Here is a 72,089-nt window from a genome sequence, read left to right as displayed (position 1 = left end):
TGGAACCAAACTGTATCATGCACATTTAGACATCTAAACAAATCCTAACTTTCATCACCAAATATCTTGAATACTAACTATAACTGGTTATTGGACTAGTTTTTTCAAATTTCTTCCAAATGTGTAGTAAAATCTAGAAATATCCCCAAAAGGCTATTTGCTATACTTTCCTACAGATGTGTGAAAACATCAATTTCCATGTCTTGGAAATAATTGAGGAGTGTATGGGTTAGTTTAGAAATGTTGGTCACTTCTAAGAGTGGCGAATACATGCCACTTGAGGTTTGGTATTATACCAGGTGATGAAGCTCTCCGGAAAGTAATGTATTGTTTGATGGCACAAAACTGACTGAAGATTTATATAGTAATTTTATCCTCATTAAAGCCCTTAATTATCATCAAATTGTAAAATAAATGTAAAAGGGAAAGAATATTAGACTAATTTTGAAACAGTTCCTTCCCTCTTCTCCCCTACCACATGATATAGGAAGTTGCCTTCTGTATTAGTCTGTTTTCATGCTGCTGATAAAGACATACCTGAGACTAGGAAGAAAAAGAGGTTTAATTGGACTTACAGTTCCATGTGGCTGGGGAGGCCTCAGAATCATGGCAGGGGGTGAAAGGCAGTTCTTACATGGCAGTGGCAAGAGAAAATGAGGAAGAAGCAAAAGTGGAAACCCCTGATAAACCCATGAGATCTCGTAAGACTTATTCATTATCATAAGAATAGCGCAGGAAAGACTGGACTCCGTGATTCAATTACCTCTCCCTGGGTCCCTCCCACAACATGTGGGAATTCTGGGAGATACAATTCAAGTTGTGATTTGGGTGGGGACACAGCAAAACCGTATCACTCTCTTTTGTGGTCCCTTATCACGTCCTATATGCAATCTGTCCTTCACATCCATGCGTTTTGCATCCATGGACTCCACCAGATGTGGCTAGAAAATACTCGGGGGAAATAAAACTGTCTGCATTGAATATGTGCAGACTTTTTTTGCTCACTAATCCCTAGCAATACAGTATAACAAATTTTTATGTATTAATAGCATTTACATAGTATTAGGCATCGTAAGTAATCTAGAAATGATTTAAAGGACATGGGAGGTATATGTGTATGTAATTACTACACCATGTTATATAAGGGACTTGAGTATTCGCAGATTTTGGTCTCTGCAAGGGGATCCTGGAACCTATCCTGCATAGTGAGGGATGACTATATTTATGTTTCTCATAGTAGACATGGATGAAAGAAGTTCCTCCCCTTGCCCCATGCCAACCAATTATTTGTGCGTTCTAGTTGTTTGGATCTTAGATATATGGAATTTCCCACCTCTAGTTAGCGTGCTCTGGAATAAAGCCAAAGTTCCTTGCACTGCTGTTACTGCTGTTAGACCTTTCTCAGCAGATCTCAGATATGAGCCCTTTCAGGTAAAAAGCAAGTGGACTTTTATTTCAGATCACTTTTATATCTAGCATCAGATCATCTCCCCCCCCAGAAATCCCAATGGGGCGAGGCAGCTCAAACGGTTGTATTGATAGAGTGATGGAAGCACCAATACACTGGATGTCCAGTTCAGGGCTGCCCAGGATTAGAGATTGCCCTGCGGTCCCTGACATGTAAGTTAGATGCCTTCCATGGAATGGGTCTCCTAAGAGCTGGGCTGGGAAAGTGAGCTCTAGAGAACTAGAAATTCCCCTGAAGGTGAGATGCAATGCCTACAGATTACATCTAATGCCAGAGGAATTCCAATTCTTTGTAAAAGAGGCAATGAGCATGGGAAACATCGGGTATTACTCACTTCCCTTTTTTCATGAGAAAGGAATCTTCTCTTTTGGAGCCCTTTTCCTCCAGCAGGGCCTGGAATGGTGGGTGGAAGGTCACTTACAGGGGTACTGGAGCTGACTTCGTATTTACGTTTCTATGCAGAGTGATTTGGGTTACTAGCATCTGTGGACACATTCTGCCTCCCCAGTGCAACAATAGGTTCTTCTCTCTATCCCACACAACAAAGCTGGCCCAGGACAGATTCCAAAGTTAAGGATTTGTTTGCCAAATGAAGACAAAGTTCAGAAAATGCTTCAAGTTCTCTCCCTCTATCTCTTTGCTTTCTTCTGCCAAACTCTCCGGTTTACTCCCAAAGAGCACTGCAAAGTCACTCATGGTTTGGATAGCAGTTGGGGCAGGTATACTGCTTTATGTTCTTCAAATACCAGAAAACAACATATCTGTTTCCTCCTTGGCTAGGGTTAGGGAGTGGTTTACAGAAGACTGGGTCAGATCATGCCTGCTGTGCAGTTACCTAAGTGGAGGGGGAACAGACTAGAAATTAGCCCTCTCACCGTTTTACTGCCTAGGGGTGGAGAAAGGGAAGGCTGGATGTGGCTGCAGTTTGACAGAACACACAAATCCAGAGAAATTTCTGGAGAAAGTTTCCTCACAACTTTACCAGTGCTTTTTCACTTGCCTGAGGTCATTTCCTCTTATCTTATAATCCATTGTTTTCTAAGAGAAATTTCATAAAAGAAAGCCTTTTTTTTAATAGCCCAACTGAAGCTCCTGTGATGAAAACAATAAAAATTCTCATTTGAAAGTGATTCTTTTTCCACTTCTAGGACAACCAGGGGAATAAAATCATACCATGTGCAGCAGCTCAGACCTTATGATTGTCAAGACCAAGTTAAATTTGAAGGTTTAGAGGCTCAAAAGCATCACAATGGTTTCTAACCCCAGAGGGTTGCCTCAGCAGGATTCTTTTGAAGTAAAATCTACATCTGGTTACAGGGGGCACTTTCTGCCATCCACCAAATATTGACATTTCCTTGTAGCTTTCAGCATCTATTCCATTTTCTTCTTCTGTCTTCAGGTTCTGCTTCTTTTCTTCACTATTCTCTGCAGGTTCTAGATGGTCCATGTTGTGCTACATGTACTAGATGATTATTTTTGGTGGTGGAAAATGGGAAAAGACAAGAAGAAGACAGAGATTAAAATCTGGACAGATAAATGAGTGTTCAAAAATAATCCTTAATAGTCTATGACATGAAGGAAGCATATAATTCTAAAAATGTGTTTTGAAGCCAACCTGTATTAGTTTGTTCTTGCACTGCTATAAAGAACTGCCGGAGACTGGGTAATTTATGAAGAAAAGAGGTTTAATTGATTCACAGTTCCGCATGGCTGGGGAGGCCTCGAGGAACTTAGAATCATGGCAGAAGGGGACGCAGGCACATCTTACATGCTGGCAGGTGAGAGAGAGAGCGTGTAAAGCCCAGGGGAAACTGCCATTTATAAAACCATCAGATCTCATGAGAACTCCCTCAGTATTATGAGAACAGCATGGGGAAACCTCCCCCATGGTCCAATTACCTCCAACTAGGTCTCTCCCTCAACACCTGGGGATTACAATTCAAGTTGAGGTTTGTGTGGGGACACAAAGCCTACTCATAGCACACCCCTCTTAGACAGACAGTAGAGTCTCATTTTTATTTTTCAGCTCTGTGCATATGGGAAGCAGAATGAATTCATAGGAATGTAGCAGTTCTGTATGGTTCCCTGGCCAATCTTACTACTGCATCGAGCTCTTCATGTTTTAAAGAATCTTTTCATAAATTGGCAGCCATTGATAACTGCCAATTTATGATTAAAAGGAGAAGAGAAATCTTTAGCCTCCTGAGTCAGTTGGATATATGGTAGAAGACAACTCAGGTGAAGTTTTCTTCCAGAATGCATGCCATGCTGCATATGGGGAAGGAATTTTCCCAACACCCCAGAGGTCCTGCTCAGGACTCTTCTAGAGCTCTGATTCTTCCCTTGTTTGGCCTCACAGGAGCTCCATCAACCCTAACTTACCCTCCCAGCCTTATCTGTGATGAAAGATTCCAGATATTTCCCCTTTTACAAAGAATAACTTGTCATTTCCTAAATATATTCTGTGTTCTCTTGCCTCGGTGTCTTTGCCCACCACTGGGAATGCTATTTCTCACCATCCTCCTTTTCTGGTCAAATTCGGATCCACTGTTCAATGGAAATGTTATCTTCAACTTGTGAAGCAGTCTGCAACCCTTCCAGATGGACATACCCCTTGCTCATTGGTGACCCCAAGCCTCCCGTGAATGTTGCTCTTTTGGTTTGTTAGGCCAAGGCTGGGAATGTGCATGACTGGCTCCACAGGTGGTTTCCTGAGAGCAGCTTCCATAGTAGCCTTACTCATCATTGTGTCTTCCAGTCTTCCTAGCACAGGGCCGTCTTGCTGCACACGCTCCATGTATGTTTATTAAATTCACTGGAATGTGATAACATTGTTAATGATCATGTAAGTGTATAAGAACAACATAATACAGAAATACGCTAAAAGGAGAAGGTGAAGCCTAAACACAGTGAGATTCTTGGAAGACTCAAGGGATGTGCCAAGTGCCTCTACTAAGAGAAAAATAGAAAGGAGAAAATGATGAGCTTTTGAAAAAATCAAGTGTGTTTTTTCTATTTTCTAATGGGCTTGAAAATTGTTTTCTGTAGAAGAATCACCATCTGGACTATCTGGATGAAAATGATCCCCACCTCCATGATTACAGGATGTCCCATAGTGCCCACAAAAGGTACAAGCACCCAGGTACCTGCTGGTGACAGTTGGATCGCCCATGATGTAAGGACTTGAGAGGCCATCTTTAGTAGATTTCTTATTGAAAGGAAACTGCAGTATGAATGGAAGCGTGAGGCAGCACACTCCCAGGTTTTTCAAGTACAGGAGTTAAGTAAACAATTTTACAGACTGAGATAGGCCAACACTTTTCTGGAATTGATTATTTACTACAGATAAATATTTATGGAGCCACAAAAGGCACTGGGGTAACAACAGTGAAAAGGACAGATAGCATTTCTTCCCCTGTCCTCCCTGGAACTCTGCTGGCTACACTTGCTGTTTTTCTGTTAATCAAACTTCCTATTATAAATCTGTGGTAAGAGGATTGTGTTTCAGATATTCCCAGAAGTGTCAGGAAAGAAAATATGCCACCATCAACCAGGAGATAAAAAAATTAACCACCTGGGAAAATTAATAGGATTGTGCTTAAATGAAGGTGTTACATAAAACAAACAAACAAAAAACTATGAGTTCTGCCCCATTCTCAGAAAATTAGGTCTGTATTTTTACATCTTTCTGAGTGCACCTGGGGGTGGAAGTGAGTAGGTTCCACCTCCAAGGCTGAGTGGCTTCAAAGGTCTCCTGCTGAGGGGGTTGGGTGGCACATTCATGCTTTAATTCAGAGTATTTTCTGTCCCAAGCTCTCTGAGCTTGGGTGAGAAAGATGAGCCATCACTGTCTGTTTCCCACACTCTGATTTATTCCTTCACCTACAGAGGCCTAGCTTAGTACCTTGCATATAGCAAATGCTCAATACATATTGGCTATATTCATGATTAAGTGACAGCCATTTAATTGAGAAGCAGAAATGTGACATTTATAAATGTCCACACTTGTTGGGCATGGTTATAGGCGATACAGCCTCAGGAAAGAAGCCATAGGTCTTCAGCAACCTAACACTTTGGGAAAAGAGAAATTTCTGATCTCGGAATTTATATTTTGGAGTCCTGTTGCTCAAAGTGGGCCAACAATAGGATATCACTGTGTGATCAAAAATCAGAGGAGGTAGGGAAAGGACTTATATTGAAATGTACATGGATATAATGTAGTGTGAAATGCAAAATTCACAAGAAAATAATACCTGACACTTCAGAGAAATTTTACCTGCCTGTAGACCCACAGCTTTTGCAAAGTGCTTTTTAAGGAGCGTTTCCAGGAAATTATTGGCAAGGTCTACTTCAGGCACAAAATTCATGCTGCTGGGGCAGCTTACAACTTATTTTCTAGACTCATGGTTTGTTTTTGCGGGGTGGGGGCTGGGGGAGAAAAATCTCCCTTTCCCCAGATGACTTGAAATCTTCCAAGGTTTCTAAAGTTTCCATCTTCAGTCTTCCTCATGCCAGCCCAATCAATACACATAGTGATAAGTACAGACTTTTGAAGTTATTATCTGGATATTTCAGACCACAACCTCACCTGTATAAATAATTCTGACGAAGCTGTGTTTTCTCATGCAGGAGCAAGATAAATCCTTGAGTTGCCATTTCATATGTGTCTGCAGATACTGACTCCACATTTCCAGAAGCCTAGGGAGAATGGTGCGGGGTGGAGGGAGAGGAGGGTAATGTCTTATACAAAAGTAGTGAAATGCTTTTGTGAGCAGCGAGTTCAGGTTTACAAGAGTATCATTTCAAAGGGAAAACCAGGATGCAAAGTGCATAATTTTGCAACTGGTTCTCTTCATCCTCCAGCATTATAGTTGCCTAGATGAGAATGCTTGTCTTCTTAAAATGCATCCTCTGCCTTCAGGTTAGATGATGTGTTTTATAGATGAGAAACAGAAAAGAAAATATCCATTTCTTTGTGTTTAGCAAGGTTTCCTGGGTGGTATCTTTATCGTCTTTCTACATCAGACTCCCCAATCTTTCCCCTCTTTGATCTCACCTACCACCATGATTGGGTTAGTTCAACATATATTTTCAGTTACTAAAGTGTTTTAGATACCGTACCAGGCATGATGGATTCAAAGATGAATGAAACAACCCCTGTCCACTGGCAGCTATGTTCTCAGATGATTTCAACATAGTAGATAAGTGCTAAGATAGAGGTAGGAACTAGAGGGGTTTCCAGAACACAGCTACAAGCATCTGTCAAAAGATGGTGCTGTTATAATATTTTCCCATACATTTTTATTTTCTCCTACATTGCTTTCAAATTCCTTGAAGGCAAGATCTGTGTACTTGCTACTTCCCATTTCTCTCCTAGATGGTGTTCTCAATAAATATTAATTGAAGTTGTTCTAGATCCATGGTTTACAATGCTGTCACTTTAATATTGGCCTTTTGTGAAGTTCTTACAGTTTAGACTCTGACCACACTAGGAGAAAGAGAGACCCCCAAATTCAGGTTGGTTGGCAAATTCATTATCTGGCATTAATATTGTACCTCTCTGAAAGACCAAGGACATGTACTTGCTTCAGTAGTAACAAGAGCTCCGTTGGTGGCTTAATTTGGAAATACTATTTAATGTTCATGACTACAATGTTGCTCAAGTTGGGAAAAGCATGTGTGGTGTTCAACGTGATCTTAACATTGCAGTCGATCAGAAAGGGAGCACAATCATGATAGTTGCCATTTAATGATGTATGAAACAGCCTGGTAAAATGCAGCATTAAGAAAAGCTGAAACAGGTGCAGAACCAAGGCCTGATAAAATATTGAGACCTTTGTGGCCAAGGCCACATCTCCCAACTTGAAAAGTGATGAGCATCAAGTGCCATCACAGAGTACAGAAACTAAGGTAGATCCATGGAGTCAGAGCAATGGACAGGGATGCTGCCTTTGGAGAAGGGGGTGACTGATGAGACACATAAGGTTTTTACCTGGATATGTTCAGAAAGCCTCTTACTATTCAGTCCATATTTGGTTTATTTTTAAATCTCCTGTTTTGTCAATCTACTGAAGCAAACCTACAAACTTAGAAAACAAACAAAGACTCTAGTCAACAAAAGTAATCTGTATTAGAGTTGCAAATGATGAGTAAGTCTTGGATCCTTTAAAGAAATGTCAACAGCAAAATTCCTGTTACTATTATTGTTCTGCTTTTACAAATGCAAACTAGTAGTGTCAATATCTTTAGTTTAAAATGCTTAGTGTAATATGAGACACCCAACTTATCTGTATTGTTCTAATAGGTGGCTTATAATAAGCTGTGGGTTTAGAAAGGACAATGGATTTTATGTCCTCCCAGGAAGATTTTATTGAACTAAAGAAAAACTGTTACGAAATAATAAAAGTCTGTATCTCCTTGCTTACTAGAAGGAGAGTTTCAAGGTCTATTTCTTCATAATTTCTATCTAATCAATCATGTTCCTTGTCTTGGTGAATTATGGTCTTATGGATTGACATTTATGAGTATTTCTTGATATGGCTAGAGGGTAAGTCCAAGACAAATATTATCCAGATCTTACATGAACATCTCTTCAACTTGCACTGTTGCTTTGTGAAGACACCAAATTCAGTGAGGGACATGAATCCTATCCCTGAAACACTTAAAGCAGGATTGGTGAAACAAGACGTAACTATACTTAGAACACTGTTTAGAGAGATAGGGCAAGAAAGTAAAGGTTTTATTCTTTTTTCTTTTTCCAAATGAATTATACTGACAAGAAATATACTAATTTGGAAGGAAGGAGAGCTAACTTTTTGTTATTCAGGAAAGTTGATGGATGTGAAATTGGCAGTGGCTCTGAAGGAGCCGGCTTTTGAAGGCAGAGAAGGAAACCGAAGAACCTAGTACGTGGGGATGAACTCCAGCAAATGAGCAGGGCAAGAGCGTCCAGATAGGCAGGGACAATGGGAATAATACCTAAACTAGACTGGCTGGAGGAAATTACGTGAAGGTGTTGTAAGACTGTTTGCGACAGAGGCATGAGGTAACGTAGATAGTGATCACTTTTCATGTCAGCCTAAGGAGTTAGCATTTTATCCAACATCCAAGGTATTTTCTATTGCTAAAGTAGTTCAAGATTGCCTTGGTCAATAATAACAGAATGTTTAAAAATTTTTACCCCCAAAATTGAATGTTGGCTCCTATTTCAAATATTTCTCTACAAGGCAAATGGAACATTTGAATGTTTATACTTTTTGTCACTGTTTATACCAAGTGCATTTTTATTTATTTTATGTGGTTGATCTTTAAATAGTGCTGGGGTATATTGTCTAGTGCAATCTGTTGGCAGAGATGGAAAAATATCTGAATGCTTTTGTGACATGAAAATTTATTCGGGGACTTAAATAGAAATCTCAAGAGGAAAGCACATAGGATATTATTGATTTTATTTTTATTTTTGTTTTCTATTGCAACTGAGCATTAAGGAGGAATCAGTTAAAACAAGAAGTCTGATCATAAATTATTCTATGGAAGAGCCATTTTTAAAGTTCTGAGCTGAAAGGCTCCCAAGTAGAGTATTCTTTGTGCATGAGACTCATAAATACAATTAACCAAATTCTCATCTTATTTTACTCTTCATTTATCCCCATGATGGTGTTTACTTTAGGTAAAGGGATATTTTATTTTACTGTTAATATCTGAACTGAGCCAGATTGTTGGGCATGGTATATTCAAAAGCAGCTGATGCACATCAACCAATGTAGAACATTAGTTAATCAAAGGGCTTCAGTTATTTCATTGTTAAAATTAATTGGAAGTTTTTCATCCTTGCCCCATGCATAAGGGAGCAAGGCATCTATGGTTGCATGGGCAACACTTGAAGGAAAGTCATAAGGGCTACACATATGGCAAATAGTAGACAGATTCAACATGCCCAGGTTTTGCTGGTATTTGCCACCCAGGTCAGCATCTTACATCTACCTGGATCTACAGTATTTGACACTTGCTCGCAGTGCAATAGTTATTTCAGAATTAAGATTGTTTACGTGTTTCCTTTGGATGCCAATGGAAGCTGAAAACAGTGGCTCATTTGTAGACTTGAAAATCCCAAACCATAAACCTGAAAGCCATGTTCTTTTCATTCCACTTTTCTTGCTAGTTTCTCTTCTCTCTCCCCTCTCCTCCTCCTCCCTTCCTCTCACCTCTTTTCATCCCATTGTTTTATCCAGTCATCCATATCTCAACCTATTGTATACTCCACCTGAGAAAAGAGAGGAAGTGAGCTGAAACCTATTTTTTTTTTTCCATTTTGGGGGTCAATGTTTAGCCTTTTGGTGTATAGCAGCTGAAAGGGAAGGTTGTAACTTGTTCTCTACCTGTAGAAACTCTTGCATGAGGCAATTTTCACATTCCTAAGGTGGCCACCTAATATTTTCTTGCTTTCTGATTCCATCTGAATCCATGGAAATTATAAGTCCACATACTACTTGGACTTAGAGAGGGAGTGTTTGACCTCTACTGTCTTCCATAAAATATTTAGGCACCTAAATGCCTAAGCTGCATTTGGATGCAGCCAACATGACTATAAACTCCTCAGGTTTCACTGAGTCCTATTTCCAATGTTTTTACATCTTCTGCCAATCTTTGGGAGGATGCATTTTATACCCTCCAAGTCAGCATGCATATTGCAGTGTTTGCTGGTTTCCAAATTAGCACAGGGAAAGTGAGAAAGCATTCAGTAACAACCTGCAAAACCTCTCCTAGCAATGTTTCTCCTTAACCTAGTGGTCCCACGTTATTATTATTATTATTATTTGAGACGGAGTCTCGCTCTGTCGCCCAGGCTGGAGTGCAGTGGTGCGATCTCGGCTCACTGCAAGCTCCGCCTCCCGGGTTCATGCCATTCTCCTGCCTCAGCCTCCTGAGTAGCTGGGACTACAGGCGCCCGCCACCACACCCGGCTAATTTTTTTGTATTTTTAGTAGAGATGGGGTTTCACCGTGTTAGGCAGGATGACCTCGATCTCCTGACCTCGTGATCCGCCCGCCTCGGCCTCCCAAAGTGCTGGGATTACAGACGTGAGCCACCGCGCCCCGTGTTTTAAACCCAGATTTTAAAATGCTGATAAGGGTGGCTTGAGATCCATAGATGGTTCTCCAAACATGAGATCATGACACTTATAATTCTCTACCTCTTATTCCCATGTCATTTTGCACAGCACTTTTGCAGACAGTGCACACAGAGGGAGTTTTGAGAGGGTTCTTTGCTCCAGTGCATGAGACCTCATCTCCTGTCTCCGCCTCCAAGAGCCCCAGGACACATGCCCTTTGAGGATAATTCTGGCTGTTTCCAAGCCATAGTCTACACAGTCTTCTTTTCAGAAATCCCTGTTATCAATGAAGTTCAATGTACGTGAGCAGCCTGGGTAACATAGTGAGATTCTGTCTCTACAAAAAACATAAAATAAAAGTTAGCTGGGCAGAGATAGAAGTGCACACCTGTAGTCCTAATTACTTGGGTGGCTGAGGATTTCTTGAGCCCAGGAGTTTGAGGCTGCAGTGAGCTATGATCATGTCACTGCATTCCAGCCTGGGTAAAAGAGCGAGAATGTATCTAAAAAAAAAAAAAAAAAAGAAGAAGGGCATGAGTTTTTCTTCCTCCTCAGTTCAATTTTAAACACATATTTTGAAAAGTGTTCTATATGCTTTATTATAAGTTTGCTTACATGAAAAGAGACAAGTTTGGATCCTGTTGTTATGACTGAGGGCTCTATCTAGAAGGTGTAAAAATTGTCTGTATTTGTATTTTACTTTCATAAAAAGAAAAATGGCAGGCCCTGGGCTAAGTGCTTTATTTATATTATTTCATTTATTTACCCCCCCCCCATAACTTTATGGGTATCGTATTCTTTTTTTTTTTTTTTTTTTTAACATTATGAAAGAGGAAACAAAAACCCAAGAAAGTTTTAAGTGAGTTGTTCAGGGTCACACAGCTCATATTCGGAGGAGCAGAATCTCAATCCTGCAGTTCTGGTACACAAATGAGTAAATAAAAGAGAAAGTCATTCCCTTTCTTCTGTACTATGGCAGCCTCCCTAATGCATAATTTCCTTTTTTACTCCTGTGTTTTAAATGTCTTAATCTCTGGATTGGATGCTTTCTCCTTTTTCTTTCTAAAGAAAAGAAGAAATGAAAAGAAAAAATAAAAAAGCACTACTACTTTCTTGGCCTTCTACAAGCATAAAAAGCACTTCAATGCAGAGTTGGGGAATATGGGATGTCAGAAAGGTCAGAGGTGTTCACGAGGTGTCCTCTGTGTTTTTACTCAAGGACCTGGTAGGATGATGCAGTGCCCAGGCTTTCCTGAAAGCAAGAAACTCTCTGGAGAATTGTTCCCTGACCATAAATAAAAGTGCCGTGAAAATTCAGGGACACAACGCTGGGGGAAGGGTTGGACAGAAACTGGCAAAGGTCCCCACAGCACCAGACCCCACAGCAGCCCCTCTTTCCACCAGCACCCTGCCTGTCCTCTCCCCAGCCTTCTGGATCTTTCAGTGATGATTATCTCATTCTATTTTCAAAAGAACGCTGAGTGAAATAGTCCTCTTATCCCCATCTCATAGACGAGGAAACTTGGGTTTAGCCAGATAGCTAATTTGTCCATGGTTTTTACAATTACTAAGTAATAGAGCTGGTTGGGAATGGGGGACCTGCTGTGAGACCTGAGTGTACTGGGGTGTGGGATTTGCAGTGCTAAACCTCTGACAGTCCCAGTACTCTGGGACCACTGTTTATCCTAGAATGGAAACTGGTGGTGCCTAACTCCAGCCCTTATGCTTAACATCTTTATGGCACCATCCCATAAAATTTCTACTTTAACTCAAAGTTGTTGATAACATTCAATTTATGCAAAATAAGGACAAGCACCTGCCAGTTCTAGAAAGATTCTTCGGCGATGGGTTTGTAACTCCTTCTTCTACCCTTCCACAAATCCTTTTCCTTCCTTCTGTGCCCATCTCTTCTCCCCAAGTAACTGGTAGCCATAGGTGCCTTAAGCATCTTATTCATTGGAGCTCCTGGGAGTGTTGGAATTTGTTAAGAGTTCTCAGTGGGATGCGGTGGCTCACGCCGGTAATCCCAACATTTTGGGAGGCCAAGGCACGCAGATCGTGACCTCAGGAGATTGAGACCATCCTGGCCAACATGGTGAAACCCCGTCTCTACTAAAATACAAAAAAGTAGCTGGGCATGGTGGCACGCACCTGTAGTCCCAGCTGCTTGGGAGGCTGAGGCAAGGAAATTGCTTGAAACTGGGAGGTGGTGGTTGCAGAGAGCCGAAATTGCTCAGTTGCACTCCTGCCTGGTGACAGAGCAACACTCCATCTCAAAAAAAAAAAAAAAAAAAGAGAGAGTTCCAGGGTGAAGAAGAGAAGCCAAGCTGCCAGTAGGAATCATTTCTGTGTTATATTTCTGGTAAATTGCTTAAGAAATCTCAGAAGAAAGGAACCCTGATCCATAAACCTCCAGTAATGTGCTGTGATTCCTCTTTTGTAGTGCTAACTATATATTCTATTCCACACCTACATTTATATTCGCAGTTTCACATGCCTTTTCTTAAAGAAGCACCCCAAAGTTGGCTAAGCTTCAGGTCCAACAAGCCCAGATCTGCTTATAGATTTGGATTTGGCCCTTAGTGGTTCCACCCAGGTCTCTCTCCCTGTCCTGAACAGGGCCTCAAATTATCTCTATCCCTGTGACATGTATTCTCTCAATAGAAACTTTTGAACAATCCTTCAATACCTGCATATTTATTTATAAATTATATACATAAGCTACATATGAAAGTGTGCAAAAATTAAAATTTAAAAGATGAGATAGAGTTTTAAAAGATTTTAAAACTTCTACATATTGTGAAATTAATAGAAGTTTTAGTATTGTCTTCTCCATCCCAAATGGATAATCACATGGACATTCTTTGGTATATGCAACCAGTTAGGAGACCATGCTAACCACTGTTTTTTGATCTGTGTTTTCTAGAACTGGGTATACAGTAACAATCCAGGGATTGTACAGACACATATTAAATATTATGCCTTCTTGAGGCTGCAACTGTCCTTCCCTACCCTCAATTAAAAATTCTTCGAAGCAACCTTATTCATCTAATTGATAAACTTTATAATAAATGAATGTTACTAGATTGGTGTTTCACAATATATTTTTGAAAATAGGCTCTGCTATTAAAAATGTTTCAAATGTATTTCTCTATTTATTATATTATACTCACTAGCTACCATAGAGAAATATCTGATGGGCTCAGCCATTCTAAGGAGCTAATAGCCAAGAGTTACTTATGTAGTATCCCTCCAAAGGTATATGAATTTTAGTCAACATTTTTTGAAGATTTTCAGGAGTAATTGTAGGAATCACTAGAATGGTGGGATCAATTAAGAGTATGGGGGAGAGAATTTTTTGAGACAGTGTCAAGATCTCACTTGCAGATGCTTCTGGGGCACCTATCTATTGGTGAATTGGGCCAGGTTAGCATACTTCTCTTCCAGGGTCATCTCTTCTCAGATGTAGGGGGCTGAGCTCAAATCCTTGCTTAGTACAGGCAGGAGGAGGTGACTGCTGAAGTGGAAAGTTGGACTTCTGCATAAAGCTAAGAACTCAGTTTCCATCTCTGCCGCTTACAAGCAATATGTGCTTGGACAAGTCACTTTCTGGACTTCATGCCCTACAGCAGGAATCTCAGATCTCTCTTTGAAGCATAGGGGCTAGACAATGTCATCTAGAGCTCCTCTGCAACACTTAGGTCTGTGCTTTTATTACTACAGTGTTGCTGTATGCTGGAGAAGTCTGTGTATAGGGTTGGTGCCCGAGTTATAACTCACTTTGTATATGCCCATGTGGGGTTTGTGCCAGGTGGCTCCACCTTTAAATTTGGGTTTAATCTCATAAGCAATTTCCTTTTTGTTCAATGAATCCCTGATGCACATGTGTCTCTGAATAAGAATTTTTAAAGCCTTTCCCACGGGCAAGTTCTGGTCTGCCTGCCTAGCCCTGAATTAAATGAATAATTCGCCGTACATAATGATCTGTATATTAATCCCTGAATCATGAGATTAAAAAACTCCTTGAGAGGTTTTGTATTTTCCTACGTATGTTCTTGCTTTCACATATAAGATTCCCATTATTTAGTCTGTGCTCTCTGTAGCTTTGGCCGTAAACACCCTCCCATCTTTCAAGGGCAACACTTAACTGCCATCATCTCCACAAAACCTTCCTGCATTTACCTGATCAGACCCAACGTCCTGCTATGCATTGGACCTCTTGTAGGTTGCTCATCCCCTTATCCCTTGGGGTATCATTATTCTTGGACATTGCTGCTTCTCCTCTACTATCACATGCCTTTGCTTATTGGCATTTAAGCACCCTTGCTCTTATTAATGCCCTTCCTTTCTCTTTTAACTCCTCCTACTTCTCCCATGTAAACAGGCATCTAACACCCATCTAGTCTTAGAATCTGAACTTCTTCTTACGATCATTGTTAGGGACACAGTAAATGTGTTATTCTTGAAATGCCTCAGGGTGGTGTATTTTTTCTTATAAATTGATAGTGCATTTTACTAAAGGCCCCTTTAGTGCTCTGCCTGCATAAAAAGATTCTCATTCTGCCAAATAACCTCTTCTGAATCACTGAGCACCCAAATACGAGCCATTTTTACTCTCAAACCAGGAAATCCAACCTCCTGTCCTGTATACAGGGCATTTGACATGACGTGAGGTTGGAGTTTAACTTCCACTAAGTAGACATTTTGAAGATGAATAATAAAAGGGATTACTGAGATCACCAAGACCGCTTCATGGCACTGTCTAGAGAGGCCCGGAAGGAAAGCCTGAGGACTGCCAGCCACCTAAGATGATAATTAGCTTACAAAGCACAGGCGTTGGAAGGACCTCCCTGCGGCCCTTCCTCTCCTGTGCTTACAGAAAGGGAAGCTTGAGGAATGCTTCTGTAGGCTGGTACAGGCATCATTCTCCTTCCTTAGAGCCTTCATGGACGAACAAGCTACCATGATATAGAGATACCTGGTTCTGTTTATCTACCCACTTCATGGATGGGGCAGCCAGCAGCAGAGGCTTGTGCCTGGTTATGAGCTGTAGTCAAAGCAGGTACTTACTGTTTTAAATTAGCTCTACAGAAAGCAACGGAGGAGAATCATTTGATTCAAATCATGGCCCTTTTAAAATTTGTTTTAAATAATGGAATAGGCCTAATGTAGAATTGAAGCAGAAATTTTAGGGCCCCATGGGGACCCAGTTTAGTATCAGCTATCATTTATTGAGCACCTACTATGTGCTAGGATGGTGGTAGACTCTCCAATTATAACAATTCCTCTGTAAAATGGAGGTTATAATGCCTATCCCCTAAGGGTTGCTGTAAGGATGAAGTGACTTATTTCACACGATATTTGGCACCTGGTTTGCCCTCGTAAATAGCTGTGCCCTTGTTTAATCTTCACTAAAAACTGGTGCAGTAACAGGCATCCAATCTAGGATGTCATTTGTCTCCTCAACTTGGAGCCTTCAGGTCTCATGCACAGAAAATAATAACAATGCTACTGAATTCATAACATGTTACAATTTACATAGTGCATTTGCATGTATTATCCTCCTTAATATTCAAATCCTACATTGAAGTAAGAATTCATTTCTCCATTTCAGAGATAAATATTTGGGATCGAGAGCCCTGCAACGACTTGTTCAAGGTCACACGATTAACCCAGGCCTCAAACCCATCAAAACTCCCTGGTGGAAGAGGCACTCACAAGACAGCATGTTCTCTCATTGAAAACAGTGTTCTCAAGGTTATGACTGTAATGGCACCGCATTAGCCTCCTGCTCCTAATTTAAAATGTCTTTCCCCTCCCCCAGTGTGGTCCTGTCATCCTCCCACTAGGGTTACACACGTGAGTTAAGGTATTGAGGTTCCAAAAGGTCTTTGTAAATATAAAACTATAGTAAAATTTACAACTATTTCCCTCAGGCTGGGTAACATCATAGGCCAGTGCATCTCAAACTTTTCTAAATAATGCATTCACATCTACGTGACTGTATTCAGTTCTTGTGGCCATTGTAACAAACTGCTAAAAACTTGATGGCTTAAAAACAACCTAAATTTACTATATCACAGTTCTGGTGGCCAGAAATCCTAAGTCAGTATGACTGAACTGGAATCAAGGTATCAGCAGGGCTGTGTTCCCTCTGAGGCTACAAGGGAGAACCTGCTCCTTGCCTCTTCCAGCTTCAGTGGCTACCAGCATTCCTGGGCTTGCAGCCCAAATTCTGCCTCTATCGTTACCTTACCTTCTCCTCTTTTGTGTCTGTGTGTCTATTTCACATCTTCCTACAGCACCTTTATAAGGATACGTGTTGATTGTATTTAGGGTCCACCTAAATAACCCAGGAAAATCACTTCCTCTGAAGATCCTTAGCTTAATTACATTTTTTGCCATATAAGACAATATTCACTCCTTTGCTATATAAGGTGTTATTCACAGGTCTGGGAATTATAAAATGAATATATCCTTGAAGGCCACCATTCAGCCCACTCTAATGACTTAAAGGAATGTCTCACTTGTAGAAGACTGTGACCATGGAAGCCAAAGCTTGGGCCATTCCGCAGAAGAGTAGTCTGCTTTCTCAGTACCTAGGTCCTCAGTACCTAGGTCTGAGGTTGGACCTTTCTCATGTCAAACAATCCTGTTTAATGCCTGGCACCTTAGATATGAGTGGTAAATATTACAGACTCTAAGATGTTCTTTCCTCTTGAATACCTCTATCTACCCACCAACCTTCCCCAGTGACCCCCTACTTCCAAAAGATATTTTCTACCCACTAGTCAAGGCCCAACTACAATCCTTAATCACAAGGCTACTCCTGAGCTCCAGGATGTAGTGCAAATAATTCCTTCCACCTCTGAATGTCAATAGTATTTCATGTGTCTTTTACGTAATCGTTTTATGACATACATCACTTTTTACCTTGCATCATCCTAACACATATACTTCATCTCTCTTCCTAAATTCTGACTTCTCTGACACTGAATTCATCTCTTACCAGGGCCACCACAATGGTTTTCTAATCTATCACCATCTTTCACTTTTGCTTGCTTACAGTAAATTCTTCACACAGCAACCAGAGTGATCTCTTTATGATAAAAATCAGGTTACACTATTTCCCTACTTAAAAGATTTTGATGGCTTCCTGACACTCTCAGTATAAAATCCAAGCTCCTTATTATGGCCTGTAAGAACCTGCAAGAGTTGCAAACCCTCCCTCAACCATAAAGACTTACCCCAGACTGGGTAATTTATGAAGAAAAAGAGGTTTAATGGACTCACAGTTCCACGTGACTGAGGAGGCCTTACAATCATGGCAGATGGTGAAAGGCACGTCTTACGTGGTGGCAGGCAAGAAAGAATGAGAGCCAAGTGAAAGGGGAAACCCCTTATAAAACCGTCAGATCTCATGAGACTTATTCACAATCTTGAGAACAGTATGGGGGAAACCACCCCATGATTCAATTATCTCCCACTGGGTCCCTCCCACAACACATGGGAATTATGGGCACTACAATTCAAGATGAGAGATTTGGGTGGGGATACAGCCAAACTATATCACCAACCAATCTCACCTTCCACTACTTTCCCCTAAGATCAAAGAAGCCATGTCCTAGGAGACCTTCTACAACACAGAAATCCCCTGAGTAGACTCTTACCAAATGGCACCACTTCCCCTGGGCTTATGCAGCCTGTTCCAGAACACACCTCCCTTGGCAGGTGGAGCCCAAGCTGGATTCAGCCCCTAGCTGAGTCATCGCCACTAAGTGCCTCTCTGTAGGCCACAGCCTGCATTTCCTAGTGTCAATAGATTCCTTTCCCTGATTCTAAAGATGAATATATGCAAGTAGAAAAGTTAAGCCATGTAATAAACGGTAAAGGAGGAAGTATAGAAGAGGGTTCCTCACAGCATTATTTGTAATGATGAAAAACTGCACATGACCTACATAGTTATCAGTAGAGAAATGATTGATTTGTGTTAAATCCAGCTACAGAAAACTAAGCTGCTGTTATAAAGAATAAGGCAGTGGTTGCCTAGGGCTAGAAAGTTGGGGGGAAATGGGAAGTGACAGCTCATGGATGCAGGGTTTTTCCTGGAGAGTGGTGATGAAAATGTTCTAAGAACAACTGTAGTGATGATTACACAACTTTTCACACACACAAAACATTGAATCATACACTTTAATTGGGTGAATTGTATGGTATGTGAATTAGATCTCAATAAAGCTGTTAAAAAGAATATGACAGAATTATATGAACCAATAAAATCATGCCATTACTATTTAAATAAAAACAAATTATAGAAAGAACAATTTAAAGATATATTTTCATTTTCAGAAAGCAAGGTGGATAAATATATGTACATATGCACATACATTAATGCATATATACACATGTGTGAGCCAGAGACACAGAGAGAGACAGAGAGAGGAAGAAATAAAAATGCTTTCCTGAATAGTAAGCTCTGGGCATTTGGAATGATGGAGGGGTTAAAAGGTGATTTTATTTTTCATTCCTCATCAATTAAGAATAATTTTAGCTGCAAGTACTTAAATACCAGACAAATGGGCAAGTAGACCTCTGCTTGCCTCAGTGTCAAGGCTTGATGCTATCAGGACCGGCATCTCTGGAATGCCCTTGGTTTTCCCTTATGCCTGTGAGGTCAGTGATGGAGTGTTGGGTGCTGCTTCACTAGACAACAAAGTGAAGAGCCTTCTTAGATTCCTGTGGGCTCCACACATTTTCACTTTGCCTTACCACCAGAATTGTGTCACATGGTCATTCTAGTTGCAAAGAAAGCTGGGAAAGTGTTTTCCTTTTCCAATCTGAAGAGGGAAGGTACTGTGGGAAGAAATGCTGAAAATAAATGCTGGGTCAGCCAAACAACAGTATTTACCCCAAAGCACCACACAGTGGTAGCCATTGCAGTTTTTCAAGAATTTTTTTTTTTTTTTTGGTAGCTAAATAATAATAAAAAACTAAATCCTACCACCCCAAAATTAGGCACTGTTACTATTTTGGTTATATTGTTATATTTCTCTCTCTTCATTCCCTTCTATGTTTTTATTTTTGTTGAAATAGGTTCTTGCTCTGTCTTCCAGGCTTGAATGCAGTGTTGTGATTATAGCACAGTGCAACCTCCACCTCCTGGGCTTAAGCAGTCCTCCCACCTCAGTTTCCCGAGTAGCTGGGGCCACAGGTGCACACCACCACACCCAGCTAAATTTCTTTATTTTTAACTTTTTTTTCTGGAGACGGGTTCTCCCTATATTGCCCACGCTGGTCTCCAACTCCTGGACTCAAGGTATCCTCCCACCTCAGCCTCCCAAAGTGCTGGGATTACAGAGAGGAACCACCATGCCCAGCCTTTTCTCTCTCTTTCTGTACATATATAGTCATGCATTGCTTAGCAACAGGGATACATTCTGAGAAATGTAGGCAATTTTGTCATTGTGTAAATATCATGGAATACAGTTACACAAACCTAGATGGTATAGCCCGCTCGCTGTACACTTACACTATATGGTATGGCCTACTGCTTGTAGGGTACAAACCTGTAGGGCATGTTACTGTATGGAATACTGTAGCCAATTGTTACTATTGTAACATAATAGTAAATATTTGTTTATCTGAACATGTCTAAACATAGAAAAGCTACAGTAAAAATATGGTATTATACAGTAACCTTACAGGACTACTGTCCTATATGTGGGCCTCCCTTGACCATTATGCAGTACCTAGCTGTATACATATGTGTTTATATATGCAGAGGTGCATATAGGTTTGCCTTGGAGATATTGTGGGCTCATTTCCAGATCTTCCCAATAAAGTGGATACCACAATCAAGTGAGTCATATGAAGTTCTTGGTTTCTCAGTGCATACAAAAGTTATGTTTACCATAGACAACAAGACAATTAAGTATGTGATAGTATTATATCTAAAAATGGACATACTTAATTTAAAAATACTTTATTGCTAAAAAATGTTGATGACCATCTGAGCCTTCAGCAAGTCGTAATCTTTTTGCGGGTGAGAGGTTTTGCCTTGATGTTAATGGCTGCTGATTAACCAATGTAGTGGTTTCTGAAGGTTGGGGTGGCTATGGCAATTTCTTAAAGTAATTCAACAATCAAATTTGCCATATCTATGGACTTTTCCTTTCATGAAAGATTTCTGTGTACCATGCAATGTTGTTTGATCACATTGTACCCACACTAGAATTTTTTTCCAAATTGGGGATAATCCTGTCATACACTGCTGCTCCTTTATCAACTAAGTTTATGAAATATCCTAAATCTTTTGTTGCCATTTCAACAATGATTACAGCATCTTCACCAGTAGATTCCATCTCAAGAAACTGCTCTTTTTGTCATCCATAAGAGACAACTCCTCATCTGTTAGTTTTATCGTGAGAATGCAGCAATTCAAGGACATCTTCAGGCTCCACTTCCAATTCTAGTTCTCTTGCCATTTGTACCACATCTATAGTTACTTCCTCCACTGAGGTCTCAAACTCCTCATAGTCATCCTTGGGGGTTGGAATCAACTTCTTCCAAATTCCTGTTAATGTGGATATTTTGACCTTTCATGAATCACTAATGTTCTTAATGACACCTAAAACAGTGAGTCCTTTCTAAAAGGTTTTCAATTTACCTTGCTCAGACCTAGCAGAGGAATAGCTATATATGGCAACTATAATCATGCAAAATATATTTCTTAAATAAGAAGAGTGGAAAGTCAGAATTACTCCTTGTTCCATAGGCTACAGAATGGATGTCGATAGCAGGCATGAAAAGAACGTTCATCTCCTTGTACATCTCCATCAGAGCTCTTGGGTGACTAGCTGCATTGTCAATGAACAGTATGATTTTGAAAGGAATTTTTTTTTTCCTGAGCAGTAGGTCTCAACAGTGGGCTTAAAATATTCATTAAACCATGCTGTAAAAAGATGCGCAAATCATCAAGACTTGTTGTTCCATTTATAGAACAAAGGAAGAGCAGATTTAGCATAATTCTTAAGAGCCCTGGAATTTTCAGAATGGTCAGTAATCATTGGCTTCAGCTGAAAGTCACTAGATAGATGCATTAGTCCCTACCAAGGAAGTTAGTCTGTCCTTTGAAGCTTTGAAGCCAGGCATTCTAGCTTGAGAGTTCATGATGACATCTTCTCCCAATATAAGGCTGTTTTATCTGCATTGAATATTTGTTGCTTAGTGTAGTCACCATCATCAGCGATCTTAACTAGATCTTCTGGATAACTTGCTACAGCTTCTCCATCAGCACTTGCTGCTTCATCTTGCACTTTTATGTTATGGACATGGCTTTTTTTTTTTTTTTTTTTTTAAAGCCTCCTGAAGAAACTTCTGCTTGCTTCAGGGTTTTCTTCTGCAGCTTCCTCACCTCTCTCAACCCTCATATAATTGAAAATAGTTAGGGTCTTGCTCTAGGTTAGGCTTTGGCTTAAGAGAATGTTGTGGCTGGTTGAATCTTCTACCCAAACCATTAAACTTTCTCCATGTCAGCAACAAGTCTGTTTCACCATCTTATCATTTGTATGTTCACTGGAATAACACTTTTAATTCTCTGGAAAAATTTTTCCTTTGAATTCACAACTCAGCCTACTGGCCCAAGAGGCCTTGCTTTCAGCCTGTCTTGGATTTCGACATGCCTTCCTCACTAAGCTTAATCATTCCTAGCTTTTGATTTCAAGTGAAGGCATGAGATTCTTCCTTTCACTGGAACACTCAGAGGCCATTGTAGGGTTATTAACTGGTCTAATTTCAATATTGCTATGTCTCAGGGAATAGGGACAACCAAGAAGAAGGAGAAAGAAGGGAATGGCTGATCAGTGGAGCAATCAGAACACACAGAACATTCATCAGATAAGTTTGCCATCTTATGTGGGCACTGTTCCTGGCCCCCCAAAACAATTACAATAGTAACATCAATGATTACGGATTACAGATTACCAAAACATATGTAATAATAATAACAAAGTTTGAAATATTATGAGAATTACAAAAATGTGACACAGAGACACAAAGTGAGCATTGCTGTTGCAAAAATGCTGCCAGCAGATGTGGTTGATGCAGGGTTGCCACGAACCTACAATCAGTAAAAGATGCAATATTTGTGAAGCACAATAAAGTAAGGCCCAGTCAGAGTATACCTGTGTGTAACCTTATTTAAATATAATCACACTCTACTTCTTTTCTAATCTGCTATTTTTCACTAAAAAAAAACCAAACTGACCCATGTCAATGAATATGGATAACATCAGCCTTTTAATCACTGCATTTCTATTTCATCATTTTAATTTAAGCAATTCTCTATTTGTAGATATTCATATTGTTTCCAACTTTTCATTAACTTAAACAATACTGCAGTGAACATCTTTATTTTGGCACTACAATAAAATAGTGTATATCTCTTTGGATACCCTGACATTGCTAGTCAAATGTAGGAAAAAAAATTATTCCAGTGACATGAGAGGTGCTTACAGTGATGAAAATAATAAATAAAATCAGGATTTCTCTTGCTTTTTTCCCATGAATATTTTTTCTCTTTCTCAAAACAACAAAGAACATCTAAATAAAAATATCTCAAAAGGATTCCCTTTAAATCCTTTTGAGGAAAAGCTGGAAAAGCTGAAACCATGAATTCAAAAGAGATACTAGAGCAAAGAAGCTCTCCTTCCTGATATTCATTTCCTGGATTTAAAAATAAAACTCCATTTCTTTAGTTGTTTTAAAAGGGAGAACTGCTATGATATTTATATTGAAAAGGAAAGATTACATTAAGGGCTGACACAAATTGACAAAAGCCAGAAGATTCAAACTGAACACTATCCCTCTATCCCTAACTCAAGCATTTTAAAGCAAAAAAAAAAAAAAAAAAATTTTAACAAAAGGACTGTGCTCCATTAAAATATTTAGTGGTGACTCAGTAGGACAGTTAAAACCACATCTAGCATTACATGCTTCCATGGTAGGTGCTGAAAACATTTTTAAGAATACATTAAAAGAGCTTAATAGGAGAGACTTCACTGAATTAATGACTGGGAAGAATATGATTCTGGTAAATCTGACACATACAACAGTCCAGCATCTGCAAAGGCAGATAAGAGGAAGACATAAAACAACCTTGCAAGAAACCTGCACAAAAGTGTCTGCATTTTACTGTCCATAAATATCTGAAAGTTTGGGAGAAGTAGGAGCGGATAGACTATAAATAATCTATGTGCGTGCTTATACTAATTACTGTTAAGAACAACACAACCTATTTATTCTCCAAGTGAGCAATTCTGAATAATCATTCGTATTTGGATTTGCTCTCATCCAATGTCCAGTCTTTGCCAGTTGCCTTCTAAATCTAGGTCATTCGTAAGGGACCTATTCCACCTTAGCGTGCTTTTCCTCTTCAAAATCTTTACCACCTTCCATTGCTTCCCTCCTCCACTCATACCAAACCGCCTACCTGCTCCCAGAGCTCAAAACCACAAGTTCTTTTCTGGAATCCTGTCAAGACAACAGAGTTAAAGAGTTAGTGGAAGAGCCCTGTACTCAGACATGATGAGACCACTTGTTAATCAGTTAATCCGAAGTTTGTTCAAGTGGGGAATGATTTAAAATGATGTTACACTTAAACATTTATTTTAATGCACATCCATTTTGCAGCTGTTGATGCAGGGGTGAGGGTCCTTCCTCCTGTCTGGGTCCTCTGGAATTCCACAGTATCTTCCTTATATAAACCATATCCATAATATATTTCTACAATTTCCAGTTTGGAAATTTCTCTGAAAAAAAATATAGTGATATTTGCAAAGCACTTTGACTGCCAAAAGAATGTCCACATTGTTTTGCAGCTTTTTCTAATTTTTCACAGTTGTCTGGCCCACCCCATTTCAACAGCCTACTTTTTTTTTTTTTTTTAACAATCCTACTTTAAACAAAAATCAACTATATTAATTCTTTCAATGTGCTTGGCTAAATTTTCATAGATTCATGAAAATACATTTATAGCTTCATATTTTATTAAATGACATAATCATACTAAAAAGTACAATGACAGCCAGGCGCAGTGGCTCATGCCTGTAATCCCATCACTTTGGGAGGCCGAGGCGAATGATCACGAGGTCAGGAATTCGAGACCGCCTGGCCAATATGGTGAAACCCCATCTCTACTAAAAATACAAAAATTAACCAGGTATGGTGGTGCACACCTTTAGTCCCAGCTACTCCGGAGGCTGAGGCAGAAGAATCGCTTGAACCAGGGAGGCGGAGGTTGCAGGGAGCCGAGATTATACCACTGCACTTCAGCTTGGGTGACAGCGTGAGACTCCATCTCGAAAAAAAAAAAAAGTACGATGACTTAAGCAGGTTTAGGGATAAACTGTAGATACCATTGGTCCTCGATGAGAAGACACTAGCATTCATCCTGTGGAGGGTTTTATGCAGTGAACAGAGAGCATTTGCTAATCAAGCGGGTCTGATCTGGCACAGCAGTTAAGTGGGGGCTGTTTAAGAAAGCGTTTGCGGTAGATCTATCAAGTTATAAGTTTTGGAGTCTGAACAATTTCTGATGATTGGCAGAGAAACCCAGGATATAGCTTATCGCCACAAACTCAGTGTGTGACCACAGGTAGCAGTAATATTCAAAAGTATCCAAAAACATCAACCAGGCTGGGCACTGTCCAATTAGAACACATGCTGCCCATTAACAACCTGTAAAGATATACTGTGTGTTCTAGTTCAATATCAGCTCTGATGTGGAAAAGCTGACATTCTGGACCTTATTCACTTGCAAATGAAAATACAAGAGAGGTTGGTCAAGCAATACGCTAAGTTCCTTCTAACTCTGACATTCTTTATTGAGCTATGTACAGCCCTAATTAATTTCCTTCCATGGGATTAATCACTTTTCTGTTTCAATTGTTTGTTCTTTCTCTGGACGGGTGTCATCTTGGAATTGTCATTGAGACATAGATTCTCGTGGGCAATAACAAGAAGACAATGGCAAGGGAGGCATGCAAGACAAGGTATACATTAAATAGAAATGTATAGCGTATATTTTCTATATGCCACATTATCAGACAGATCTGCTTGCACATACTCATCACCACATACTCACGTCCTCCCACCTGGTTCTCCAGGGCTCTGTTCTGCATGTTTTGTTTTGGTTTTTAACGTGGGGATGATGCTTATTTTTATGGCTTGCTTAGTTTACACAGATTGGAGCATGTTTTCCACATATAGCTTCTTGTTTGCCAACAAGCCCAGCTGTTGGGGGGCACAGAAGATCACCCAATTATAGAAAACAGTCTTGAATACCTTTTCATGTTTCCCTCGTCTACCCTGGAGGCTCTTTTCCAACAATTACAGTTTTAAGGGCCTTTTTCATTTACCTGAAACATTTACTTCTTTGTTACTTTTGTTTGTTTGTTTCCAACTCATCCTAAAAGTTTACCATAGGGCCAGGAGGGGACCCCTTTCAATTCTCCTCTAACAGCATACAGGGAAAGCAAGACCAGGGGAAACCAAGGCCGTCTGAACAGATGAGAGCGGGCTTTTATTTTGAACTCCCTCAAAAGGGAAACAGGACCCAACAGATTTGAACATTTGCTTGGAAAAAACAAAAAAAGAATTAAAAAAACCCTCCAAACTACTTTACAGTGTTAGCCCAGGCTCCTGTATGCCAAGTCCCAGCCCATAATAAATTTTATTGCAATGTTATAAACTCCTGAAAAGAGGAACTTGGAATGGAAGTGCTGACACAAGCTGCCAGAGCCAGGCCACTTCATTCTCGTGGATTCTGCCCTGACATCAGCACATGTCTAGGGCAAAACCCCCAAAACTGGAAAAAAAAATGTTTTACCTGATGGATTCTTTGATTCTCTCTTAAGGTTATTTTAATAAAAAACAACTGGGGGGCGGGTATCTCATCAAAGAGAAATGAGCACTCTTGCAAACAATACATGACTGCATGTGGATGCTGGTGGCTTATCGCTCAAAGAGTTATTCAGCTGAAGTTAAATCCATCTTGCAAATAAAGCCAACCTTTTTTTTGGGGGGGGGGTGATTATTTCATTTAAATGGCAGCTTTATGTACTATAATTACAGTCATTAAGGCACAAATTACTTTATCATACATTACCAAGATCAAAGAAGATTTCTCAAGAATCAGTTCTCAGCATATAGAGTCAATACAGAAATTAGACCAAATAGAAACTGTAACATTTTGCTTAAATAATGCCCTAGAGGTTAAAGAAACAATGAGTTAAAGTTGTAGAGGGAGAAAATTTAAAAGACACACTAGAGGTCACTGTTGCTACTTGAGCTGAAGATGTATCCACACACATCCACACACCCACACACACAAGCACACACACACGTTCGTGTGCTCACACACACACAGGTGTATATATATATATCCAAAACATCAACATATACATATATAATATGTATATTTACATATACAATATACATATATAATATGTGTATTTTAGTAGTTTCTGTGCATATCAGAAAAATTCTAAAAAGATCAGTTACCTTCATTAAATTAAAAAAAAAACCCATCATGGTATTTTTTTTTTTCTGGTGGGTATGTGGACAGTTGGCTATAAAAAGATGAAATGTAAAAAGAAATCTTAATTTTGAGGATTTCTTTCATGACCAAGGACATATCAAATACTTCACCTCTGATGAAAGATTTTGTACCTACTCTGCATTTTGAAAAACACCTTTCATCTATATGTTCATTTGGATTAGAAAGTAAAAGTAATTGAGGAATTATGGTCAGTATGCCTCTTCTTATTAGGGGAAGATGATTCCCTCTTTTAAAAATTTTTCAAATTTTAAGATTGTTAAATAGGGATGCTATATTTAGTCCTATCTTTGAAGCTGTACAGAGAAAGTTGTTTAGGTATGGCAAGTCTGTGAAAAATCTTGGAACAAGTATGGGAATTGTTAGTGTAATATTTCAACTCTACATACATGAAAGGAAATCACTTTAGGAAAAACGACTGGTGGGCCTTCTAAATGTAATGAGTTTAACAGGAAGAACTCCCTTATTCGTAGCTCCTGAAGAAGTCTCAGGCTCCATATTGTGCTCCAAGACTTTTGGTGCATAGTACGTGCATCTTGTTGATAGAGAAGGAGCAGATCTATTTCAGAACCCAAAGGCTGGCTCCTGAGTGGATTAGCAGAAAAGCTCAAGACTGGATGATCTATCCCCAGAATACCATCTCATTGCCAAGGAAGGAAATCCAGAAGACATATTCATGCTGTTCAGTATTCTTCTTAGAGTATTGGTCTCAGACACGTGTACTGGCAAGTGAAGGATCAACCTGGAGATGTAAATTTCAAAGCGAGGCTTTGAAAAAGCCCAAACAACATTTCCAGAAAGATACCCATTTCATCTCTCTCGCTTTCTGTTCTGTGCACGTGATACATGCCTTTGTTTGATAATGCAAGACCTGTAGAAAAGGACAAATGAGGGGAAAGAGTGAGAAAACTATCTCATTTCTTTGCTGAACCTCTTCTTTGTTCTCCATTGTGTTTTTTTTATTTGTCCATGCAAATCACAGTCCTGGGGGTAATTAAAGTTCAAAGAGCTAACTAATAGCTCCACAGTAACCGGGTATTTTCTACGAATTTCATGGGTGTGGGTAAAATGGATTTTAAATTTAATTTGAATATTTTAATGGAGAATTACGTATTTTAATAGAATTTGCCAAATATCCTCTGTTAAATTCATGTTAGTGGTGGAAGAAGACTATTAGGAGGCTGGCAACCTCAATGTGAATCAAAAGTGCTTTGCCCACGAGACAGTGCAGCATGGAAGAGGTAATCTGGATGCTGGACTTTTGGTGCTTCCTCTACTGCCCAGCCAAGGTGAACTTGGGCAAGTCCTTCACCTTCACAGGGCTAATTTTTCACTTGTAAGAAGGGGCTAAAATTTCTATGTTCTCGGGCAGGATGACATAAATTAATAGGCGTAAAGTTGTTGGTACCAGGCTTGGAATGGGAAAATATGGGTAAGTGTCATTCATCCTCATTTTCATAATAGAAGTCCCTTGAACTCCTTGACACCTATGAAGAAGGGATAGATGCTGTATTTACACCCACAAGCAGGTATGAAACAGCAGCAACATAAGAAAACAACATTTGGATTCAACAGCTTGTTGTTTGGGGGTAGGGAGGACAGGTTTTAATTAACAGTTGTATTTTTGTTTTTCCAAACAGCTTTGTGTGTACAAACCCAAACTTGGATTTCAGGGAAAATGGAGACCACTCTATTATGATAACACAGAACTAGTACCATAATTTCTTTTGGTTAAGAAAAGTATGTACATTCTGGAAGTTACCTGGGTAGAATAAAAAAGAGAATAAAAGTGGAAAGAACAAAAGAATTTAAAAAAATGAATACAATTTATTTTTAAATAAATGTGCATTTTGTTAACCAAAATAATAAACATTAAATGTGTTTGTGTTTTGTGCCACATAACTGTTTTTTAATGTCCTATTATTCACAGCCCAGTTAGAGGACCAGGGGTTCATTGAAGTCGGCATGCTTAAGAGCAGTCCCACAATTCTTACCAGGCTGAAAACCACTGCCCTCACTGGCTCTGGTTGCAATTATCATAGGCAATACATTTTGTTTTAAATGGAAGCTTGTATAATGAAATTTGGAAGCCAGCGTCATTTCTCTTCCTTTGCTTTCTACTAAAAAAAGAATTTGAGGACAGACAATAAAGGAAATGGCAAGGAACTATTATATGACCTTGGGCAAATCTCTTCGGTAGTTCGGCCTTGTATACACAACATATGCACACACACATGCACACACACCCTTAGTTTTATATTCTTTTACAAAGCCATGTCAAGCAAAAAGTTGAATGGAGATCTGGCAATTCCTTGGTTATTTTGAATAATGGATACATTGATCAAATTGAATGGGTAATTGCTACCAAATTTTCTTATTGTGCAAATAATTGCTAAGTCTTCAAGGCAGTCTTACTTAAGAAGTACTGCCCAGAGAAGGGGAAATGAAGAGTTTCTTTCTCACTTGGGTATACAATGAGAATTTGTAAAGAGCTGTAAGCACCTCAGCTGAGAAAAAATGCAGGAGTAGAAAACATGATACTCTTCTCATCTTACTATAATGAAAGTACTAGAACTGCCTTTTACACTAGATTAAAACATTTTTAAAACCCTTGTTCTTAGCCACACCCTGGAACACTGTTTCTGAGTTGCCTTTATTTCATTAACATTCTGGGTCAGCAAGAACAGGGCTTGGGCAGAAATACAACAAGATGGCTATCTAGCACTTGCAGAGGAAAACAAAATTTCAGGATCCTTCCCCAAGTGAATTTAAAAAAAATCCTCGAGTTAGTGATTCTGCTTTGCTGCCTGTTGGCAGTTCTTTGATTGTGCGGTATCTGATGGGTGCTGGTGGGGAGAGCCAGTGTAGTTGTGTTTACATGAAATAAAAGGTAGAAGTTGCACAACCGTACCCGAGAACCTAGGAAGGTCCCACCCGATGCGGCAGCTGTGCTGTGAATGCCTTCAGGTACTTGATTTTTCCCTTTGTTGACATCAGTGTTGCCACATTAGGGACTCTTAGTGTCACAGTTAGACTTTGAAAATAAACACAGTATAGCAGCTCTCCAGGGAGCTCTGCTGAGAAAGAGACATCAAATGGTGAGGAGATGGTGAGGAGGAGGGGCTTTCCCGGAGAGCCGAGGAGCTCCTTAAAGTGGGCTCCGGGCTGAGGAGCAGTGAGCAGGCTCAGAATGAAAAGAGAGAACAAAAACGATTGAAGAGTTGACACCCACTGTCACTTTTTGCCTCGCTCATGAATTTGGCACATGCCTTTGGAGAATTCAGTGCAAAAAGACCTCCCACCAAAGAGTGATGTCTGTTGCTTTTTATAGAGGTTTGGCTTCCCTAGTTGGCTCTGCCCCTTTCTGCTTATCACTTGAAACAAGTCACTTCTCTCTAGACTTTAAAACTTTTCAGTGAAATAAGGAAATCATATTCAGATGTGCTCATTGTCTTGGGATGAAGTGGGAGGTAGAAGAAATTGAGTTTCTCAACTCAAGTACAGTGATGTGGATCCAGGAATAACCCTGCTTGTGGGAAGCATAGTCTTCTCTGCTTCCCAAAATTCAGGCCGCAGATATTGTCATCAGGATCAGCTGAGAGCCTGTTTGTAAAGGTATAGTGCTCTGGGTCCACCCAAGATCCACAGAGTCAGCATCTCTGAGCGTGGATCCTAGGAATCTGGATTGTAGCTGGCCCCTGGCTACTTTTTCTTTCTTAGTACATTATCGTGAGAAACATCACCAGCTCATCACCAGCTCTTATTCTTAACAAGGACTAAAAGTGCTTAGTTTCATACGGATCCTCTCTCACTGGCTTATGTATTGAGCAGTACTGGGTTCCACTTTTGTTAAAGAACATTAGGAAAAGGTAATTTATTTAATGGTTTAGTCCACAAATCTGATGTTGAGAGAATGGAATGAAGAGTGTGAGGAGTGATCAAGAAATTTTTAATGAGTTGAGTGGAACATAGGGATGACGTCTATGTCCCAACCATGTCTCCCCTAGCATGGATTCAGTCACTTCTGCTAATCTCACTTTCAATTGTAAGCACAGGTTTTAAAGCCAGTGAATACTATAAGGTGCGTTGCTGTCAGCTTGTTGTTTTTCTTTAAACTACTCTACGTTCTGAATACTTACTTTGAAATGATTATTTTGAAGTTATATCTTGGCTTTTTAAACTGCCGTTGTCCTTGCAATTGCAGGAAACACAGAATTTTCTACTCCTTCAAGATTATTAAAAATCCTTACAGAAGAAGCAGTCAGACTCTGTGTGCCAAAGGGCACAAAGAGAGATGCGTCGAGTTTTAAATATCTATATTCCTCACTCTATACTACCTACATTTTGTACCATGTATAAAAATGTGTAAAACAATACAAATTTAAAATAAACGTATATCTAGGTTAAGGAAAAGGCATACTGCACAAAAATGTCTTTGTGTAAGTTCTCCATAAGATAGGGTAAGGAGATATTTATAGTTTTGGCAATGACTTAATACTTACTGCCCTAGGAATTCATTCATCCTTCCAACTGGCTTGAGAGGCCTTTGAAACCAATAAAGCATATTTGTGACCATGCTGGGAGTGGAGTCCAGGCCCCACATAGCAGACCTGAGATGCCTTGGCCCAAGGAGCTTAACTGATGTCAAATGTAAACCACTTTTCAAAAGCATGTTATCAGGTCCACACCAGACTATCCATTTTGATAATCTCATTCCATTTTTCATTTTATTGTTGAAAGAAGAAATAGATTAATGAGAGTCTAAATCCCCCCAGAAAGAAAATCTTCCTTATAAGGCATGCCTGAAGAGAGATTTGAGAAAATTGCTTACTCTGCCTTTGTTTTGCCAAGTAAAGTAACATTTAGATCATTTATATTTGAAAAATTCTTAAGCCAGGTCAGTGTGGTCTGCTAGATTAAATCTGGAGGGGGGAAAAAAACAACAACAAGATGATGAGGATGAGGATGATGACTATGATGATGATGATGATGTAAACTATAAATCTCCCAGACCCTGGTTTGCTTGTGTGTATGAAGACTAGGGGCAAACCCGTGTGATCCATCTCAGATCCAAGAAGAAAAAAGCGGCCCCAAATTGCATTTGAAAATGGTGCACGACATGAAAGAAACATTTGTCTAAAGAGAATTTAAAATGATCAGCTTCTAACTAGATGAGAAATATTCTTTCAAGTATCCCATCCCAGAACAATAACAGAAAGTCTTACAGAGAATGGTAATCAGAATCATGGAATGATTTGTGACAGAGCAGAAGGAGCCTTAGGAATCATCATGGTAACATCATTTTGGTAATAGCACATTGCTAACATCATTTTACAAATGAAGAAGGTGGAATCTAAAAAGGTACTCTTCATACTTGCAGAAAACCGGCCTTCATTGGTCCTCCAGTGCAGTGGAGCTGAAGATTCTACAGCAGCTTCAGGGGGAAATACCAAGGTTTGAAAACTCTTTAGTGGCCCAAAGTTGGAACAAGAGCCCTACTTTCCAGACCTCGAGACCAGAAGACTGGATTTGAAGCTCTATGAAAAATTTCACTTTGTCAACCAGTTGGAGGACAATTGGATGCTCAATGGAGGTATAGTAAAGTGTTGTTTCTGACCAAATATTCCCATCCTCAATGAAGTTATAGCAAACCATACTCCTGCCCTAAACAAGTTTAGTATCCAAGAGTCGTTTTTCAACTTTACTTCCCCCAAAACCCCAAGGTGATTCTCAGAGGCTATCACTGCTATTAAAAATCCAAGGTTTCAGCAAAAGAGGCCCCATTAGCTGATAGCAGAATTGCAATACTGGGTTATTTTTGCCACCCTTCTCCCCAGGCCATCACAGTGCCAGGCTCCTGTCAGTTTAATTGGGAACCACTGATATAGACAAATCATCAATGTCACAGGAGTTCATAATAAATTAACTGTATTGGTCAGGCGCAATGGCTCATGCCTGTAATCCCAGCACTTTGGGAAGTTGAAGTGGGCAGATCACCTGAGGCAAGGAGTTCAAGACCAGTCTGGCCAACATGGTGAAACCCTGTCTACTAAAAAAAATTTAAAAATTAGCTGGATATGGTGGCATGTGCCTGTAATCCCAGCTATTTGGGAGGCTGAGGTAGGAGAATCGCTTGAACCCTGGAGGTGGAGGTTGCAGTTAGCTGAGATCAAGATCTTGTCACTGCACTCTAGCCTGGGGGACAGAGCAAGGCTCCATCTCCAAAAAAAAAAAAAAAAAAGAAAAAGTAAAAGAAAAGAAATGGACTATATTGCCTCTGGAAGAGGAGCTAGATCAGATCTAGCTCATTATTTGCCATAAATAATTGGGGCACAGGCTATATGGTTGAAGCGCTGCATCTCACTTGGATCATATTCTATGCATCTTATTTTAGACATTCTGATATCTGTATTTAGAACCATCCAATATCTGTCACTACCACTCCCACAGGACACTGGGAGGAGAGCTGAATCTTTGTTTGTTTTGAACAGTTGAACACCTAGCACACACCACAACAAACAGTCGTGGCCAAGCACACCACATCATGCAAGTTGGTGAAGGCCCTTCTGGGACAGAAAGGGTGGTGCAGGTGCATAAGGCTGGATTCTGGCACAAAGGCTCTACCAGGAAGGGACCACATACATTCTCTGTCGGGTGAGCACTTTGCCTTGAGGTTTGGTGAGTTGCGGTGTTGTGTAGCTAAGGCTCTCACCATTAAGCTGTCTCCTAGAAAATTTAAAATCACTATGACACAGATACCTGGGCAAAAGGAAATTAACTAAGATCCTGCACTGATGTTCTCTTCGGAGCTCATACCACCCTCTAAGGAGAGCCACATATCACCCTGTGAGAGGGCAGACACAGCTGTAAGAGCTGTCCTAGACCTGCAATGATGAAGAAGGACTCTACTGTCTTAACATCAACTGTATTTCTCATGTCAGTATTGTCTCCCAATTTTAACATGACTGAATTGTCAAAGGATTTCTTTTCTTTTCTTTTCTTTTTTTTTTTTTTTTTTTTTTTTTGCCTTGCCTACAAAATGACTCAAGTCCTCTCCTTTTCTGGTTTCCATTATATTCCATTGTGTGGCCCTGCACAGAGTCAACTTTCCTTTCAAGATTTTGCATTTCTATGTAATATTACTCAATAGCTATAGTGAATAAACATATGTTTAGGCACTTTGAAAAACATTTTTAAATTAAAATGCCTTATGTCAATCACAGGCAGGCAGTATCCAGCATGTGCATGAAGCTGAGGGTGTGGATTATGTATTCTGGGGAAAACATCCTTGTAGTCATTGTGCATGCTCCATGGCCACTTTTCAAGGTGAAATGTCTCTGCCACTAAAATAACATTTTTATTTAGTCAAGACACTAAAAGCAATTAGAGGCCAGTGTTGATTGATCACTTGCCAATGTTCAATTTTTAAATCAAAGTTGTTTTGGACTTACTATTGTATGAGCTCCCCAAACATCCATAGTCACTTTATTTGCATTTTACATGCATTCAAAATAACTACTTACTTTCTCCCTTTAAAAAAATGATTGAAGAAACATTTGCCTCAAGATGAAAAACATTACACTGCAAAGCAATCTGTTATAGCTGAATGATGGTTCCCTTGATATAATGGTTCTTAATGAAAATTGCGAGGAATTTTCTACTCTATAAGCTTTAAGAGGCTTGGGTGTGGAGGACATGGGTCCCCCACTGCAGCAATAAGAAAAACACAGGCCTTCCAGATATGCCCATCTTGAGAGGTGATGACATGTGCTTGTTCTTGAGTCCTCAAAGTTTGTTCCCTAATTATTTTAGATATTCTCTCCTTAGTAATTGTTTTGAATGTTCTCCTCCCTCTGAAATAAGAGGAAAAGTCACTTTCATACAAAATACACAGTGTTGCAAAAGGATAGGACTATAGCAATCTCCCAACAATTAGAGACTGAACCACGTAAACCAAAAAGCTCAAAGCTTATTAGTCATTATTGACATTATTTTTAAAGTTTTCAAGTGCAAGCACTAATTACAAGGATAAGATTCTAACTATTTTTTTTATGAACAAGTGTAACTCTTTATTAAGATAGAATTGTTCTTATTCAAGAAATAGATTAAAATGGTTAAGTACAATTAAATGGCTCCAAAAGTCTTACAATGAAAACAACAGTCCTGCCAGTTGTTCTTTCCAGAGGCAAACACTTTTCATTCTCTTAGTTTTTCCTTCTGTTAGTTACCTTCATGGGGTTTTCCAAATTGTTACTTTTTTAGTTTTTCAAGTGAATGCATATATTAATACATAAAAATTTTAAAAGCCTCTTCAGTTTATAATGCATCCTAACAGTCCCCTGCCCCATCCCTCCTAATTCTCCAGAGCAATGACTTCTAACTCTTCCAGCAATGTCCTCTGTTTTTTTCCTCACATAACTACTTAGTCATTTCTTGATTATTTTATACATTATATAGTGATTTCTGGATATGACAGGTGAGGATTTAGCTCTTACACCATCACTATCTTCACTTCCTCCCATATTGTCCCAAAGTGGTTACCATATTTTGGGGCTAAGCAGTCACCACATCATTATGACTGTGTATGTATTGCTCCTTGTTGAGAAAAACAGCATATTATGCTCTTCCTATCCTGTACTTCTTTCTGCCCTAGAATTAATGATTGCCTAACCAACCCTTCCCCCTTATTTTTTTACTTTTGCTTTATCTTCAATGAACTTCTTTCCAAATGCCCCAAATTTGGCAATAATTTATTATTTTTAAGAGAAGGGATCTCACTAAGGTAGCCAGGCTTGTCTGGAACTCTTGGGCTCAAGACATCCTCTTGCTGAGCCTCCTGAGTAGCTGGGACTACAGGCATGGGCCATTCCACCCAGCTAACCTATTAATATTTTTACTGTTTCTTTTTAAAGTCAGCTCCATAGCTGGAATATTGCCTGTGTTGGATCCTATTTGCTGGATCTATGTCATTCTCTGGTTTGTGTACTCCTTCACTTTCTGGAGTATTTTCTCCAATAGCTTCCCAAAAAAGGGTACATGGAGGCAACCCCTGAGTCTTTGCTTGTCTAAAAATGTATTTTACCTTCACCCTTGCTTATTTGAGTGAATATAGATTTATCAGTTGAAAATAACTTTCTAGAATTCTGAAGGCACGGTTCCATTGTTTTCAGATTCCTTTTCAAGACAAGGTCTCTTCTGTCACCCAGGCTGGAGTGCAGTGGCACAATTATGACTCACTGCAGCCTTGGACTCATGGGCTCAATTGATCCTTCCATCTCAGCTCCCTGAGTAGATGGGAATACAGGTGTGCACCACAATGCCCAGCTAATTTTTGTGTTTTTTGTAGAGACGGGGCCCCGCCATGCTGCCCAAGCTGTTCTCAAGTGATCCATCTGCCTTGGCCTCCCAAAGTGCTAGGATTACAGGTGTGAGCCACTGTGCCCAGCTAGTTTTTCTTTTATTCTCTCTCTACTTCCTTCATTTCTCAAAGGCATCTCAAACTCAGTGGGCCCAAAACCAAAGTCAAACTCCATCAGAATATCCTGCTACTTACAACTTTAAAATATATCTTAAATCACAATTTCTTACTACATGCAACCCTTTGGTTCAAGCAACCATCATCCCTCACTTGAACTTAGAATTGGTTTTCCTGCTTCTGTATTTTTTTAAATTATAGAATATTTCAAATAAACCATGTGTGGTTTTATTCTTTTTACTACACAAAAAGAATGAAGATGTGCCAGGTGTGGTGGCTCACACCCATAATCTTAGCACTTTGGGAAGCTGAGGTGGGCGAATCACTTGAGGTCAGGAGTTTGAGACCAGCCTTACCAACATGGTGAAATCCCATCTCTACCAAAAACACAAAATACAAAAATTTATCTGGGCATGGTGGCATGCACCTAGTCCCAGCTACTTGGGAGCCTGAGGCAGGAGAATTGCTTGAATTTGGGAAGGCGGAGGTTACAGTGAGCTGAGATTGCACCACTGCACTCCAGCCTAGGCAACAAGAGCGAAACTGTCTAAAATATATATATATATATATATATATATATGTGTGTGTGTGTGTGTGTGTGTGTGTGCGTGTGTGTGTGTATGGAGCACTTACATACTTAAACATGGAATTGCTTTAAGTGTTTGGCATTCGCTGTTCCCGTGCATGCCAGCAGCTTCTTACTGCAAACACCTGGGACTTACTATAGAGCAGCTGGAGTACGTTCCGCTCACACACAGGACAGGGAGCTGACAACCAAGGAGAGAGAGGAATCAATACTCCAGTTTTCTCCCCTCCATTTCCCTGTATCTCAGCAGTATGGAGCTTGTTACCAGTGAGAACCTGCTCGCTGACTTTAAACTGGTTTTCTTACCTTCTCAGTTCAGTTTTTCCATACCTCAACCGATGGTTTCTGGTATGACCTAGCAAATAAACTGCTTTCACTGAAATTTCAGTCTTGGAATCTACTTTGGGTTCCCCAATCTAAGACAGAAACATACTCATTTTCCCATCCCTGGACTTCCAGGTTGTTTTCAATTTTTCACTGTTACAAACAAGGCTGCAACATTTATCTACAAACCTCTGGATATACACGTAGGAAGCTTTTGGTATTTCCACTAGTGAAACTGCTCAGTTGAAGGGTATGTGGATCTTCATCTTTAATAAATATTACCAACATTTGAAAAGCCCGACAATGTCAAGGACTGGCAAGAGTGTCACATGTGATGGGTGTGGAAAGGCAACTCACTGTAGCAGGTGCTGGGGACTCAGTCGGGGTCTTGGAGAAGCACTTATTTATAGCAAGAATGTTTCATAAGTGGTGTCTGATAGAGTCAAGTGGGGAATAAAAACAAGTGGCTTAGAAATAATTATAGATCTAAAGTCAACAAAATACTTTTTTTCTAATGTAAAAATACATACTTTTTTGAGAGGGAGGGGGAACAATTTAAACCAGAAAACACCTTCATATTAATCATTCTTCTCATATACTTCAAATCTGTACTTAATGCCTTTCTCCTCTTGGACATCAGAGAGAACACCTAGGTATTCTGGTAGAAGTTTATATTTCTCCAAATAAACTTCTGGAAGAAAGGCGTCACTTTCAAAGTCTTGCATGATCCTTGTCACAAATAGTTTAAGATGGCCTGGGTGATTCATGGCTTCCTTATAAACAGAACTGCCACCAACTATCCAAATCATGTCTACTTTATTTACTAATTCTGGTTGTTCAGTAAGTTTTAAGGCATCATCCAGACTTCTGGCAAGAAAATGAGCTCCTTGTGGAGGTTCCTTGAGTTCTCTGCTGAGAACTAAATTAATTCTACCCTTTAAAGGTCAATTCTTCTAGGAATGGAGAACCAAGTCTTCTTACCCATAATCACCAGATTCTGTTTACCTTCTACTGAAGAGGTTGTGGTCATTCTCTGGAAATATCTGAATTCATTCCTGAGCAGTGGCCAGGGCAGGTCCCTGTTCTTGCCGATGCCCATGTTCTGGGACACAGCGACGATGCAGTTTAGCGAACGAACCATGACAGCAGCTGGAGCACCTCCGAGCCCGCTCGTTAAAACAGAACGCGTGGTCAAGATTGGCGCGAAATTGTCAGATTCTAACCATTTAATTAAGTTTGATGAGTTATAGAATTTGTGAGAATAGTAAGCAAATATTTGCCTGGGTTGCATCGTCAAAGGCATCAGATGAAGAGTTATTTCAATTTAAGGCATGTTTCTCAATAAATGCTTCATTTGCCCAAGCCAGAACTTTCAATTCTTATCCAATGTTATATATAGTTGTCTAGATGAATCTTTGAATTACTACAAAACTATTAATAACTGTTCACAATGCACATTGGATATCTACCTTGTACCTAAAGGCCATGATAATGATGGTAGAAATAAAAATGAATGAAATGGTCCCACATTCAAAGACGTACTATGCAGTAAAGGAAACAGATGTAAAACAAGCAAGCAAACACCATACAGCGTACAAATCTTACTTGTATCTGTACAAAAATAGCCCAGAGGAAGGAATGACATTTTTTTTTTTTTTTTCTGTAGAAGTCAAGGAAAAGGTAAACCGAAGAAAAAGTCTGTTTTTTTTTTTTTTTTTTTTTTTTTGAGATAGAGTCTTGCTGTGTCGCCAGGCTGGAGTGCAGTGGTGCAATCTCGGCTCACTACAACCTCCGCCTCCTGGGTTCAAGCAATTCTTCTGCCTCAGCCTCATGAGTAGCTGGGATTACAGGCACACAGCAATTTTTGTGTTTTTAATAGAGATGGGGTTTCACCATGTTGGCCAGGAGGGTCTTGAACTCCTGACCTTGTGATCCACCCACCTTGGCCTCCCAAAGTGCTGGGATTACAGGCACGAGCAAATCTTAAAATATTAATAGAAGCATGCTAAGAGTCACAAAAGGAAGATGATTTGTACATAGGAAATAATATTTAGGAGAGCATTAAAGAATGAAACACCAGAGAGAGAAAAAGGGAAGACAGAGATATAAAACTTCAAACAGTTTTGTGTAGTTAGAACGCAGGCAGCAAGAAGAGGGAGATGAGGCTGGCCATGCTGTCAGGAACTAAATCATGCAAAGCCTTTTGTGTAATACAAAGAAACTTGGCTTTCATTCTCTGGGCAATGGTGAACCATGAAAAAAGTTTGTGATTTAAAAAAGATTACTCTAGAGGCACTTTGGAGGCTGGATTAGGGATTTCAAGGGAGAGAGATTAGAATCAGGAAAGCTCTATGGGTGGTCATTATATAGTCCAAATGAAAGACAATGTGGATCTTAACTAGGGAAGTGAAGAGAGAGTGAATAAAATAAATATGAGAACTACTAGAAAGGAAGACTTGATTGATTGAATTTGGAGTCAGAAAGAGGAATGGAAGACTTTGAGCCTCAGCAAAGAACCTCGGTATAGCATTTAAGGAAGGGTGGCGTTCACAAATGCAGAGGTTAGAGGCAGTCTTGAAATTGTTTTTAATTACTCATTAGCAGATATGATCATTGTTCTCAACTCATACTCAGATTCCAGAGATAGGGAAGCGGCATGTTCCATCATACACCACCGCACTTGGCAGATTCCTGGGAAAACAATCAGTAACTCCCCTGTAGGCCCTGTGAGAACAGCTCAGAAGCTACAGTCAACAGAGTTGGGCCAGAGCTGTCCCTACCTAAAACAACCAGTAGGGATGAAAAAAATTCAGTAAGTCGTTTGGTTGTTTGGTCTACATGACACTGCCCCCTACTATCTCTGACCCTGAAAGGAAGTCCTACATGCACAAAAGCACACACAGAGACACACACAAACACATCAGAAGAACCAGAGGAGTATTACCACGGATATAATTGGATATTTTGACTGTCAATGCCATGTCCATGGAAACGAAGATGATCTCAGTACTGGGGAAACTACTCATCTCAAAAGCAAACATTTGTTTCAGATATGTTCTAAAATGCCAATATTTGTTAGAGGAGAATTTGCTTCTGGATATTTCTGTAATTTCTGCCTTTGCTGCTGTTGCTGTTGTTCCAAAAATCTTAGGCTTTTGCAATACAGTTATTCCCTGAAAATAAGAATATGGATACCTAGCTATGACCCAGGTATTGTGATGAGTTCTACATAACTTACCTCATTTAATCCCCACAATGACCTACAGATATATACTGACACTATCCTTTTTTTTTTTTTTTTTTTTTTTTGAGACGGAGTCTCGCTGTGTTGCCCAGGTGGAGTGCAGTGGCACGATCTCGGCTCACTGCAAGCTCTGCCTCCTGGGTTCATGCCATTCTCCTGCCTCAGCCTCCCAAGTAGCTGGGACTACAGGCACCCACCACCATGCCCGGCTAATTTTTTGTATATTTAGTACAGACGGGGTTTCACCGTGTTAGCCAGGATGCTCTTGATCTCCTGACCTCGTGATCCGCCCGCCTCAGCCTCCCAAAGTGCTGGGATTACAGGCGTGAGCCACCATGCCCGGCCTATCCTAAATTTTTAGATAAAGAAACAGAAGCACAGAGAGTTTAAATGACTTGCCCAAGGTCACACAGATAGTAAATGTACAGACAGGGTTCAACCCCAAGGAGTCTGGCTGCTTATCCAAAAGATCTTATCCAAATGCACTTCCCATGTTCAATTTATTTGGATTTACCATTGGACCATATTTCCTTGGACACAAGATTACAACTCAACCATTTCAATTATTGCCATCACTTTGTCATTTACAAGCTCAAAGTGCAAATCTGTAGTCACATGATCCCATGCAAATTTCAGAAAGCCTAAAATGATGAGATCACACACCCAGGCTGATGACTTTACATTGAGATCCAGCTAAACTGCATGAATTATCAAGACTAAAATTAGGACTCTTATATCTTATCTAACACCTGCCTCTCTCTGTGCTAAAATATATTATAATTAGCTGCTTTTCCTGGGAGAAATTGTAAAACTGAATGCAATTAAACAAAAGGAGAGACAGCAGATTGTACAGCAAAACAAAACAAAACAAAAAGTACTTAGAAAGCCAAGATGGATGCATATTCAAAGGTAGCAATTTCAGAGGCAAGGCAGACTTTTCTTATTTTGCAGTAATGTTCTGAATGGCAAAGAGCATGCCCTTTGGCACATGCTAGGGACTCCATTTTGTTCACTGCTACGCACACTGGGATTGAATTAGGACTTTGGCAGGGCAGCCATTCTCTGGCTGTGGTTGCACATTCATTGAGGACCCCAATAAGCAGGTGATCTATGCCATCCAGTCCTCACACCCAAACAGCCCAGTGGAAAGATCCCTCAAGTGCCACATGTGAGTCCTGGATGCTTGTAGAGGCTCTTGTACTAGCTAAAGTTGTGGGATGTGGTTCCAGTTGCTCGACTTCTCTTGGTATAGCTTTTCTCGCACTGAAATGACAGGAAAATGATCCCTGCCCTATTTTCCTCAGGAGAATACAGTAAGACTCAGAAAGGGCTAAAAACAAATAGGCTACTTTATTCAAGTTTTGCTAATGAAATGCCTAGAATACAACTATTTGTAGAAATAGGTTCCCAAGTGGTTGAAAAGGCAATGAGCAAAATTCTAGGGGAAGACCTCATTACTTAAGACAAAGACATCACGTTTCCCAAACAGGATGTAGGAACTGTCACTGTACAAAAGGTAGGTCAAAAATAAAACCCACCAACAAGCAAACAAACAAACAAACCCATGGTCCAGTCACTAACCATGAAAAGGTTTGTAAGTGCATCAGAGGAGATTAATCCTTAACTGGAGAAAAATAATAATCAAGGTATATGTGTACCACAAAGCATTGTAGCTGGGAAAAAGAGACCTTGGGAAGGAGAAACAGGAAGGAGAAACAGGAAGAAGAAAAGTAACACTAAGTGTTAGTCTCATACTACAACATGTCAGCCCAAGATACTATGGGCTGTTTTATTGAAGAGTGCAAAGCTGCTTTAATTTAGCAGTGTTTATTTGGAAAGGTTTGCTATTTGAAAATGTGCAGTATACCACATTTGCTGATGTGTTTTTTGGCTGTACCTGGAGGTGCGCTGTAGGCTGACGAATGTCCAGGTGTGAAAATTCACGTTAGCCATATATATGCACTGTGGATTTATTTCTTTGCACTTTTCTTGCCCCCCTAATTGAAATAGTAAATTGACTATACTCAAAGCTTGACTAGTCCCCCAGACGTTAGTGTTACAAATTAATGATTAGAAATATAACTCCCTGTATACCTCTTTCTGCCATCGCATCTTTCAAATGCAGAGTCAGTATGGAATAAGAATCAGTGAAATGTAACCTGACATTGAACTTGAAACCAAACACATTGACAAAAGAACACAAGCAGAAAAAAAAGAAAGGGGAATTTTGAAAATCATCTTCCTAAGGCATTCTGAATCTGCAACCATCTATTTTTCCAGATTAACAAATCTTGGTCGCTTCTAGGTGTTTTGAACTAGATTACTGACTGGCCATCTGTGGCAGGCCCACTCCTGGATGTCATGCCCCTGTTAATGAAATCTGGGCGTGCGCTCGTAAACAGACCTGGTGAATGGTAGATGTCAGCCATTGCGCGATGGGCAATCATCAATCATCCATTGTCAGTTATTTCTGTCCCAGTGAGTAAGCCTTTATTTAAAGCATAAAGTAAGAATGTTGCCAGACCACAGGAACAAGCCCTGAGCTGTTTGCAGGTGCTGCTATTCACAGCTGCCAATTAAACCCCTGACATTTCCATATTGGCCATGAGGCACAGCATATGCTTTTGACATACTAATTCTTTAAAAAAAAAAAAAATCACCAATCTCAGATTATCAATACGTGCCTTTTTCTTTTTCCATGGTTACTACATGAAACTTTTTAAAATAGGAGGAAGGAGAATCAGAAAAATTTCTAGTGAACTGAATTATTAAGATCTGTACATAATATTCTTTCTTGTAGGAAAATGGGAAAACGGCTGGCATTTCTGATGTGGAAATTCTTCCCTGATGCCTAAATCTACAAAGCAAAGTCTCCTATCAGGACTTTAACATGAAAAAATATTTGTCTTGCCTTTTTACTTATATTTTTTTCTTTTTGATTCTGAAATAGTAATACTATTTTAATGTAATCCGGTACCATTAAAACTAGATATTGCAATTTTGATGATGATTCTGTGTCTTTCATTGAGATGCAAAATGATTATAGTTTGCAAGTGTGCCTTGTATTTAAATAATTTCATGAAATTTGCAGAGACTTTTTATTTAGTCTCAAATGTAAGTACATGAAAGGGTATGTTCCTAGGCAAAGGGTGTGTTCCTATGTGTTACATTATGGCTTTACATTCACATATTTCCAGGTTGGATGATAAAAGCATCCAACCACTCTCGGAGCATCATAGGCATAGTGGATGCATTCACTGATAAGCATTATAAATAGGCAGGGGACGGGGAGAAGAGCCTACATGCACCTTTCAGGAATATTTCTCTGTTTTTAGTTGAGTTTCCATTTTTTCTAGCTATGGGTAGCTCTTGATAAGAAATGAATTATGGTGACAATCATGAAAATTTTAACTAAATCATTCTTTCTGGTTAGTCTTTAGAAAATAAAGACATGTTCTATGTAGTTTCCTATTGTTTTGCCAACAGTTGTATCAAAATCATCTGTGAGTAAGTATGAGTCTCTGTTTTCGAGGTTGAGCAACAGACCTTGATATGGGACTACCACCCTCTTCTTTCCCCATCCTCTGTCCATAGAGCTGAGCTAAACAGAGTTACTTCCACATTTTCCTGAAATCCCTAAATCCCGCTACTCTCAGGGACATTCACTGAGGAAAGCAAAGTTGACAAGCTAGGATTTCTTTCAAATAAACTTAGCTGATGACTGTAGCAGGTGAGCTTTTTTTTCCCCACAGTGATAATTTTACATTGTTTTCCTGCTTCTGAGAGGAGGAAAACATTGCCATCTTCTTTGAGAGATGCTCAGTAGCATTTCCTCTTTAAAAAGGGAGAAAATTTGTTATTGCCATCTACATAATGAAAGAGCACTTAAAAAGAGCTGTCTTTTTTTTTTTTTTTAAGAGGCAGCGTCTCTCTATGTTGCCCAGGCTGGAGTGCAGTGACTAGTCACAGTTGCAATAACAGCTCATCACAGTCTCCAACTCCTGGTCTCACGTGATCCTCCTGCCTCAGCTTACGTAGTAGTGGAGACAGCAGGTATGTGTCTGGCTAAAAGAGCTATCTTTTAATAAAAATGTTTTTCCTCTGTAAATTAATTTTGTCATTAGAGCTGCCCTACCAACCTAAGGTATGGGGAAGATCTGAACAAGAGTGAACATTTTAGCATTATAGGAAGATGCAACGGCTTGCAATGGCCTTGAGCCCTTGGGCTACGTGAACACTTACCATTGAACAGAGCTGAGGATGCTGAGCTGTTGTGGCATTGGCTTTAGGCTGTTCATTTGTGATAATGTCTGCCCACAGGCTTTGTGATACAAAATGAAAGGAAAGGGCTGGATTTGCCTCCCTGATGCTCTGTGCCTAACTAGCACCCTATGGGCCGCTTATCTCCAGTTGATTCCAGGTCTTCCAAGTGCCCCTGGTTGTAGTCATAATGATAATAATAGTGATGAGGACAATGATCACGATAACAATAATAATGGAAGCCATCATTATGGCAGGCAGCTTTGGATTGTAGTTGAGAGTGCAGATTCTGTAGCAAGCCTGACTGGTTTTAATCTTGCCTCTGCCAATTACAAGCCATGTGACCCTTGTCAAGTTACTTAATCCATTTGTTCTTCAGTTGCTTTCTCTGTGAAACAGAGGTAGTAATAGCAACTACCTCATTGGTACATCGAATGCTTAGAGCAGTACCTGGGACATACTTCAGGAAGTGCTAGAGGAGTGTTAGATAAAACAAATGAGTGTTCCTAGTATATCTGCACAAGAGATTTCATTTAATTCTAATGCATTTTTGCTATACACACACACACACACATACATACATATATATATGTATGTGTGGCAGGGTGGCTGCAGCCTGCCCCTTTATATATATGTGTGTGTGTGTGTGTATATATATATATGTAGAGAGAGAGAGAGAGACAGAGAGAGAGAGAGAGAGACAGAGAGAGAGAAAGAGAGAGAGAGAGAGAGTGAGTTATTCCAATTTTTCAGGTGGGGGAATTGAGGCTGTATGAGGTTAAGTAATTATCCCAAGGCTGCCAGCCAGCAATTTGCCAAATGGTGATTTTAACCTGGGTTAGTGTAATTTCAAAACCCATGCTCTTTCTGTCTTCAGGCTTCCTATCCTATGCAGTCATTTCACAACCGTACACCAATGATAAAAAAAAAAAAAAGTGGCAAGGGGTTGAAGGAAGTAGAATCAGAAACCTCAGAGAATGTAAGAATTTTACAGTGTAAGGGCATCAGGAAATCCTTTAAGGACAGGGGGAGATAAACACTTTCCCAAGGTCAGAAGCCCAGTAGTCACCACACTTACAGATCCTGAGTTAATTCATTCATTCATCTGACAGATATGTGTGTTCCTCATATTTCCACAAAAGTGGTTGGCAACATCGTGTGTAGCCATTTAGTAAGAGCGTGTGTTCTATGTAACTTTGTCAAAGAAAGAGGTCCAGGAAAGCCATAGGAAAATATATTGATGAGAAGATGCCAGGACTTTCCTGGTGATTGAATCTGATTAGTAAGTTCTGGGGCTGCTGCTTCTCCCCTGCTTGGATCTCTGAAGGCAGAGAAGGCAGGGCATGGAATGAGGGAAGGGCTGGCTGTCCCGAGGCTGGGTGTCATCAGCACATACAAGTTGTCTTTATTGAGGCTAACTGGTATTGGTTTTGGCACTCTTAACGTGGTGATGTTATGTTTCCAATGTTTCCAAGTTCCAAAGACATAGGTCTTTTATTTCCTTTCTGCCTACTAAGATTATTTAGGCTCCACACATGCAAAGCAGAGTATTATGTAATAAATTAATCATATCAGAGCAAAGTAGCTACTGAAAAATTGCCAAACACCATAAACATTGGTCAAAATGGAGTTCAACCATTTGCACAGAGAATAATTGAACCTATGGATTCACTCAAGGTAACTAAGCAACTTTTCATTATGAATTATAAAGCTTTTCAAACATAAAATGATATCTGAGAGGAGTGCATTACCTAAAAGGTTTCGATAAGCAATGAAGGGAGCTTTAAAATATGCAGCAGGGATCAATCACTCAGCTGTATGGCGTTACTTATACTTTGTGGCGTCACCTACATTCCTTGATAAACAATGTCCCATAACCTCTGAGCATTCCGATTATTTTCATCAGCATCCCAACATAAGAAGGGACAAAAATGTCAGATGATGTTTTATTTACTAATATAAAGCAAGTTCTAGTGGAAGTAGACATTCTATGACAAAATGGAGGTATATGAAGCACATTTCCCGGCATCAAAAATGATTCACATTGTTCAAAAAAAGATATAAAGCCTGCCGTTCATGATGAATTTTAATCGGAAATGTCGCTCATCATGAGCATGAATTTCTTTCGTTTGGAAGATGACATGTCCTGCTTCTACAACTGAAGAGAAGCTGGCTTTCCCTGAAAAAATGAGAAGGTGAAACAGACTTTTTGACATCCAAAAAGAAAATAGAAATACCTTCTAGTTATCTTGGTGTCATCTGCCAAAGCAAGTATTCAGATGTTTCTTACAGTCATCATTTTGTGTAAGACATTTTCATCAGTTACATGAGAAATCAAGCCCAGCATTCTGACTCAGATATGAGGCAGTTCTGCCTTCCTGTACCTGTTAATGAAAAAACAGAAAAAACAAAATGAGAGCTTCAATTCCAAAAATAACTTGATGGTAGGGAAGCATCCCTCACTTGGAATTAGCTTTGGACTTCTACCCAAGATGCTGCAGGATAGGACATAAAGGAGCAGAGAAGAAAGGATCACTGACAATTATACAGTCTCTTTTCTTTAATTAAAGAGGGCCTGGAATGTAGTACATCAATGTTGATGGATGCTAGGTAGAGGAGAAAGGGAACTATAAAAGGTCAGGTAAAGTGGATTTGAAACTGGTGAGGTACACGAAGACCACAAAGGTTAAAAAACAAAGTTGGACCAGGCGCAGTGGCTCACACCTGTAATCCCAGCACTTTGGGAGGCCAAGGTGGGTACATCATTTGAGGTCAGGAGTTGGAGATCAGCCAGGCCAATATGGTGAAACCCCATCTCTATTAAAAATACAAAAAAAATAGCCAGGTGTGGTGGCGCACACTTGTAGTCCCAGCTACTCGGGAGGCTGAGGCACAAGAATCACTTGAACCTGGGAGGCAGAGGCTACAGTGAGCCAAGATCGCACCACTGCACTCCAGCCTGGGCGATGCACTTTTTTGAGACAGAGTAAGACTCTGTCTCAAAAAAAAAAAAAAAAAAAAAAACCAGCGAAAAAAACCCCACCAACAACAAAGTTGGATATATGAAAACATAGTTTCATGGCCCCATGTCATTTGCATAAAGAAAATCACTTACCAACCTTAATGTGATTTGGGAAATGATTTGGTTTGGTAAGGTTTAAACTAGTGCGATGGACATCCATCCCATGCTTGGGGAGGTGAACTACTTCTCTGGACTAGGAGGAACAGGGTGGCTGCAGCCTGCCACTTTGGAACTCAATATCAAAACATCAATTTGCATGATGGAATCTTGGCCAGCTTGCTTTGTGGGGGCGGTCCAAAGTGGTGGGTGCTCTACAGATACACAAATTGATTACTTCAATTACTAAGATCAATTTTCCAGAATAGAGTGAAGTCTATGGAAATGTTTCTCAAAAGGTCATTTAAAATGAGCTTAAATGACCCACTAGGCCCTGCATTGATAATAGCACCTAACCGCACATGTAACTCTCCCTCTCCTGTATCTTTGCCTACAAGAGATCTGAGGCTCAAAGCACCCAGCTGGAACCTGGTAAAACAACCACCAAATTGCATTGCTCCCTCTGCTCTCATGAATCTCTCCATAAGCTCACATGATTCAGCTCTTAGTCCAAACTAGGGTTTGCTCCTATAAGTAAAAGTTCATATATTTTTATGTTTCTAAAAAATTAAATAGGTGTTATTTTAATTGTGGTTCTCCTTTTTCAAATGGCCTGCCATATTTGTTTTTTTGCAAATGTTGTGTGTCGTGTAAACACACGGACCATTCTCCATTCAAAGATGATATACATTTATATACAACACAGTTATCCACGTGTATAATGTCTCTTGCACAAACATGCAAAAATATAAGAGGGCTCCTTGCCCTCTTAAAATTTGTTCAGATGGTCGGGTGCAGTGGCTCATGCCTGTAATCCCAGCACTTTGGGAGGCCGAGGTGGGCAGATCACCTGAGGTCAGGAGTTTGAAACCAGCCTGGCCAACATGGCGAAACCCCGTCTCTACTAAAAACACAAAAATTAGCCGGGTGTGGTGGTGGGTGCCTGTAATCCCAGCTATTCGGGAGGCTGAGGGGGGAAAATTGCTTGGACCTTGGAGGCAGAGGTTGCAGTGAGCCAAGATCATGCCATGGCACTCCAGCCTTGGCGACAGAGTGAGACTCCATCTAAAAAAAAAAAAAAAAAAAAAAAAAAAAAATCCTTTCAGATTGCTTAGATGATTTTCTTTACATGTTTTCAACCTACCTAACGGCAAACCTCACTTCATTCTACACTAGTCTAATTAATTTGACAGGACTGGAACCTTGTTCTTCCTGGTCACACTTCTTATTCATCTCTTCAGAATGCCCTGTAGAGAGGATGGAGTACAATAAAGCAGTCTTTACCAAATGCCTCAATGCTAAATGCCCTTTTAGGCTGATATGGCACAATACCGGCAGTGAGGAGATCTGACTTTAGGGCAGCTTAAGAAAAATGACATTTTCTAGAATATCATCTATTGAAACTGGTCTTGAAGAAGAAAACAATGTCCATTTCCCCTGCAGTTTTGCTGTGGGCTCAGGGGACTCCAATTTATCCCTACTGTATCTGAAATCTTTGCTAAAGAAATGACAGAGGTATCATATTTTGCAAAATAAGCCCGCAATCCTCAATGGCAAATGCGGAGATAATTTCAGGATTTTTAAGCACTGAAAGTGTAACCTGAAACATATCAGATATTTTGTAAAGGGGTGGGTTGAAATGCAGAATTGACAAATATAAAGGGAAAGAGCTTTTCTATTTTTGGTTAACTTTGAAAATTTCCTCAAGAGAGTGAACTTTTGATAGGGGGCAAAGATTCTCACAAGGTTGGTACAGGTGGGTAATTAAAAAAATAAGAGTGAATTTATCTGCATACATTATTTAAATACCTAAAGCTTTTCTCTGCTTTAATGATAAATTACGATCAGTAAAATCTGTTGGCTGCCTTCAAGCTAACTAATGGATCGCTAATCAGCAACAGTCGAATCATCCTAGCTGAAGTGGAATAAATATTTCCAAAGATGCTGCAGCTCATCTTTACAGTCTAAACCTGTAAAGATGCTTGCATGTATTTCTGGGTTCTTTTACTACATGTGTGTATATGGATATACACACTGTGTGTGCACTTGCATGCATTAAAAACCTATCCTTTGGCACCTTCTTTTCTGCCCTTGACGGCTCTATCCCCCTTGGTCTGTTGTATAAGAAAGATCATTCCTGGAACTAATTAATCCTTAAAGAGATCAGCTGATACATCTCATTGTTAGCAATACATTTTTAATTGTTCATTTTACTCAAGCACCATTTGAACACAAGTCAATTTGCAATTTCATTAGAGAACCAAAAAGGCCTGGGGTCTATTCCTGTTTTTCTTTTTCTTTTTTTTTAAAGAAAAGGATAAAAAGCAGGCAAAATTTCTGAAGGATGTTAATCCTCTAATTAATTTTATGTATCAAGCAAGAATTAATGTGTGCTGCTGTTTGAGCAGAGGTCTTTTTGCCAAGAAGTGCATTTTGTCATACCTTCCCCTCCAGAGAAACGTCTTTACAAGCTTTGCAGCCAAATACCCTGGCAACTAATGACTAGCTTTGGAGCAACATTCACAGACCATTTGCTTTGATGACATTTGGAGACTTTGCTCCCCTCATCCCAATTCTATTGTAAATAGAGTACACATGCCGTACAGCCTTTGAAAACTAATCAATACAGTAAGATTTGTCAGGTTGCAGCTGACTAGTATCACATCTTTTAACTCTTTTCTTAGCTGACTTGTACACATTTTTAAGTCAAACCTTATGAAGGGAGTTGGGTAGATCATCCTTTCCATATTTACAGGCTCCCTGCTGTGACGTGGATCTTTCTTCTATATTTTAACATCAAAAGCTTATAATCTGTGTAAGTTAACCTTCCATAAAACTAAAATTATATGGTCATCATACATAATCTGATGATTGATTACAGCTGTCACAAAGTCACAAATTGTGACTGTTTACTACAGTTGCACCATGAAAATTATTGCATACTTTAAAAAAATCCATTTAGAGAGAATAAACAGCTTCTATTCATAGGTTGCAGAACCAAAGCATACATGTTTTCTTTGTGACTTTTGACTCTCTTAGAATCAATGTTAAAACCTACTTAGGTCTGATTTTTCATTTCAGTGTCTTTGTGTAATGTGCCTCCACCATACCTCATCTAATTTAATAAGATGCAAGCTAAGGAAGTACTTAAGTTACTTATCAAGGGTTTTAGATGACACATTATTATTGTATTCAAAAGTCAATATTTGCTAATCATGTTAGTACAGGAACTGTTCCAGGCCTACAATTCTTAAATTGCAGAGATATTTAAGATTAATTAAACCTATCTCCCCATCCTCTCTCTCCACTTCTATGAAGTAAATCAATGACATCCTAAACAAGCCCAGAGAGCCAGAGCTTCCAGTCTGAAGTCCACCTACATCTTTTAAGCCTCTGTTTGCTTCAGTCCTCAGGAGTTGAGTTTTGCCATTTCTCCACTGTTTGGGGAATATTTGCGTGTTATGAGAGCAAAGTTCAAAAATTCACTTGATGTAATTAGAGAGGAGTGACCAGTCCTGGGCATACAGCATGGACTCCATTGCTTTTTTAAGTCAGGAGAATATTGAAATAATATATGGCCTGATTTCTTTTTTCTGTTTGTATGACAACTTCTGGGTAAATCTGTGGCAGGCAAAGTTGAAAAGTCACCTTCCGTTTCTGAAACTGGGCATGATAACAGGTGACTAGATCCAAACCCTGGCAGGTTATGCTCTTATGTCGTTGTTCCAGTGATATCCTGACCCCTCTTTTATATAAACCATGGAGCAGAGAGAGTCAACTGTTTAAATGCCAAGATTCCCTTCACTTTTGAACAGTACATTCATTGTAAAAGAACCATTTCTGATCTAATGTTATGTACAGAGCCCAGGACTTGACTGAGATTAAGTGACAAATGAGTTTGACATCTTATTAACATGTATTGACTAGGAGAAAACTGAGAAACTGATGACTTATAGCAGCTGCTAGTTCAGTTCCCTCGGGGAGAAAAAACTAGTGCATTAACCCAATATGCCACCTAGGATATATTTACAAGTAGTTAGTGAAAACAATAATGCTATGCAAACTGGATATCTGGAACACGAATCAATATAGACCAGCTAATTAGGTTATAAATGCATTGATTTTATTTTGAATATGTCCTCAAATAGAGTCTGCGAGAAGCATACTGAAATGGGGCTTTTACACTGAGAAAAGCAACAATCAGATTATTCTCTGGCACTCTCCAATCAATCCAGAAGGGTTTGGTAAAATACTCTGATGCATATTCTATATAATCACAATGACACGTCCTATTAATATTCCAATTACTGTTGAACTATTAGCAATGCCTGAGTCTGGTGTCTTAGAGCCTCATAGTGGTAATCCGGGAAACTCGTGTCATCTTTTGTATTCGTTCAATTTAAAATGAGACAATTTTCCCTTTAAAGGATTTTTATTAAACATTATTTTATGCATGGATTTAACATCCTAATTGATTTAGGTGGACTCTCAGAATGAGTTGCTCACTCTTTTTGTTCTTTTCTTCACTGAAAGAGGTCAGCAGCTCTGATCTTATTTATCAATTTAAATGCCAATTTTTAGCATGGTGAGTTATTATTAAAATAATAGTTATTCATGTTCACAAAAGACTCTATTCACATTGTAAAAGCCAGGAATCTAATAATTTAATAAACTAGTCTAGAGCAAGAAAGGGCCAGAGTTGTCAACCTCATCTTGGAACACATAAAAATCATAAAATCAGAGAAATGAAAGTGACTTTACAAAAAACACTGAGATGTTTCCGCTCCTCTGAATATTTTCTCAACCTAAATTTTGCTCATTTTTACTTTAAAACTCACTATACATAGGGATCTATCCAATATCACAGATAAAATGCTGTTTGTAAGAAAAATATAAAACTAATTGAAAAAGTCAAAATTGGGTATTATATTCATATTCATATATATATATATGTTTGGTCTTTTAGAAGGTTTGCTTTATCTTAAATTTAGTTAAATAGGGTTGTGTGATGTGATGATATGGTCTCGATTCATTTTTCTTATCTTACATTTGCAGTGGCTTCTCCCCATGAATATCATGGATATGGTACTCAGTGCTGGTGCCTTGACACAGGATGGATGAAGTGGAGTTAGAAAGAGGTGCCTGGATTTGAAGGTACAGTCTAAATGATTAATAATTTGAACTTGAGATATAGCGAAAAGAGAGAAATCAAGGATGATACTGGAGTTCTGGCTTGAGCAACTGAGTAGATGGCCATTTCCAAAGATGGAAAATACTAGGGCGATAGGGTTGAGTTTGTGGAGTATTGATGTAATAAAGAGTTCTCTTTGGACATAGGTAATTTTGACATGCCCAAGTGGAGGTGTCGAGATCACATCTAGATTATTAGATGTGATCTAGTTCGTTATTGGAATCTGAGTAAGCTCAGCAGTAAGGTCTTGACTAGTCTTGTCAACTTGAGCATTGTCAGCTTCTAGGTGGTATTTTAAACTATGGAAATGGATGAGCTCCCCTAAGGCATGAGTGCAGAAAGAGAAGAGGGCCTGGAAAGCACCCTGCTGAGTCACCATTTAAAAAGATAAGCAGTAAGCATTTGTGTAGAGATCAGAGAGTCTGCTCCAGAACACTGGAGCAAATGATCCAAGATGAGATATAAAGGGCCTTCCTTTCCTCATACCCTAAACTGTTAAATTGAGACATTTGTTTGTGAGGGATTGCTTCATTGTTCTTTTTTTTTTTTTTTTTCTTAATGAAGCTTTCACTTTGAAAAGCTAAGCAATTGATTTGAAAATGAGTATAATAAAATATTTAAAAGAGGCAGGGGGACCTGCTACTCTCACTGCTGCCTCAGGGCTTTTGCAATTGCTGTTCCTTCTGTCTGGGATACTCCACCCTCAGAAGTCATATGACTCGCTCCTCATGTTCTTCTGGGGTCCGTGCAAATGTCACCCTTTCAATGAGGACTTTACTGACCACCTTATTTAGAATAGTAACCCCATCACAATCTATCCCCCTGTCTCTGCTTAATTTTTCTCTATAGAATGTATCACCATGTGATATACACTTACTTGTTTATTTGTGTATTTCTGTCTCCTGTCACTAGAATGTAAGCCCCATGAGGGCAAGGATTTTGTTTTGTTTTTCTGCTGTGACCAGAATATTCAGAAAAATGCTTGACACACAATAGGTGCCTAATAACTATTTGAAAAAAAATGAACCAGCAAAGGTTCATTTTTGATGAAAAAAATATTTTTTTAAATAAAAAGAATAACCAGCCGGGCGCAGTGGCTCATGCCTGTAATCTCAGCACTTCGGGAGGCCAAGGTGGGCGGATCACCTGAGGTCGGGGGTTCAAGACTAGCCTGACCAACATGGAGAAACCTCGTCTCTACTAAAAACACAAAATTAGCTGGGCGTGGTGGTACATGCCTGTAGTCCTAGCTACTCGGGACACTGAGGCAGGAGAATTGCTTGAACCCAGGAGGCGGAGGTTGCGGTGAGCCAAGATCATATCATTGCACTCCAGCCTGGGCAACAAGAACAAAACTCCATCTCAAAAAAAGAAAAAAAAAGAATAACCAATGAAATAGGAGGAAAACCTGGAGGTACTTCAGAAGCCAAAAGAAAAAAGGGACAGAGGTATCAAATACGTTGAATGCTTCTACAGAGCCCAATGAGATGACAAAGCAACGTGATTTGACTCTCAGATTTGCCACCATGAGAGTCATTGCTGGCCTTGATGAGAGCAATTCCAGAGTAGTGGTGGGAGCAGGAGTCAGAGTGATTACGGCTGAAGAAAGAGTGGGAGGTGAGGGAGAAGAAACTGTCAGTAGGTAATCTACCTGAGAAATTTTGTTGTGAAGAAAAGCAGACATACAAGGCTGTAGCTGAAGGGGACTATGAGACCAAGGGAGGGTGTGTTATTAATGTTTTATCTGGATTTTTAAAATGGTGTATTGATTATCATCTGCTACAGTAATGCTGCTTAAAAAACATCCACAAGGCCAGGCACCGTGGCTCACACCTGTAATCCCAGCACTTTGGGAGGGCAAGACCAGAGGGTTGCTTGAACCCAGGAGGTAGAGGCTGTGGTGAGCTGTGATTATGCCACTGCACTCCAGCCTGGCGACAGAGCAAGAACCTGTATTTTTAAAAAGTAATTAATTAATTAAAAATCCATAAAAATCTTAGCAGCATTGGACAGCACACATTCATTTATTCTCTGCCTGGAGTCATAAGCTAGGTGGCTGTGCTCCATGCCTGAATTTTGGCTGGTTGTTGGGTGATCTAGGCTGTCCTCAACTGGGATGACTGGGATGACTTAAGCATGGTTCACATCCCTCATTCTCTAGCAGGCTAGTCAAAGCGTGTTCTCATTGTGACGTTTGGAGCATGATACATAAACAGAAAAAGGTAAGTCTTCCTGAGCCCTAGGTTCAGAACTGGCACACTGCCACTTTCTCCTCATTCTGTTGACCAAAGCAAGTCAGGAGCCCAAACTAGAGTCAAAGGAAGGTGTGATATGTATTGTGAAATATTGGTCTTCCTCCCATTTCCTGATATACAATCCCTAAAATTCTTAGAATCTCTAGCTGATGTCTTTTTGTATGCTAATGATGGCTGGGAGCCCCTAGGCAGCTTCAGGATAAGGACTGTCACTGGAAAGACCAAGGCAGATTAGAGGGTTGGAACTTTCAGCCCATACTGGCAACTCTGGGAAGAGAAAAGAGGTTGAAGGTTAAGTGGATCACCAATGGCCAATGATGTAATCAATCACGCTTATGTAACAAAGCCTCCATAAAAACCTAAAAAATCAGAGTTTGGATGAGCTTCCAGATAGCTCATGTGGAGTTTCCTGGAGGGTGTTGGGCCAGGAGAGGGCATGGAAGCTCCAGGCTGCTTCCCCTTACCTCACCCTATGCATCTCTCCATCTGTATTTTTTGTAATAATATTTATAATAAATCAGTTAATGAGTTTCCCTGAGTTCTGTGAGCCACGCTAGCAAATTAATCAAGCCCACGCTAGCAAATTAATCAAGCCCAAAGAACCCTGTTTTATAACCAGTTGGTCACAAACGCATAGGTAAAATATCCTGGGGCTTGTAATTGGCATTCAAAGTGTGTGGGGGCAGGAGTCAGTCTTGGGAACTGAGCTCTCAACCCGTGAGATCTGATGCTATCTCCAAGGAGATAGTGTCAGAATTGAATTGGAGGACACCCAACTGGTGTCCACTGCAGAACTGATCAATTGCTTGCTGGTGGGGAGAAATCCCCACACATCTGGTGTCAGAAGTGTGTTGTGAGAGGATAGTGAGAGAAAGATGGTTTTTTTGTTTTTGTTTTTTTTGTTTTTTGTTTTTTGTTTTTTTAGTTAGGAGGTATTTCAATTACTATTGCAATGAAATAAACTATCCCAAAACTCAGCAACATGAAATAATCATTTGATTATGCTTATAATTTCTTTGGGTCAAGAACTCAGACAGGGCACAGTGGGGTTGGCTTGCCTCTCTGCTCCATGATATCTGCAGCCTGAGCTGGGAAGATGCAAAGGCTATTGGCTGGAATCACCTAGAGGCATTTTTAGTTATGTGTGACAGTGATGTTGGTGGTCAGCTGGAATTATAGCTGGGGCTGTTGGCGTGTCCATGAGTGTGTGGCTTCTTGTGAGTGAGGCTTTCTCACAGCTTGGCAACCTCAGAATATTTGGACTTCTTTTTGTCGTCGTCGTTTGTTTTGTCTTTTTTTTTGAGATGGAATCTCGCTCTGTCACCCAGGCTGGAGTGCAGTGGCATGATCTTGGCTGACTGCCACCTCTGCCTCCCAGGTTCAAGTGATTCTCCTACCTCACCCTCCCTAGTAGCTGGGACTACAGGCGCGTTCCACCACGCCTGGCTAATTTTTTGTATTTTTAGTAGAGATGGGGTTTCACCATGTTAGCCAGGATGGTCTCGATCTCCTGACCTCGTGATCCACTCTCCTCAGCCTCCCAAAGTGCTGGGATTACAGGCGTGAGCCACCTCACCCAGCCTTGGACTTCTTAAATGGCAGCTCAGGGCTCAAAAGGCTAGTGTCCTGGTGAACCAGGCCAAATGTCACCTCTTATGACCTGTCACACTGTATCACTTCTTACACATTCTATTGGCTACAAACTGTAGAGGAGAAAAAGTTCCTTTTCTCACCCATTGCAAGGGTCATGGCTGACACCCCTATAACAAAAGACAAATAAACAAGAGAAAAACATACAGATATATTTAATATAAGTTTTATGTTACATGGGAGCCTCCAGAGAGGAAGACCCAAAGACCCAGTGAAAACAGTGGACAGTCATGTAGAAATATGATTGGAAGACAAAAGGATGTGGTCTAATGGCAATAAACTGGGCGAGGTGGGGTGAGACCTTAGCAAAGCCTTTTTCATTCAGACTCCTCTTGACTTCCCTGTGTGATATTTCTTTTCTCCAGGTGAAGGTCAGGACACCTGTCACAGGAGGGTCTTCAGGGGAGAAAGGGTCAGAGAATGACCTTCCTATGTTTTATGTCCTGCTTTATGGAAGGAGGAGTGAGGGGAATTTCAGTTTCTGTGACTTGCTTCAAAAGAAAGGGGACAGGAGCAGGTCAGAGAAACCTTCCTGCTTCTGCAGATTTTGTCAATTTCCTTAAGCATAAAATACTTAGTATGCCAGGGTGCCATATTTTGGGGGTAACATTTCCTGCACACCACCAGAAAGAACCAATTATCAAGCCTGCTCCAGATTCAAGTACAGGGGAATTGCATTCTGCTGCTTGGCTGGAAAGTGGTAAGTTTAAGAAGAGGTGGGCACAGACACACGTGCAACTGTGAGAGAAGATCCAGCAGTTTACTTGGTAATATTTTTGGGGGGCCTGTAAACCTAGTTGTACTTCACTGGATGTTGCTCTTCCCTGTCTAGTCATTCTACCTGAGAGCAGTTGACAAAGACTAGAAGGCTCTTTAACCCCCACCCCCCACCCAAAAAAACAGTATTTTTCACATGAGACTGGAGCCTTTACGATAAAGATTTCATCCAAGTTGACTCTACCTGGTTGATTTTGAGGTAAAGTCATTGAAGATGCTTATAGGCATGGCTGCTGTGAGAAAGCTTCTCTATGTTTGAAAGCTATAATACAGAGAATATACCTGCAAGTCTCAGCAAGCACAGTGTTAAAAGGGGTGATTCTAAATGTCTGAGTCAGTGATACCCAGAGCCTTCTCCTGGGACATTTCTAGGGTGACCTTGACATCCAGAAACTCCAGTGCCGCAGTGCCTCACAGACTATATTTAACTTTAGATTAATTTTGCAAGGCTGTGATAGGTCTTTGCAAGAATTTAATCATGCAATGTAACTTTGGCCACAGATATCTGCATAGGACTTATCTTATTTCATTTTTTAAATGTACATGTAACTTATGCCATTATTTTAACAAAGAACATTTATTTAGGTTTACATGCTAAACCTAAGCAGCTAAATAATAAATATAACCTTTAAAAGTAGGTTTTTCCTTTACTTATAGGTTTTCTGAACTAGACTATTGAAGATAAGACCACTGAAAATAAGTTGACATATGTTGCAAATTTGTAGTATATATTGATGATCTCTAAAACCATGTACAACTATATACAATACAATAAATATATGATAAATTTTATGTATATATTATATATTATTTATGCATTATAGATTAATATATTTAATACATTTTAAACCAATTTTAAAAAAGAAAGTTTCAATTATTTTGTGTTACATATCAGCTGTAAATAAAGAAATACTAAGTTGTTGAAAAATATACTATTTTCAGAATATGGATTTTTTTCAAGAGTAAGTTGAAGTATTTACACATATCTCATTAAAAGTTATTAATATTTATAAAGTATTTTGTAGTTTAAAAAGTTTTTTGAATGATCCTCTGCATAGGCCTCTGTGGTATGTATGGCAGCATTATTGTTTCATACTTACTTTACAAATATAAAACTGAGGGTCAGAACATTCAAATGACTTAGTTTCACAAAGTAAGAATGGCAGAGCTCAAATTTTAACCTAGTTTCTATGGCATGTCATTAAATGAATTATGTATGGTTACAAAGATATGGCTAAATTTACATGTTTCTGTACATATACGCAATCACATGGGTCAATTTTATGTAATCCATAATTACATATCAATTTATATATATGTAGAAATGAATATACTAATAATTATTTAGATTTTAAGCAAAAATACTCACATACTTTTTTTTTTTTTTTTTGAGACGGAGTCTCTCTCTGTCGCCCAGGCTGGAGGGCAGTGGCCGGATCTCGGTTCACTGCAAGCTCCGCCTCCCGGGTTTACGCCATTCTCCTGCCTCAGCCTCCCGAGTAGCTGGGACTACAGGCGCCCGCCACCTCGCCCAGCTAGTTTTTTGTATTTTTTAGTAGAGACGGGGTTTCACCGGGTTAGCCAGGATGGTCTCGATCTCCTGACCTCGTGATCCGCCCGTCTCGGCCTCCCAAAGTGCAGGGATTACAGGCTTGAGCCACCGCGCCCAGCACTCACATATTTTTATAGATACAAACATATACCTATTTTTCATCTACCTATCTCTCAGACTTCCATGTGCTAACTGACAATGTTTGCATCCAGTAAACATTTTGATAAGATAATTTTTTAAGGATTGTAGATAATAAAGATGGCTTTAGATTTTTGAAAGTTTAACATACAACTTTAACATTCAAACCTGGCATTCTACCCACTCTCTTTTTGAAGCTACTGGAATTCGGCAGTTAACATTTTATGAAAACGTATGAAGAAGTACCAACACAAAGAAAATTGTGTTTATACAAAATCCACCCTTGACTTCCACAAAGCTTTGATACAATGTGCAACATGTAAGACTCCTCCATAGACTCAAGGACAAAGAAGTTAAGACTAAAGCCAACTGGCCAGGCATAAAAAAGTTAGTGTGTGTCTAAGTGGAAGGGAGATGGAAGGTATATTCAAAAGCAGAGAGGGTCTCCAGGAATAGTTTACTTTTTAAGAATAATACCATAATGATCCAATGGGAGGAAACAGCAAAGAGGAAAGAGAGTCAATGGTACTAAACTACAAAAGTTCAGGCCTAAACTCATGAAATGCAAATGTACTTTTTTCCCCCAAAGCACCTTGATACCTGAGGAATACAGTCAAAAAAAAAAGACTGAAGATCATGCATTAGTGACTGAAACACATGACATAGTTTATGTATCTTTGACTTATCATAGCTCTAGGCTTCTAAGCCATTCTAAGCCATTCTAAGACACTCTTTTTAAAGGGAAATGCTACATTAAATGTGCACGATGACTCTAGAACATATGCTTGTTGCAGAAATGTAAAAATGTGTGTGTTGGGGGTGGGGGTAGTGCATCTTAAAATTGAGGAAATAAGGTAAATATTTTACTGGAACCATTTAGATTAAGAGAGATATATTTGGTGAATAGCCTCAAATGATAATAAGGCTTAACAGAGAACAGAACACTCAGTGAGGTACAATTAAATAAGCAGTTAAATAATCTAACACACAAGTGCTTAAACCAACAATCACAGACTGTCCTGTCACTGCTCAGTGCGCAGAGCATGAGTCAGAAGAAATTATTTCAGCACCATTGAAAGGAAAAGCCATGTTGTGCTCAATTCTGGTTGACTTATTGCAAATAAGGATATTAGAGAAAATGAGAGGTTTATGGCAGAAGGTAGATAAAGGTATTCAGTGACTCAAGGAAAATAATTATAGAGGAAAAACTCAAAAATCTAGGTGTGCCTGTGATGACCTCATTGAGGTAAGCTAGGATGGCAGCCGTTGCAAGGGTGTATACCCTGAAGGGATCTGCATTGATTACAGATCTAAAGGAAAGCATTCTAGCCCTCAAGAGAGGCAGGCATGAGCAAACTTTAATTGATAACTCTCATCCATCCCTTGATATTAGTTAATATGGGAAAGAAACAGCTCTGATCAGTGATTAAGATGAATGCAAACAATCTAAATGTGGACCTGATTAAGAATTCAGACAGAAAAATAAACTATTATGAAGGCACATCCTTTAACATTTTACTTCATCTGGACTTTTGCTGACCCTGAAAGAATTCTTTACTTAAGGAGAGGGGGAAAAAAGTACCCTCTCGTTGTCTAGAACTGGTGTTTGAATTCAGGCTCTAAGTTGACTTTATATCCAACAAAGTTTTAAAATCAGGCAAGTTTTTTTTCTTTGTTTATTCTTGGGATTAAAATAGTACACAAACTGATGAAAGTAGTTCAGACACCACATGTCAGCTATGACACACCACGCTGTGATTCTCATACTTATCAGCCCCTAAATAACTTTGAGACTAGACCTATGTGACGTCCCTCAGGTGTCTGCTCCCTCTCTCATTTTAGTTATTTGCACCTAGAGCACAGTGATTTCAGCTTTCAGTGGAGGAAAACAGAAGGGGAAAATAAAGTGCCCCAACTTTATAAAAACCCAGAATAAACACGAACAATAGGTAAGGTAAACACTCATTTGACTTAAGAAGTTGAGCAAGAAGGCTTTGAAGAATTTTTTTTTTTTTTTTTTTTTGAGACGGAGTCTCGATCTGCCGCCCAGGCTGGAGTGCAGTGGCGCTATCTCGGCTCACTACAAGCTCCGCCTCCCGGGTTCACGCCATTCTCCTGCCTCAGCCTCCCGAGTAGCTGGGACTACAGGCGTCCACCACCGCGCCTGGCTAATTTTTTGTATATTTAGTAGAGAAGGGGTTTCACCGTGTTAGCCAGGATGGTCTCGATCTCCTGACCTCGCGATCCGCCCGTCTCGGCCTCCCAAAGTGCTGGGATTACAGGCGTGAGCCACGACGCCCGGCCTGCATAATATTTTTAAACTGGCCAACTGAGATGGTTTGCCAAGCCTTGGCATTCAAGAGGCAGATTTAGAAAGAAAACTCTCGGGACAGCCCAGAACTGACCCAGAAAACAACTCAGTGAAACTCAAATGCTGTTAAAACCTCGCCATCCTATGATTGAGAGTAAGGTCACATTTAACAGTAACGACCAGTATTGCTGGAGTAAAGAAGGATTTTCTTAAAACAACATTACATAATCTAGTTCCTACAATTTTCTAACTTTTATATAACTAAAGGCAATATTAACAGTTGAGGTGAGTGAAAAATGAAAAAATACTAAAATATAGTTTAAACCTAAACAAAAAGGTTATTATCTTAATATAAAAGGCTACTATCTTCATCTATAGAAGTCCTTGCAAAAAAAGAAAACATTGATAATTGCGGGAATAAATGGACTACTGATAAAAATAAAACAGCTGTTTAACTAGCAATACAAAAGAAAACATTGAAGTAGTATGCCCTACCTCTTATGAAAATAAGTTGTTAGTACTCTGAACTGGGCAAGATACAGAGAGAATGGCAAACTCTCTTAGTTGAAAGATGAGAAATGAGATTTTAAATTGGAATGTTTCTAGAGGGCGATTTGGTAAGGTAAATAAAAAAATTTTAACGTGTATATTTTGCTGAGCAATTCCACTCCAGGGAATATATTCCAGTGAAGGAGTTGGATAAGACTATGTGTACATGTGTAATAATTTTACAACAATAAAATAATACAGGAAGGTTGAAAATAACTTTAATGTTTATTAGTAAAGTTTAATAAATAAAGTATGCTAGTTCCATAAAATGAAATACTATAAAGACATCAAAAGTATGAAGTGATTATTATGTAGAGTTTTAAAAATATGAGGGTGGTTCAACACTAAGAAATTGAGTAGTATAATTTGCTATGTTAACATTATACAAGAGTATATGAGCATACATATAAATATTTATGATAGACCCAATAATGGTCCTCCAAAGGAAATCCAGGCCATGTGAACATGGAGGCAGAGATTTAAATTATGCAGCCAAAAACCAAGGAATGCCAGCAGCCACCAGAAGCTAGAAGAGGCCAGGAACAGACCTTCCCCCGGGCACTCCAGAGGAATGCAACCCTGTCCACACCTTGTTGTCAACCCAGTGGATCTGGACTTCTGACCTCCAGGACTGTGAGATAATAAATTTCTATTGCTTTAAGTCACCAAGTTTCTGGTAATTTGTGAAAGGCACAGGACACCAAAATGGATTGTGGTAATGAAAATGTGATGCTGCTGTAATACATAAAAATGTGGAAGTGGCTTTGGAATTCGATAATGGGCAGAATATGGAAGAATTTTGAGGGGCATGACAGATAAAGCCTAGATTGTTGTAAACAGGCTATTGGTAGAAAAATGGATGCTGAAGATGCTGTTGGTGAACACTAATAAGGAAGTGAGGAGCATGATAGAGAAAGCCTATATTATCCTAGAGAATACATATATTGTCATAAAGAGGATGTTAATAGAAAGATGAATGTTAAAGCTGATGCTGGTGCAGGCTTAGCAGGAAATGAGAAATATGATTTTGTAAACTCTGGGAAAGGGGATTCTTACTATGTAGTGGCAAAAAGTCTAACTGAATTGTGTTCTACAGTTTTGTATGGAAAACAGAACTTAGAAGTAATGTCCTTTGATATTTAGCTGAGGGTATTTCCAAGAAAAATATTGATGGTAAAGCCAGGTTTCTTCTTGCTTCTTGTAGTAAAATGTGAGAAGAGATAAACTGACAAGAAAACTGTCAAATAAAGAGGTACCAGGGCTTGATTATATTGGAAATTCTCAACCTATCAGACTGCAAAGGACAGAAAAATTAGTATATTCACTATAAGGAAGGTGTGCTCTGGAGAGAAGGCCCAGGGTGTGACTGGACAACATTTTGCTGAAGAGATTATGTGTGTGACTCATGATTACCCTCAACTATCTCTGCAGAAGTGAAGAATGGAGATGGGGTGACCCAGAAAAGATATATGGGAGACCTTCTTGTCTAACAGTGTGAATCTTGTGATATATACAGGAGACCCACAGGTTTTTGAGAATGCTGTATCAACATTACCAGTTTTATAAACACCACCAGCTTGAATCAAAAGGAATAAAGGATGAATGGAGGAAGACTGCTTTATTCCCCAAATTCTACAAGCAAGAAACTGGCTGATGAAACTACTCAGCTACAAATCTGTGTTACCCTTCAAGAAAAAGAAAGTATGACCCTTAGGGTAGAAACTTGGGCCCAGAGGGTGGAACCATAGAAATGTCTATTGTATAAAATGTGTAGATATTTTTACATAAATACTATTTTACATAGTTCATAAATAATATTTTACGTAAAACAATACTTATGTAAAGATATCTGTTTTATTGAAAATTTTATCTCATTTTATTTCTTTTATTTAATTCAACACTGTGATTTAAAAATTCAAATGTATTAATATGAATGCATCTAATCTGATGTTCCCACCTCCCAATACTTCTGGTAGATGTATATGTCCTTTATGCTGGTCAGAGAGAGTAGCACTCAATGGCAGCAAATGGTAGGATTGTAATTTCTGACCCCCTATTGTCAGGTGGACCATGTGCCTGGTTTGGGCCAATGAATTTTATAAGGAGCAACATATGTCATTTCTGGGCTAGAGCATTTAGTTGCCCATGGAGGACCCCCACAAGTACATGCTTTTCCCCCTGGTACAGGGATGAGTCATGTTCAAAAAGGGCCTGCTTTACCAGCATAGTTCTAAAGAGACTGGACAAGCAGAGAGGCCTCTGCCAATGTGTAATGGAACGTGGTGTGAACAAGAAATTAACTTGTATTGTTTCAAACTATTGAGATTTGGGATTCTTTGTCTCATAACACAACTGAACTTATCCTGACAGATATATCTTCTAAGACACTTTTGGGGAATATATTTGGGATATATACTGAGGAGTGGAATTGCTATGTATATTTCTAGTTTACTGACAGATTGCTCTGCAGGATGGCTAGCCCCGCCTATACTTTCTATATCCCCTACGCCTGCCAACACTGGGCATTTTCCAGCTTCTAGTTTGTCAGTCTAATGAGTATAAATGGATATCTCAATGTTTATTTCTTTGTTTTTCCCTGATAAAAATTAAGTTAAGCAATTATTATGCTCATTAGCCTTTGGGGTTTTGTTGCCTGTGATTTTTAAAATTTATATCCCTTGTCCATTTTTCTATCAAATTTGCTGGGTTTTTATTGATTTGAAGGACTTCCTTTTATTTTATAGATAAAAAATTCCTTCTCAGATTTAGAAATGACAAATATCTTTATTTCTGCCATATGTCATTAGAAATGACAAAGATTCTGTCATTCTGCCATATGTCTACTTATGATAACCTCAACTGAACAGAAATCTTTAATACTGATGTAATCCAATGCATCCATTTTCTGTCTCATTTTTTTTGCGCTTCTGCAATTTTATTTAACCTCAATTGAACAGAAATCTTTAATACTAACGTAATCCAATGCATCCATTTTCTGTCTCATTTTTTTTGCACTTCTGCAATTTTATTTAAGGACTCCTTTCCCACTGTTAGGTCACAAAAATATGTATTTATATATTCCGTATTCTAAAGCCTAGTACACTAACATGTTAAAGTATTAAGTGTTTGAGTGATATGATTTCTGGTAGTCTTGTTTTTTTATATATATTTTTTCAGCACTCACTATGTGTCAGATACTGTGCAAAATATTTATTTTATTCAATTCTTACAGGATTCCTTTAAGGAAGGTGCCATTAGAAATCCCATTTTGCAGAGAAGGAAATTGAGCCTCACAGAGCCGTGTAAAATTTTGCAATCATACAGCTAATAAGTGACAGAACTGGGATTCCAATCAGGTGGACTGACTTCAGAATCCAGCCTCTGAGCCATCACACTCAAGTGTGCTGTTCTCAACTATCCCATTCCCAATAGACACACCTTACTCCCTTGAGACCCCTCACGATTTCTGTGTGTGGCGTGCTCTGCTGAGTCAATGTGTCTTTGATATTTTTAGGGGCAGGGAAGTGCTTAAGCATGTCCTTTCCTCCCTACTTCTTGAGATAATTCCTTCTCATTCTTCAGTGAAGCCTACCCGAAATGACACTTCACTTAGAACCTTCCTTCCCCGATCCCCCAACACCAGACAAAGTTAGTAGCTTGTGCATGGCTCCATGATAGCATTTTGTACAGTGTTGTTACCACTTCCACTTCTACAGGGCTTCCAGTACACCTCAAGTTCCTTGATATCCTGGAGAGAATATAAAACTTGTCTCGCTAAAATTTGTTTTCCCAACATCTACTATAAAACATCTATAAAAACAGGTAACTCTTTGTTGAGAACACCACACACAACTGTGTTTGATGTCATTGTTCATAGATGTAGACAACAAAAAATACAGATGATAATTACAGGTTGTGATGAAAGCCACAGAGGAAATAAGCCAGGGGATGAGATTACCAATTAATAAAGAGGCCCCCGTGGGCAGGAGAGACAGAGCCTTCTCTAGAAGGCAGAGTTTGAACTGAGGTCTATAGGAGAGTAATAAGCCAGCCATTAAGAGGATGGGAGACAAAACATCTCATGTACCTCATAAATACATCTATCTACTATATATTTAAAATTAAAAATAAAAAATTTTAAATTGAAAATTAAAAATAAATTTATTTTTAATACATTAATTTAATTATTAAATTATTATTTAATAAAAAATTTAAAAGTTTTAATAAGTAAATAAATAAATTTAAAAAAAGAATGAGAGACAGAACAGTGCAGGCTGAGAGAAGAGTGAGTGCCTGGAGAAAGGGTTGATGTTGATAAGGAACTAAAATGTGGTCATCGTGGCTGAACATAATAAGCAAGCAAGGAGGAAAGTGGAATAAGATGAAGTGAATAAGGGAGACAGGAGTCAAATTAAGCCAGACCCTGAAGGTCGTGGGACTGAGTTTGGTTTTATTCTAAAAACAAAGAGAAACAGAGGACAGTTTACAAGTGCCCCCACTTGATAGGATTTGTAACTTTATAAGTTAGCTCTGGCTGCAGTTTGGAGAGTGGACTAGAGAGGAAGGAGACTGGAAGCTGGGACCTGTGAGAGGCTGATGCCATCAGCCAGAAAGGATGATGGTGCCCTGAGTATCAGCAGTTACAGTGGAGTCGGAGAGAAGAATATGGATTTAGGATTTATTTTAAAATTAAGAAAGACAGGACTTTGTCACAGATGTGCTGTGGTGATGAGAGGAAAGGTAGGGTTAAAGACGCCCCTCCACATCTTTGGCTTGAGTATCTGAGAACATTGTGGTAGCCAGCCCTTATTTAATCACCTGTATATGTTACAGTAATGGTTCATATTTATCCAGAGTTTAATGCGTGCCATGTATGTGCTTCACATGTATTATGCCATTCTTCACAACATCCCTGTATGAGGTAGGTCCTGTTATTATCTCTGTCTTAAGGATGAGGAAAGTACAGCTGAGCATTGTTAACTTCCCCAAGTTCCAAGGACTTGTTTGCAAGTGGTGGAACCAGAGTTTAAATGCAACTACTCTGAACCTGGAGCCTCCTTGGAAAGACAGTGAATAATCATACTTCAGGAACCTATTATTCCGTATTTGAATTGCCAAAATTTGTAATCCTAGCTTCTTTTTTGTCCTCAAGTTGATTCGGATGGTGACCATTTTGCTGCAGTCTGTATCCTCATCCGAGTCATAGAAGAACAAGAGAAGTATTGACAAGTTATTGTTCTATTTGTGCTAAAAAAAAATAAAAAAAAAAAAAGTAGTGCAGATGAATTGGAATTAGAAGTGGAAATAAAATTTGAGGATTATGGTTGAATTGTATACATATATCTCTAATTAATGTAAATAAGATGTTTAATCATATATAAATTTAATCTACATTACAATAATTTTAGAGATCAGCACTTTGGGTGTAGTTTCTTTTTACCCATTACTAATTAGAGTTAGGAGAACACTGTTGACACGAATCAGAGTATATTATTTTTCTTTTTTTGAGACAGAGTCTTACTGTCTTGCCCAGTCGGGAGTGCAGTGGCACAATCTCGGCTTACAGCAACCTCTCCCTCCCAGGCTCAAGCGATTCTCCCCACTCAGCCTCCCGAATAGCTGGGATTACAGGCACCCACCACCACACCCAGATAATTTTTGTATTTTTAGTAGAGACGGGGTTTCACCATGTTTTCTAGGCTGGTCTCAAACTCCTGACCTCAAGTGATCCACCTGCCTTGGCCTTCCAAAGTGCTGGGATTACAGGAGTGAGCCACCACACCTGACCCAGAGTGTATTATTAAATACAACATTACTCCTACTTAATTGGATTGTTTCTTTTCTGACACTTCTGGAACTTCTCCTTCTCCCCACTCAGCAACCCATGACCCTGCTTTCTCCACATTCGCTCCTGATTATCACCTGTTGTGTGACTTCAATTCTCTCCACCTACCGGGTCCTGACACCCTTTTTGCCTTGAGCTCTCTCAGAGTTCTGTGCTGCATTTCTTGTCCGCTTAGCTCCAGGCAAGGGAAGGGGAAGAGAAAGAGTGCGCTTTAGGGAGAGAGGAGAGTAGGCATGGTGAGAGATGACAATGACAATGGTGATGAGGACGATGACGTTTATTAGCCATAAAAGGAGGAGAGCCAAGTCCAAATCCTATTTAAGATATTTAAGGAAAGTTTTGCCTGCAGTCTTTGTGCAGGCCCTGTGAGACAAATGAACATTCAGACTCTGAACACTGATCTGTTACTGGTACTGTTTGTAGATAGAGTTCACTGTTCTGTGCTCAATTTAATATTTGTAATTGAGCATGCATTGCTTAGGGACCATAATCCCTGTATCTACCTCTCTAAGTCTAAGTCCTATCCTTTGTATATAAAGAGAATAAAACATAATCTAGTCAGGTGCAGTACTGGAAAGGCCAGTACAAGTCACAGAGGTATGCTTGGCTGTGAGGATTTATAGGATAAAAGGGGGAAGAAAGTCTTAACTGAACACTCACAATTAAGAAGACCTCTAAACAAAATGGAGGTCAGATTAATGCCTAAAGGAAAGAAAAAAAATTTTTACACTATCTCCAATTCTCCTGACTCCCACCCCCTATACCAAGATGTCCCTTTTAGAGAATAAAACAGGTAGCAGGAACACAGAGCTAGAATACAGAGAGAATTAAAAAACAGAAGAGGGGGAGGAGTGAAAGCCACTGACTAATTAATCCTCCATTTCTCACACCAGGGAAAACCTTGGCATACGCTGATGATGAATCAATGCTGCTGACAGATGCATCGTGTTGGGATCCCAATCATCTAATTCCATCAACAGAAATGACAGGTAATTACCAGATTATCAGAAGGTTTAAAAAATGCAGGAGAGAATACCACACAAGTACTAGTACCATTGCTTGACTCATCCTGTTTAAAGATTTAGGACTATGTTCTGAACTGATCCACACCACCAGAGAGGGCTAGGAAGAGGGTGGAAGGAGTTGGTTAAATACTGCAGGTCAGTTCCTCTTAGGAAAGAACTCTTTTTTGATTAGCAAAACCAAAACAAGCCAAAAAACCTCTGAAGGGTCATGGCAGTTGGGGAAAGATAGATCTTAAGATGTGGCCAGTTATGAGATAAGGGTAAACAAGGACAGCACTGAATTGCTCTGCGTAAGACATTGGGAAGAACTTTTAGTTTCCAGGGACAGGCATAAGAGAGGGGCTGGGGAAGCCTAGAGATGAAAGAAGATGGAAGACCACCATCAAAAAGAAGTCACAAAATGAGAAATTCTCAATAGTACAAATAGCCAAGGAACTTTTTTTTTTTTTTTTTTTTGAGACAGAGTCTTGTTCTGTCCCCCAGGCTGGAGTGCAGTGGCGTGATCTCAGCTCATTGCAAGCTCCACCTCGTGGGTTCACGCCATTCTCCTGCCTCAGTCTCCCAAGTAGCTGGGAGTATAGGCGCCTGCCACCATGCCCAGCTAATATTTTTGTATTTTTTTAGTAGAGACGGAGTTTCACCGTATTAGCCAGGATGGTCTCGATCTCCTGACCTCATGATCTGCCCGCCTCGGCCTCCCAAAGTGCTGGGATTACAGGCGTGAGCCACTGGAAACTCTTAAGAACATCAATGTCTAATATTAGTCTTATCTGTAGTGTTATTACTCAGTGTGACTACTCACCAAATCAACAGTAAAAGTCTATTACGCATAGCTACCTTTGATAACTGTCTTGTTTGGACTATATTTTGAAGAATTAAAAACAGAGGGTTCTGTTCTATGTTGAGCCAACAAGAGAAAGAAAAGAGAGGTCAGAGACGAATAAGTTAAAAAAATCAGTCGAACCCAAAAATTCAAACCAGATATCATTATAAGAAATAAGTCCCATAGGATCCTTAAAGATACTAGGTTGCACACTGCATTTTCCTCCACAGTGAGACGGAAACTCAGATTGTCTAAAACTTAAATGTTAAAAACCCTTTAAGCCTACAGGGAAAAAAATTATAGAAGTAAAGAAAGAAAAATGTAGTAGTGATATGTTCTGTTTGTTGGTGTTACAATACACTGTTAAAAATAACTTATTTTTTTTGGTTTTCTGAAATGTATATACTAACTGTTCATTGCTTTAAAATGGAAACAATTGTTTTGACTTAAGAAGATGCTCTATCTTGTTTTCTGAATAAATGTGGAAAAGAAAAAGTAAATTATTCCCCAAAGGTGGTTTATGCAGACCCTGTACTGTGGGCACAGTTTCCTTAATGTTCACCAGACCCAACTGTTGATTTTGAGTTTTACTTGCAAAATAAACAGTGGGCCAAAAGCAAAACATTGATAAAATTGAGGTTGATCTGATTTATTCTAAAAGCAGAGACTTGCCTAAGGCAAAATTCCTTAGGAAAACATTCCAACAGCAAAAAGACGGCTATGAGCTTGTACTTAAACCAGGTGAATTTTCATTCATAAAATTCTTTCCTGCTCCTATTACAACATCATAAAAAAATGAAAAACTACTCCCTTGGACTTTCAATTTAGTATTTATATGCTTTGTAGGAAATAAGTGACTGTGTGAAAAATGTATAAGACACCCAATTAATTTTTGTTCTTGTGATAAGTTTTAATATATTTGAAATCACATTGAGCCAACATTGGAAATGAAGTCTTAATTTTAAAAAACAGATTTTGCTCTCTATCTCATACATATTTAGATATGTTTAGATGGAAGGTCAGGTTATTATTGATCTATGGTATATAAATTTGTTGTTGGTTTCAGTGTTTACTAGTGATGGATAAATTTCATCTCATATATCAAATCTCTCCTTTTCTATTCCAACCCTTTTCTCCAAGGAGGTCAGTCCACCAAAACATTTTTTCACAAGAGTAGTGCTCGTCTATTTCTATACAAATCAATGGTCTGGTTTTCCTCTTGGTAATTTATAGACAATATTTTTCTGTATTTGAATTATGGTGTTTTCAAAAAATAAGTTTCCAAACTTTTGAGAGGGAAAATAAAACAAATGCCCAATGGCTCCTTATCGCCTCTCACATTAAGTGCTTAGTACATTTTTCAATAACCTCGATATTCTACGTTCCCCACACTCCTCCACGCCACACTTCTTAGCCAACATACCTGTGTTTCCAGCCAGAATATGACAACATAGCGTTTCAGCCCCACTTCATTCCTTTGCTCATGGTGGCCTTCCCAACGCCTTGTTTTCCTTTCTTGGCCTGAATTTTCATTCCATCTCTCATGAGGTGGCAGGCAAGCTGGGAGCTGATGCTATAGTCATCTCTAGCCTTGACTGGTGTTAAGGAATCCCCTTAAAGCTCACTCACATGGTTACTGGCTGTTGGCCAAGGCCTCCATTCCTCACCACATGGCCTCTCCATAAGCTTCCCAAGTGTCCTCACATCTGGCTTCCTCCAGACTTATTAATGAGAGAGAGAGATGGAGAGAGAAAGGGGAGGAAAGAGTAAG

The 72,089-nt window shown here is 39.4% G+C and overlaps 1 pseudogene across 1 annotated transcript; it reads right to left on the bottom strand.

Annotated features, from left to right (window-relative positions):
• Window positions 1–37,250: 37,250 nt before the first annotated feature.
• On the bottom strand, window positions 37,251–39,245 carry LOC101004730 (annotated as a pseudogene). The gene has a single exon (XR_004178419.1). The product of XR_004178419.1 is annotated as a dihydrofolate reductase pseudogene (transcript).
• Between the last annotated feature and the right edge of the window lie 32,844 nt (window positions 39,246–72,089).

This window comes from Papio anubis, chromosome 14 (assembly GCF_008728515.1).
Source record: "Papio anubis isolate 15944 chromosome 14, Panubis1.0, whole genome shotgun sequence".
Classification (NCBI taxonomy): domain Eukaryota; kingdom Metazoa; phylum Chordata; class Mammalia; order Primates; family Cercopithecidae; genus Papio; species Papio anubis.
The sequence above is the reverse complement of the archived record's forward strand: the minus strand, read 5'-3'. Positions and strand labels throughout refer to the sequence as shown.